Consider the following 72,089-nt stretch of genomic DNA (forward strand, 5'->3'; position numbering starts at 1 on the left):
GAGCAAAATCAAGGTGTGCAATTCCACAACAAAGATCCTACATTTCTCCACAGCGCTGGCAGTCGAGGCCAGGGCCTGTTGTGAGTGCCCCGGCCCTGAGCTGCATCTCCAGCCCTCTTTCTCGAGAATATCAACGCTGCAGCAAATCTCCCAGGCCAACTGCTCTACGTAGGTGTTCTCTTGCAGTGAAAATGCCAATCTCATTTCTTGCTTTCCAAATGCAAGCACCTGAAAGCGCTTTATTCAGCCTTTGTATTTTAAGCTGGACACCTGTACCCATGACTTGGAAAGGATAAATCAGCTGACATTGATATCGCTGTACTAGGCATGTTAAAGATGTGTGTGTGTGCACGTGTGTTTGAGCACACACATGCTGTGGTCCATGGGTGGAGGTAAGAGGACAAACCGTAGAGGTTGCTTCATTTCACCGTGCAGGGCTGTGACTTAACTCAGGTCTGGCCTCAGGAGGAAATTTTTCAAAGGAGAATTCAAGAATTATTTTCTATGTGAAATATTAATGTATGACTGGAGAAATCATGCCACACTGGAAAGTCAAGAAAAAGCTTTATTTTTTTAGACAGGGTCATGTAGCATCATGGAGCTCAGGCTGGTATTGAGCTCACTGTGTATCTGAGGCTGGCTTTGAACTTCTCATCCTCCTGCCCCTACCTTCCAAGTATTGGAATTACAAGCATGTACTATCACACTCAGAAGTTTTATTATTATTTTTAAAATGTAGGATTCTAACATCATTCATAATCTTTAAATACCTTCTTTGAAAAGAGAAGATTAAAAACAATGGTTTACACTCAACACAACTGTCAGTGGAACAGGAAGCTAACCACACTCCCTTTCACAGCATGATTCTTCCTGAATGAAGAACTAGAACACACGGAATTTCAAAGCTATTTTATTCAAAATTCCCCATCCAGGAGAAAAGATACGTAACAGTGTTTACACATGCTTCAATAACTTATTTCACTGTACAACTTACATTCTCTACAACAACACAGTAAACCAGCAAAAGAAAACAATTAGCACTTAAATAAGACTCTACTGTGTACAGCAATGAGTGTGGGGCACTAACAGGTGGAAGCTACACATTTTGCCACAGCTGAGTGACTTGGAGTTCATAAGCCATCCTGGTCAGTGTGTATTTAAAATGTCAACACTTTTCTGATTTGTAATGTCAAAGCCACTGTAACCTTTTAGAATAGAACGTTTTTTTCTTGCTAAATTTGGTGGGTGAGGAAAGGGCTCCATTTTTATCCCTTTTGTAAAAAATAAATATATATTCTCCCTTTTACGTTAAGTCCACAGTTTTAAATAAAAACACATATTTGTGTTTGTGTATACTCCTACATCAACATTGCTAAAGCACAGAACTCTGCTAATCAGTACTCACAGCCAGCAAGACGGTCAAACATTACAGAAACAAAAACAAAGCACTGAGTTTGCTGTAATAGCACCTAGAAAGATAGCACTGGGGTCAGACTTCTCCTTGCAGCTCTTGCGATGCAGGCAGCATGGAAAACACCAAAGAATACCGGCAGAAAAGTAAAGAAAGAGGCAAGATGCTTTCCTGATCTTGAAAGAGGATCTAATCAGCACATGTACTCTCTGACATATTTTACAAGGACCTCCAAAACGTAAGTCAGATGGCAATGACTGAGTGCTGAAATCTGACCCTCCACCAAGAAATGATATTTTCCAAGATTGGGAAAGGCACAGGAGGTGCACATTTTAATTTGGCTCAAAAATAATGAAGATTAACCTTTAGAGCTGGCAACAATAACAGACACAAATGCCACTTTCTTTGACAGAACTACAATAAAGCAACAAAAAGCACAGCACAGTTCACAAAATTCGGTGAGCACACAGCTCAGCATCTCTCTACAGACTGCGTCAGAAGGACTAAGTCCACAAAGGAAGACCTAACACCAACTCCACCTAAACTCTGCTTCATCCTGGAGGCCAGGCAAGTTCCTGTCTGTGGAACTGAAAGCCTGAGATGCTCCAATTTCCAGCTGTTGTAGAAGTATGCGCCCCTACACACCACGGACCACCGAGGGGCAGAAAGTCAGCTCACACTCAATCTGTAAGAGCTAACTAGGGCTTCACCGTGGTACATGTAAACCATGAATCCCAAGTTTCAAAGGAAAAACAAAAACCCCAGCAGTTATGGTCAAGTCCATATCCCAGCATTCCCGTCTGTAGAGACAGCAATAGTGCTTAGGATAACTGTAAACGTAAGTTCCCTAGGACAATACATCTACTCTAGGAAAAGAGACATTCACTGCAGCCGTGCACCTGACTCCACGTCCCCACCACCAGTGACAGGTGTAGTGTAACTAAGTCCCAAAGCAGGCCCGGGAGGGTGTTCCCCTGTGCCACTGTAACAGTACGCCTGATGCCGTGAGACACACAGCAAACCACACACTTAAAAAGTCATTAGAACATCGCGTTCCTGGACACTAGTGTAGAAAGGTCTCCCAAAGATGAAAGAGTGTAGGCCTGGCTTAATTTTCTCAGCCAGAGCCATTATTATGTTAAGATCGCCCTCTGCTGTTAAATCAAGATCTATCTTCAGGTTCCGAAGAGACTTGAAGGGCTTTTTCCCCTTTTGCCTATAAATGAAACAAAAACAACAAACAAAAAAAGCAAACATTATAATACAGACAGTGTTCAAAGGGAGCAAAACAGAAACTTCAAATGCATTAAGGTTTTCCCACAGAGGAGGTGGACTCACGTATCATCTTCTATGTACTTGATTAGTGTCAAGGCTTTTCTGTGAAGAACGAGAAGAAACTGTGCAAGGAAAGTACTCCTGAGAGACAGGCCAGGTTTCAGATGGAAGACCTGCAGGAACATGAGACAGTACAGTTCTGATACATTCTTATATAGCAGCTTCCATGACAACCTTGACAGGATGTGACACACATCATCCACTACAGACATTTCTTCCAACTCCCAAAGGCAGGACTGTCGTAGTGGCGAGAGTCTGGAAGCACTCTGACAGCTTTTGAGATTTACTATTTCATCAGTAAAAATGCACTTAGATTTTGCATTCTACATCAAAATGTCCTTATTTTATTGTGAAAAGTCATCCTGGGACTTGCTTCAGGCTGTGTGGAGTGGAGGATGATGGGAATTTTGTTTCAGCGGATTGCAGGACTATCTTCTAACACAGACCCAATCTGGAAGTTCTACTTAACACGAGGAGTTCATTGTCTCAAGGTCTGTCTCGGGCACAGAATCCCGGCCTGATTACCAGGATGGCATTATGTATTCTATAGGCACCCTGGTATGTTTAGAAACAATTCCCATTTAATCTATCACCTTCTCCAAATGTGCAGCTCAGCAGATATTTTATACAATTTAAACACAAGTATACTAAGTTTTAACAACATTTTCAATTTGATTAAGGCAAATAAAAGCATACCCCTCTTCTTCAACCAAGAAAAAAAAATCCTTATGGTACAGGGTAGTACCTGAAGCAACCACTAGCATGGGAAATGGGGCTTTTAACTGTTAGTATAAGGGCTTTTCCCATTAAAAATCCAAAGAGAAATTCATCTACTGACTTTAGAGAGACCCATAAACACTATAATTCTTTGGTGCTTTGTATGTATTCTATAGGCACTGTGGGGTATATTTTATAAGAAAACATGAGATGTCATTTTCTCTGGCAATGGCTGGTGTCATGTTTACCTGATCCAGGAAGGCTTTCACTAGAGTATCTCTGTGTAAGACATCTTGGAAAATATTCCTAAGAAGAAAACAGTTCAAATATTAAATGGTTTTACAGAGTAAATTTCCACAACCTCTCACTCCAGTCAAAAAGTCAAAGTTTTAAAAACAGATATGTAAGAATACAGCTGTGTGTATTTGGAATGCCCGCTTAGCTTGTATGAGGCCCTGGGTTCAATATTCAGTGCACACAAAACACACACATACATACACAGAGCGGGGAGGGGGAACAGAGACCCATTTTAACTTAAGGGTACATTTGTACATTATTGCTGTACTTTTCTAGCCAGCGTAGAGTATATCCATGAAGGTCGGTCGGTCTATCTATCTATCTATCTATCTATCTATCTATCTATCTATCTATGTCTATCTATCAATGCGTCTTAGAATGCTCACCTTACAAGTTGGGCTCATATCAAGTGACTTGCAATCTGTAAATATGAACCAGCAACCCAGTAAGTTATTGCTCCCTCAGCGATGGCTGGTGTGTAAAGTCCAGACAAAATGACTAGTTGAGGCGACTTGCATCAACACACAGGTCAGCGCAGAATCTAACGAACAAGATTGTTCTTTTTCTCAGAGCCCATTCCCTTTCAGTGTTTTTCGTCCAGCTTCCCTCATCTATTGTATTCATGTCAGAAGAAAAATGTAACGTTTATTACAAGAAAATAAATGAAAAGCAAGACTGAGACAGTAGAGATCACAACTGGAGAGGGACGGCAGGGAAGACGTACGCAGGAAAGCAGCATGGGTTTCTTGACTGTAGCAAGCAGGGAAGGAAACAAGCAGAGGGAGGACCAGCATCTCAGAATTACTGGCTGGGCACTGACAGCACATTCACTGGAATCTGTGGACATGTTAGGATTTGTTAAGTCCAATTTCCCATATCTGTTTTACTGAATGAGAATCTGGATCACAAAAACAATGTAAAAGCAGAGATGATGTCCAAGGACAACTCATAGTTTAATGTATTACCAGTGACTGCTTTTACCTTAAAAACGTTAAAATTAAAAATAGCTTAACTGGGGATGTGTCTCCGTGGTACAGCAATTGCCTGGTGTGTGTGAATCCCTGAATCAACCCCCCACCCCCACCTGGGATTTAAAAGTTATTTAAAATATGCCAATACTACTATGAGTCCACAACAATAGAAAGTAAGATATAGTTTTATGGTTGAAAATATTTTGACAATTTCATATTCAAAAGACTTACTTATAACTGAAAATAAAATTCTAAAATTCATGACATTATTTTTGTTATGCCAGAGTAGCTGATCAATTGCTTTTGTTAAATCAGCCAAACATAATCAAAAACAAAGACACTAACAGGGTTCAGATCCACTCAAGCTTACTACATTCCCTGAGAAGAGATTCTAAGCAATCAACTAAAAAAGAAAGACATGAACTCAAGTACATTCATAGTGAGGAAGATGCTAGCACATGGACTCCATGAGAAAACGTCTCCACGTTTTCCACAATTGCCACAAATTGTTCACAATTTCCACAATTGTGAACTAGCGACGTAAGATTTCAACTTGACCAATTCCTTCTCTGAAGCAATTCCTTTCAATGTTTCTAAGCAGTAATGAGCACAAGAACCCTGTGCAAGCTGGTTCTTCTCATTCTGCAGTTACATGCTGGGGCCTCCGGGCATTGTGGTCTTATTTGTGCCTCTGGCCAGCAGTTGCCGTGGCTACTGAGGAGCACCATGTCTCCTGTTTTGGCTGTTCTCTTCTTCAGAGACACAGGACACACCCATTTGCTCCAAATTTACTGCTGCCTAAAACTCTTGAACCCAGATGACCACAGTTGACATATTTTGAGTGTATTCTAAGGACTAGCATAATTTCAAGCCCTTAACTGACTCAAGAGAACAGTAATACTCTATCACAATTATTTTCAGATGTGAGAACACCATTTAAATGCTTTTTTGAGGTTTTATAATTAAAATTTATAATTTTTCTCCTAATCAACACTTAATTTTTGCCTTTTACTTTGCTAATCACATTTTTCAGTAAGAAAAAATTAGCAAAATATACAATGGAAAGGAAAAAAGTCAACTGTTTTTTTTTTCTGTATTTTATATTCATACAAAAGAAAATTAGAATTATTTTAGTTTAGGGTACAAGAGTGTTCAATGATGATTTAACACTGAATTTCTTTCCAGCAGTAGGGCCGGCACTTTCTGACTGATAATTATTAAACTTGTGCTTCACTAAGTAACTAGTTCTGAATATATTTGTTAAGTATTTATTTTAAGAGGAACTCTTAACTGATCTTAGAGAAAATAATAACTTAAGAAATGAAGATTTAGGGAAGGTATGGTTTCACATGCCTTTAATCCTAGCACTTGGAAGGCAGAGGCAGGTGGATCTCTGAGTCTGGGGCAGCTTGATCAATATTATATAGTGAGTTCCAGGCCACATAGGGCTGACCAGTGAGACTATCTAAAAATAATAATAAGAAGAATATAAGTGTTAAAAAAAAAAAGTGGCTGCTTAAATGCTTCTTTAAGCATGATTATGCTTGTCATATTTCTCTTCTTTTAAATACAACTCGCATCGTTTTTAGTCATAAGTGACAGAAGTTTTACATTATCTGACACCCAAGGCCGCGTCACATACAGATCGGGAGTGAAGCTTTCATCCGTGTAGATGATGGTGTCCTGAGCCATATCGTCTTCAGAAGTTGCCCTCCAGAAGGCTGTCAGCTCTGACCTCATGTATCTGCGCTGATTGTAAATGTGCTCGTGACACGGTGGCATCTGCTTGACAGTGTTGACATCCACGTCAATGTGCGTGGTGGGATACGGGGCATACATGACTTGCCGGAAAGGGAGGACAAAGCTTCCAGTTGCATCCTGTCAAAACCAAGAGGAAATTCACTGGCCCCACGCCATTTTCAAAATAATAGAGTAATTTTACCTCTTCAGTATCAAATGCATTTCATGCACTTACCCACCACCACCAACAAAAAATCCACGGCAGAATTAAAACTAGAAAAACAATTAGCTTCATTTGTTTGTTTGTTTGTTTGAGACAGGGTTTCTCTGTGTAATAGCCCTGGCTGTCCTGCAGGTCTGCAGACCAGGTTAGCCTCAAACTCAGAGATCTGCTTGCCTCTGCCTCTGGGATTAAAGGCATGCCCCAACATGCCCAGCACACTATTAGCATCATACCATCTTTCATAGCTTGTATCATTACATGCATGAAGTCCTTTTTTAGTCCCCTTTATATATTATACTTAAATTTTAAAATAAATACAATCCTCGCACTCAGAAAGTTGAGGCAGGTGGATCACTGAGTTTAAGGCTAAGTTTTATGTCAGCTTGACAAAATCTAGTGTCATCGTAGAGGGAGACACAATACAGAAAATGCCTCATAAGGCTGGGCTAGCAGGCAAGCCTATGTGGTGTTTTCTTAATCAGTGATTCAAAAGGGAGGGCCCAGCCTATTGCGGGTGGGGCCACCCTTGGGCTTATAGCTCTGAGCAAGCCATGGAGAGCAAGCCAGTGAGCAGCATCCCTCCATGGCCTCTGCCTCAGCTCCTTCCTCCAGGTTGTTGCTCTGCCTGAGTTCCTCCCTGACATCCTTTGAGATGAACTGTGATGTGGAATAAAGCTGAATAAACCCCTTTCTCCATAAGTTGCTTTGGCCATGGTGTTCCCTCACAGCAACAGTCACCCTAACCAGTGGGAATCAGGAAGACACAGTTACAGTGTCAATAGGTGGCAACAGCCTAAAGGGCTGGGGCTGGGTTCCCCAGATGGTAGTATTATGTCGAATCAGCATCCAATGTTATGTTTCTTTCATAGTCAGGATCTAAAGGTCCAGGAATCAGGGTGGAAATGAGAATAATTCCAGTTACCATCACCCCTCAGTGACCCACTAGGAAAATTTCTGCTTCCTGTTCCTGAGACCTTAACCTCTGCTGGCTCGGAAGTTTTAGGCCACTTTTGGCTTATGATGCCTTTAAGCCAACAGGCTAAGAAAGGAATAAGAGTATTAGGAGGGGAGATTGATCCAGATTAAAAAGGGGAATTGGACTTCCTTTCCACAAAGGAGGTAAGAAAGATTATGTCTGGAGTGCAGTAGATCCTTTAGGGTGTCTCTTGGGTGAAACCATGTTCTGTGACTTAAATCAGTGGGAAACCATAACAACCTAATCCAGCAGGATGACAAAGAGCACAGAGCTTTCAAGAATGAAGGTATGGATGACTACTCCAGGCCAAGAGCCAAGATCTGCTGAGGCTCTTCCAGGGGTGGAAGAAATACCAAATGGTTTAGTAGAGAAGGCATCTATAAATACCATCTAAGGCCATATGACCAGTCAGAGAAAAGAGGATTATAAGTGACATAAGTTCCTGTCATATTTTTTAGGAATGTATTTGTGTAGATATTTGTGTTTTCATTCCTCAATTTACCATGCGATATAACTTCAATTAAGAGAATATCAATGATTATCATATTTATGTTTGTGATACTGAAAGAATGTCCCTCAAAGGACATTGTCACCTATTTTAAACTTAAAATGAGTTTGCAGACATACAAGAGATAGTTATATCATATTAGGCATAAAGGTTATATTTCTAATTGTATGTGGGAGAGTTACATCATGTTTTGGTGTTATTATGACCGGGTTATTGTTTTCATTTGGAAATTAATCATGACACAGGAGATATGACTGTGTGTCAAACTGACATGGGTAGACTTGCTTTTTTTTTAATGATTTATTTATTTTATTATGTACACAATGTTCTGCACAGTTGCACACCAGAAGAGGGCACCAGATCTCCCTTTAGATGGTTGTGAGCCACCAGGTGGTTGCTGGGAATTGAACTCAGGACCTCTGGGAGAACCGACAGTGCTCTTAACCGCTGAGCCATCTCGCCAGCCCCATGGGTGGACTTGTGACGGCTACTTGGTTGTCAACTTGAACTAAAAGTCAGAAATGAAGGGCATATTTGTGATATATTTTTATTTAATCTGAAGTAGGAAGATCCAGTTCTAATCCAGATCTTTGAGGAAGACACTCCTTTATTCTAGATCATCTGAGCTGGAAAAAGACGTGCCACTTAATGCTATTTAAAAATATATTTAATCCAGATCTAATCTGGCCACGCCTTCTGGTAGAAGCCTATGTAAGCACAGGGAAGAAGAAAGCTTTTGTTTTCTGCCTGATGGCCCTTGCCTTGCTAGCAGGACCACTGGCATTGGAGCTTGCTTCTTCAGGATTCCAGTGTAAACTGGAGACCAACCGAGACATCCAGCCTCGTGGACTGAGCAACTACTGGATCCTTGGAGTTGCTGTTCACAGCACGCCATTGTTGAATTGGCTGGGCCGAGGCTGTAAGTCATTCTAACAAATCCCTTCTCTATACACATACACATATGCGAATTCACTCTACACGTTTCGTTACTCTAGAGATCCCTGATTAATACACATACACACATCCAATCAACACGCAACAGTTGTATTTGCAGAGTACAGTGTGACATTTCATCACACGCACACAAAGTGAGTGATTTGCTCAGGGTGTCGCACCTGTCACCTCAGAGAGTTGTCATTTTCTTGTTAGGAACATTCCAAATACCGCTAGTAGACGTTCTGAAAACTAAACCTAGAGCTGGGGCAATGGCTCAGTAGCCAAAGTGCTAACTGCTGTGCAAAGCTGAAGACCTGGCCTGTGTCAGGACGCCAGACCACATAAACCCCAGCTGCAGCAGCCTGTGTCGGAGGACAGTAGGGGCAGGAGGCTCTCAGGGTCTCACCGGCCAGCCCTTCTAATCAAAGTTAGCCCAGTTTACTGAGAGAACCTGCCTAAAAAAACCTGGCGGAGAGTTAAAAGGTAGACACCTATATCAACCTCTGCCCTGCACTAAACACAAAAATTTAAGACTGTTAAAATTATTCCACAGTGCTACAGAGCACTGTCAGTTATCACTGTATGCAGCTACAGCCCCAAGCCTCTCTCTAGCCTCGCCCAGCACCCTTTCTAAGTTCTGGTAATCTCTATTTTATCCTCTACTTGTATGAGACGGATGTTTTAACTTTATATAAATGAAAACACACACTTATCTCTCTGCGCCTGGCTTATTTCGCTTTGTACACGCCCTCTAGTGTCGCCCATGTTGTAGCAAACAACAAACTTTCTCTTTGGTGACTAAATACTGCATTGTGCACATGCACCATTTCTCCTCCGTTCAGTTGTGGAAGGGCATTTCGAACGATCCTACGTGCCAGCTATGGTGAACAGTGCTGCAGGAAAAATGGAGGTGCAGGAGTTTCATCCATACACTGATTTCATGTTCTTTTAGGGCTTGGCCAATGGTGGCAGAGCCAGATCCTACATCTGATTGTTTGCTCATTGATTATAGCTCTGAACCTTGTATGTTCCAGGTGAATGCTCTACCACCTCCGATTTTTATTTAAACTGCCATACTGTCCTCCGCAATGGCAAATTCCGTTTCTAACATGGACTCTATTGGCTGCTTTTGGATCACTTCTCTCTGGCAGGGCTGCCTTGCCTAGCTTCAGGAGATGAGTATATGCTCAGTCCTGGTGTGACTTGATGTGCTGGGGAAGGCTGATAAGGGGAGAGGGGCTCCCCTTTTCTTGGTGTGTGTGTGGGGGAAGGGATAGGGGAAAGGGGAAGGAGAAGAAGGGGGGACTGGAAGGAGAGGAGGGAGGGGGTATCCTTGGGATATAAAGTAAATAAACTGAAATATTAAAAAGTACAAAATTTAAAAACAATGAGCCGATACCATCATGGGGAATTTTAATATTGTAGGTGAAAATAAAGTGATTCTCTTAAAATTTTTTTTTGCTAATTTATAATTATCTGTTTTGTTTCTTAAAAAAATTAACCAAATTCAATACAAAATGCATAAGCTTTAAAAACATTTTAATTTCTTAAAATGAGTAAGTGTGGTACATATTCAAATGTACTCAGTAAGCAAAAGAAACATTAGCATGTCAGAGGCTCAGTCTGATTCAAGCATGTATTTACAAGGAAAACACTGAGGCTAGACACACAGTTAGAGGGAAGCAAGCAAAATATAAAAATTACCCCATTGCGTTTCACGGATGCGCCTAACTGTAAATCCATAAGACATATTTCATGCTCAGAACTATTAAAGAAAGCAGTCCCCAGACAGTTAAGAACATGATACATTAAATGCCAACAATACACTTTACAAAGATCCTCAGTAATTATTTTTAAAATTCGCATTTACTTGTCACATCACACATGCTAAATGGATAGCAAGTGTACCTTTAGCAGGCCTTGTACAAAGAGTCCCGATTCGTACTTAAAGGATGACTCTGCTTCACACAGTCTGGAGCACTTCCTCTCTGCTGGAGTCAGAAAAAGGCATAGTGTTCTCACTATCTAGAGAAGAAAAGATTCAACATTGAAACGTGAAAAAGATCACTGTTTGCTTAGAAATAAATTTAAACAGACATTTTTGTTGTCATCACTGAAACAGCAAGTAAGGAGTGTTGTTGGTACAGATTTCTTTTGAAATGTATACACCTTACCCTTGTTCATTCAATGCTGATTTCTCCCCCACCCCCTCTGGTTTCAATCCGGATATTGCATTGTGATACTCATTCTAAGCATTCTGTCTCAACTCTGTGTAAACAGGCCAAAATAAAGCAACTAGACATAATGTTGAGCTGGGAGGAGCCAGAGGGCAGGAAATGAGTGGGAGGAGCTAAGAGAGGAGCAGAGCTGGAGGAGAGATCTTGGAACTACATGGAGATGGACTGGACATAATATATCACTAAAAGCAAGTATAATGTGGGAAATCTAAATGCTAGGAAACTATGAGGGCTTGGAGATTTAGGATGGAGTAACTATTGCCCAGAATTGTGTTCTAGGTTAACTAAATAAACCCAGTCTCTGTGTGGTGATTTGGGCATACAACTATTTAGGACTAACAGCAGCATTACCAGAAGATAAATCAATAGCAAATATTAATCACCGCTTACAACAGAGTGTCCCTTGGTTACCTGAACAGCGTGTGGGAAAACCACAAACAGCTGACAAAGGGATGCTGTGGCCAGTTAAGTTTAGGAAGAGGTTGTTAAATCAACTGCATGGTATCTCACAACTTGCTACATCTGAGTAATATTGCTGCTAAGTGAACAAAATCATTTCCCAAATTTATTTGAGCATAGAACCTTTATCTCAGAAATAACCTAATGTAGTAACTGACCATATGTCTGCCTAGCAACAACTGCTTCTCTCTCTCTCTCTGTGTCTCTCTCTTGGCTTCTTTGCGTAGCCTCAGCTGCCCTGGACTCGCTTTGTAGACCAGGCTGGCCTCAAATTCATAGAGATCCGCCTGCCTCTGCCTCCCAAGTGCTGGGATTATAGGTGTACACCATCAAGTCCACTAACAACTGCTTTTCAAGTGAGCAAACAGCTCAGGAGAAGGGAAGGAACTGTTATCTGGTGCAACAAACTCTGTTAGAATGAACAAGGACTGTCCAAAACTTCCACAGAAAAACTCCAGTACATTTCATCTGGAACAAGCGAATATGGTGGAAGAGCTGGCCTAGAGCTGTGCAGGGAAAAGAATGAAGCCGTGTAACTTCGGGAACTGTAACCTAAGCCAGAGACAGCTTGAAGTCAGTGGTTTTCAACTAAGTCGTGACAACTTGTCCTCAAAATGAAAAGATAAAAGACAAGCTATTCAACCTAAAAGAAGATGAAAGATGAAAAAAAATTTAATAAATGAAGGCCAATCTATAGAGCCTTTTCCCCTTCATAAACCATCAAGATGACCCCTTCCCCATGGAAACTGAGGCTTTCAGCATCTCAAGTGGGTCACAAACGACAGTTCAATTGCCAAGCTAAAATTATTCTCTTATAAATGGCTGAATAAGAAATATAAACTTCACAAATTAAAGCTTACGTAAGTACACGGAATGGTTCTCAAAAAAATGCTGAGTAGTTTTGTAAAGCAAATAACCATCCCTAACATATTTCCATGTAAAACTTTATGAAAAGAAATTAGGTTTGTTACAATTGATATGAATGTGTATTTATGTGTCTTTAGTGTCTATAAAGATAGCTGCTGACTTTTGGCACTAACCGTCAAGAAATCTTTGATCAGGTATCTTGGCTGTCCCCAACCCCTGCACGTATCTCTTTGGGGGAGCTACTCTGATGATATCTGAAAAGGTGGTTTTGTGGTCAGAGATGTCTACATCCAAGCTCACATCTTTCTGTTCAGCACCAATCTTTCTATAATTCTTTATGTGCTTCCCATTATACACATGGTAAGAAACTCACAGTTTGCACAAATCCCCTCAAAAGCTGAGAATTATTCAACTTTCTCTTTTATATAAAGTATCTGCTCCTTGTTACTCTCAAATCTGTCTCAATATAAAGTTGTGCATATTCACCCTGACACTCAGCAGTAGAGTTTCCTGTCACCTTGCCTATCCACTAACAAACTGTTTACTAGGTAAAGCCATACAGGAATAATGAAACAGCTGGGAAAGAGAAGGAAAGCATTTGAAAGAATTTCATCCAAAGGCCAGGCAAGGTGGTGCTCTTCAGCTCAGTACTTGGGAGGAACAGGCAAGTGGACTGGGGTGAGTCTGACACTAGCCTGGTATACTCAGTGAGTTACAGGCCAGCCTCGACTACACAGTGAGAATATCCCTCAAAAAAAAAAAAAAATCCCATTTAAATCCCATTTTTTTTCTGAAAACAATTTATGATACAACTGGGAATGATCAAAATTAAGGTGTTGATTAAATTCTTACTCATTTTATTAGAGTCATTTTTGCTAGTGGGTGTCAGGGTAATCTGGTAAAATTACATTGCTTTCTTATACTATTAGGCTATTTCAACCGCAGCCCAGTACTTAAGTGATAATGCATGGTATGCTAGTGGTATTAAAAATCAGGTCATATTTGAACTATTAAATGAATTACCTTATTTACTTTCTCTGCACTGCTGCCTACTACGACCGAACAGCCACAGGTCTGCAGATGGGAGCTGATGGCACTGTAGGTTGGCGAAAACGTTGGCAGGGTTAGAAACTCACAAACAAGAGAAAAACAAATGAGCTTCGAAAACACAGCAGAGCTTTACTTGACAGACACCAAAGCTATCAGCATGATGAAAACGTTTTGTTTTCTAGGGCCTTTCACAGACATCATGTTATCCTAGGACAACCGAGGGCTATTGCGATGGCTCACGGGTAGAGAAGATCCAGAACCCACAGGGTAACTCACAACCATCTAGTTCCAAGAAATCCAAAGCCCTCTCCTGGTGTTTGCAGGTACCAGGCACGGGCACACACAAGACTAAATACACTTTAAAGAAAAAGATACCTGAGTTAGTTAATAAAGTGCCATCATGTCACATTAATTTCTTTAAACACAGAGAACGCTGAAAACAATACATGTGTGGCTGACACTAGCAAACTCTGACATGCTTCTGAGTCTAGCCACTGCGACCTCCATGCTAAGCCCGTTCACAGCCGGTATCTCACTGGGAGCCTACAGGTACAGAATGCAGACACTTCTCATTCTTAAAATCAAAAGCTGGGAACAGTCTGCAACTGGAAAAGAGATGACCACAGGGATGAGGCAGACACGTGGGACGCGCAGTAACCATTCTGGCTTTCTTAGAGCACAGATAATTGGAAGGCGCTGGCTACTGGGTGAACCGATGAGTCTGGCATTGTCTGAAGTGCTGTATATCATTCATCTAATTTGGTGTGATAAGAAAATAGAGGTACAGCTTTGCAGAGCCTCACCAAGCTGACCCAGCTGTAACCCAGACACTCTGGTTTTTGGAGCCCACAATCTTAAGTATTAAATTCTGTAGTTACATGAAAAATACCAGTCTAAAATACAAATGATTTACATTTCTAGACTAAAGAATTCACAAAAATTTACAGTGCAACTCGATTTGATAGGTTTCTAAGGATTATATTTGATGAGAATTACAAGAGGAAACCTGGCCCAAATAAAAGACCAGGATGCCTCTGGGTACTGTGGAAACTCAGCTTCTTTACCCTCTGGAAGAGATAACATCAGGTGTCACTACTACATGAGTAAAAATAATGCATGTAAGCAACAATTCACATGTACAGTCCTGTCCCTGAAGAACTGGAATAAACAGTTATTCTATTATTATTCTCCATTAAACCTTGTCACGGGTGAGCATTAGGATTTTATTCTGCAGTCAGGTACATAGGCTCACGCCTGTAATTCCAGCACTTGTAGAGGCAGAGGCAGGCGGATCTCTGTGAGTTAAGGACCAGCCTGGTCTACAAAGCAAGTCCAGGACAGCCAAGGCTACACAGAGAAACCCTGTCTAAGCATTGGAAAACAGAAGTAAAGTTCTTACTTGAGAAGAAAGCCTTCATGACAGCTGTCACCGATGTCATCGTCATTGAGCACTGTATCAGCTATCTAAAAGTACACACACACCATCAGTCTGTTCCCAGTGCAGAGAGAACTCTTAATAATATGTAGGCTGAAGTCGAGAGTCAGTTCGACACAGCACTCATTACGAACACTGAGGACACCTGTAAAAGGATGCTGTGCACTTCTCATTAGAACAAAGGGGAGAGCTGGCCAGGCGGGTTAAACAACAATGCTTACAACCTCCCCTTCCTAGTTATCGGAACCCAGACACCAAGCCTGATGACAAGCCAGCACTAGGAACAGTCAAAGATACTCACACTTGGAAAAGGTGTGACTGAAACATCCTCAACAAATGATCAAAGAACTGGCCGAGAAGCTGGAGAGATGGCTGCTCTTTCAGGAATTGGGTTCAGCCCCCAGCAAACACACACACACACACACACACACACACACACACTCACTGACTCAGATACTCGGCAGCTCACAACAGCCTGTAACTAGTCTCTGGGGGATCTGACATCCTCTTCTGGCCTCCAGGACACTCTATACAATTGGTACACAGACACACATGTAGGCAAAACACCCAGACCCATGAAACAAAACAACACAAATTACAGAATGAGGCAGCACCGAGAGCTTAATGGCACGCTGCTCTGTTCAAAGGCACTCTACCGGACACTAACTGCTTCTATAAAGGCTGGAACTTCCCCTCTTCTAGGGAACAGAGACGTGGAAGTGTGAAACAAACTAAGTTTGATTTTATCAGAGACTGACTGATCAAAAAAACCTGTTAGGTCAGAAAATTCAGGATTTTATCTGTGCTTACTGGATTAAAGCTGACACTTGTTACAAATGGTATTACAACAAAATTACACTATTAAAATAAGAACACGCACACACACAGACACACACAGACACACGCACGCATGCACGCATGCACGCACGCGCACACACACACAGACACACACAGATGCACGCACTTACATCTATCTCTTCAGGCACGCTGTGGGACTTCATCGAGGCGAGCAGCTCCATGACAGGAATGACCTCTCCGGTAAGCATGGGAATGATACTCTGACCCTGCATCAGACATAATAGGGTGAAGGAGGGTGCAGCAAGCCAGGCAGTAAGAAACACTTCACACGGAGGCAGAGGGTAAACAGCCTTGGTGGGCACTGCTCAACACAGTCCCCAAAAGCCTACCACTCAGAAACAACTGTCAAGGATTTTCATGCTCTTTGCACTTATTTTCACTCTTTTAGGAATACTTTTCTTTGGTGAGTATAGTTTATGCGACAATTAAACTACAATGCCACAATCAGAAAGGATCTCCTTTGAAATTTAAGATATAAAAGCCCTTGTTAAAGGCCATTATTAGATTTTCTTTTAAAAAGCGAGAAAAGTTAAATATGAAAAGATGTTGAATCCTTAGAAAGGAATTCATCAGGAGAATTCTCAACACCGAACCTTCACATTCAAAATGGGATATAATCTATCCAACTGCACATTGAGGTTACCACACAGAGTAAGAATCAGCAAGACAGACGAGTCTCCTCCAGAGAACTTCCCAGATTGTACTACCCATCTTTAAAACACACTTTGAATTTGTATTTTCTGGCATCCAGTTTGCGGTATAACTGCAGCATGTGACATGAGTGACCCACTTACTACCATTTGTAATCACTTAAACAAGAAGCTGAAAGTGACATGTGTCTATCAACCTCAGCTGAACATATTTTAAAATTATTAATCACTTACTTATTAATCTCATCACATTTTCTGTTTTGTTTTTTTTTTAATCTCACCAAATGGCAAAAGTTTTACTTGGTTTCTAAATTTCTTTATGTTGAAATGACTCCTTATTACTCCAGAAATACAGTTCAGAGGTTGGTGAAAGGGACTTTATTCTTGGATTCCCTGCTTACTGATCAGCAAGAAGTAAAGGTTAGACTTTTAACCCTTTAGTCTGAGGTCTTTTCCTAGATTATTTCAGATGGCCCGAAAAGCTACTTTATATAACACAATAATTTTTATAAAGGTCATTTTATGTTCTTTTGTTCGTTCATTTTGGGGTGTGTGTATGCATGCATATGTGCATTGCTAGGGATCAAACATGAGGCTGGACAAATATTCTAACACTATACTTTCAAACCCTCAGAAATACTTCAATTTCTTTTTAAGCATCACTGTTAGTCATGCTAATGAAAATGAGAGTACAGGCCACATAGCCATGTTTAAAGACTGACGTTTTACAAGGAGAAATGATGATGGTGGGTGGCACGTCAGGGTAACGGGAAGAAGCGACCCTTTCCTGATGTCGAGTCCCCTCTATTGCCAGCTCCCCAGAGGAGCTTGCCCTGCCCCACACTGAAATGGTCCGCCTTTAATTTCTATGTGGGAAGGCATTTCGCCACATTTGAAACCTCTGGTGTCCCTCAGGTCATCGAGAGCCACAGGATAAACACGGCATCTTTCCCTAGAGCCGGTGTTAGTAGAAGCTGAGAAGACAAAGGGTATTACTGGCAAATTTCAACATTCAAACAAGCAAACCTACCATGGAACATAGTCTTGAGTTTTAAAACTACAACATAAACCTTTAGAGAAAACTGTACAGCTGACTCTGTACCCCTGGATTGATAGATAGCTCTGGGGTGCACCCCTTCCCGTCACTCTGCAGCTCCTGTAAAATAGCCGCAGAAGGAATACCTTTTAAGAACTGTATATGTATAAGGCTTGCATGGCTCTGAGGCAGATGAGGTCTCAGTGCCGAAGCAGACACAAGCCTCCATCCCTCACCCACTCACTACCTCTAACTGATAACTGCTCACAAATGAAAAACCAACCTCCAAAAGTCTCACTGGGCATAAAACCACTCTTAAGGCCAGGCTCATGCCCAACAACAGGTGGACAGCACAAACACAGTCAATGGGATTTTTAGAAATTCTTTACTCATAATACTGTGTCAGGGATTTTTTTTCCCCTTACATATATATTATGGTTTCCAGTTTGGTATTTTTATGGAATTTCTGTGTATGCAAATGCGTGTCTATGTCTATATGTGTTTCTTAAGGTTTTTATTTGGTTCTCTTTTCTTCTATTTATTTATTGTGTCCTAGTCTGGAATGTTTTTCTTTTATCTAATTTTACATATACTGTTATTATTTTAGATGCCTGTTTGTATCCTAATGAGAGAGAAAGAACAGGCATAGACTTGGGTGAGCAGAGGATCTGGGAGGAGCTAGGAGATGGAAACCATAATCAGAACATATACTATAAAAAATTCTAGCTGCAATAATTAAATAAATGTATTGTATGTGATTTCTCACTAAGAGGAAATGATCCCAAACTTATTCTGGCAGATTGAAAAAAGGTGTCCAAATATTAATTTGTAGATGTAATATCTTTTTTTTTTTTTTAATTCAAGTCTTCAGATTTAGGCTGCAGAATTTTTGTTCAGTTCATTGCATACACCTTCACAAGAATTACTCTTTTCAGGCTCCCTGTGTCAAATTAATGCATCTTCAGGCCCTCACCAAAAGTACCCACCAGCTTTCTACAGACATAAGCAAAGGGGAAACGGCAGCCTGTGGTGTGCCTCTACCTGATCTTCCAGTCTCTCTGTGCCTTCCAGGACAATTTTCTGGACATTTTCTTGCCTTTCCTAAGAAAAAGAAAATTTAACAAATCCATTTTGATGCTTGTTCATTTTTCAATGTCGACACATTCTATCGTGTGTAGGTTCACAGGAAAATACTTTCTATTGCAGGTGGGGAAAAAGGATGGAGACAAGGAATTAACCCAACAAGTTCATGCTCTCACATACAACAAAATATAATCAAAGCGTCCTTTATTCTACAGTAAAGAGATCATTTAGCAGAAAACAGTCCACATAACACCTGCAGTTTCAAAAGACAATAATTACACACTATTCAAACCAAACAAGACAGACTTGCATCTGAGAAACAGAGGAATGATTATTTTAGTTTGTTTATTTATGAGACCAGGTCTCACCAGGTAGAACAGGCTGGTGCTGAGCTCAAATCTCTCTGCCTCAGTTTTGAACACGAGGATTACTTGCCTGTAATACTACCTGCAGCTAAACGTTTTGAATATCAATGATCTTTATCAAGTATGTCAGAATAAGAAAGCCTGACACAGGTTTAACAGAAAACTATTCTTTTAAAAAATGCTATTTCCCCTTACAAGAGGTTAGAGGCCTTACAAATTAGTCATGCTTTAATGGACTTTCAGGATAATATTAAACTAGAAAATAGGGAGGAAAACTGGGTTTGTTCTTTAGATATGCGGAGAATGCCCAGCAATGTAAATATCAGGAAAGAACAGTACTTCCTGTGGCTAACTTAGCAGATGAAAGAAATAATAGTTCATTTGGTCCATCCTCTCCATTTTACAAAACTGGGAACTTGGGAAAGCAGCTCAGTGCGGCTGGAAGGTTACAGAAATATTTGAATGTTTATACTTTTACAGTTATAAGTAAAACACAAAGTCACACGAGAAAAAGAAAACAGAAAGGATTTAGAGTCAACGCTTGCAGAACAAGTTCAGACTAAATGTTTAATTCCTCTAAGCTCTAACACTATCCCATCTCCCATTATCATTCTGAAGACTAGAGTCATGAGACTGGATCTTTTGGTGCCCAGAAAACACAAACTAATAGCTGTCTAGTGACAGTTACATATAATTTCCAGAACATAAATGTAAATAGACCGGAAAAACCTTTCCCTGGCCAGGTTCCCATGAGCAAGCTCGAGAGCTCCTTACCTTATGCATCCATATTCTTCCTTTCCGAATAATGTGTGTCAACCTGTCAACACACGCTCTATGCAGCGGGAGGTAGAAACTAAGTTCTGTCTGCGGAAGTATGATCGACAGTCCGTAAGTGCTCCGGTCTCCGTTCCAGTTTCCGTCGAAGATTAAGGAAACAATAATTACTCCTTTTTCCGATAAGACAAAAAACTTTACATCGATAGCCCCACTCTCAGCATTTCGAAGAATTTCTCCATTTAGAGTGTGGTTGGCAAGAAAAGTTATCTCTCCATCACTGAGAAGTCCCTGCTCTGTCTTTGGAGCCCAAATGTGCCTTACTCTAGGACCAAGAATATTATCCCAGTAAGCAAAGGTGGCCGCCAACAACGGTGACTCCCCACTCAACGCAATCTCTGTCTTGGCAACAGCAGGAGATGGTGGGGGGCAGACAGTCGACATCCCTGCACCCCAGCTCTCACATCATCCAGACGCTTGCAATAGCTGAACAGGGACACACAAAAACAGCGATTAGAGTAGCCGTTTACAGACACCCACCCAAACCCAGCTGACTTTAAAATGTTATATACCAATGTGTAACATATATAAAGCCCATATTGTCGCCAAATGCATAGTCTCACACAGTTGTAACGATACTTGATGCTTAAGCCTTTTCAACTAAAGAACAAAAAAGGAAGGGGAGGGCCCTGAGCAAGTGAATAGGACCTTACTTGCAAAAAGGTTCAGTTAGGTCAAAATGGGCCTTACTAGGGAAGGATGGGCCCTCACCCAGTGACTGCTGTCCTTAAGAGAGGGAGTGAACATTTGATCTGCAGCAAACTGATATCCACGTAAATGACTGTACTTATAAGGTTTACCTACTGCCTGGCCACACTGTTCCACAGTCCAGGCTCCTGGCAGCATGAGCGAGGACCTGTACTCAATCCCTAAGACCCATATGGTGGAACAGACATAACTGACCCTCAGCGTGGTCCTTGCACAGCCATACTGTGGCACTCTAATCTGTCTCCCTCCTGCATCTTGTCAAGAGTTTAGAGTCTCATGCGAAGGAGTGACTTCTATATTTAGAGTGCTGAGTGAGTGTTCTCAGCATATTATGATCAGGCGTACAGAACTCAGCTCTACACAATAGTTTACCAGGGGCTTTTAAATGTACACTTTTAATTTCAGAAATTCACTTAGCTATTTACTTTATAAAATGTGTCAATTTAATAGTCCAAACAGACTACAGAATATAAAGTTGTACAGCTTGTTTAAGATACTGGTTATTTTGGATACAATGGGAAATGTCAGTCTTCATTGAAGGAACAGAGAAATGTAATTTGAATTGAAACGGTAATGGTGCTATTGTTGTCCTCATTAACAACGGCAAATTGGAGGCCAGCGTGACAAATTAACTGAACACACAACCATAAAATTACATTGCAAACTCATTTCTTCTCCATTATTTGTTTTTGTTTGAAAAGGTGAATAATTATAAATATAATACTACAATTCAAATATTCCATCATTATACTAAAAGAAACCCAATCCTTAAAGCAGTATTGAGCCCCAGAGCATAATCCTAAATTATGGGAGAACTTTTAAACCTGGTTGTGAAAATTAAACTATTATATGCCGTTAACTTTATTTAGCCTCATTCCTAGTATAAGTATAAAAAGAGAGAGAGAGAGAAAGGACTAAGAATCATGCTGCATTGTTTCACGTCAAATGTAGCCTGTCCCAAAATAGTAGTTGCCTCTTACTCCCAGGTATGAATTCTAAGACCTCACTGAACGTCTTGATTGCAAAGAGTACCCATAATATTTACATTTTATTTATTGTAAGCGGCAGTTTACAAAAGAGGCACAAAGAGATTAATACCAACAAACTATAATCATTAACAGCATGCCAGAATAATAATGAATTATCTGAATGTGGTCTGTTTCTGAAATACCTTGCTGGATATTTCACTCTTCTTCCTGTGATAACAGACTACACGGTAAGCTGTGACGTGATGAAGGGAGGTGAACAGCACAGGCCGTTAGCTGACTGCTGACCTTCTACGTGTCAGGATGACCTGCTGTCTGGATGATCCTGGACCACTGAGCTGGCACAGAGGACAGCCCTGGTGGTTAGATGGCAGGAGGAGGCAATGGCTCAGCAGCCTCCACTGCTGAAAGGTTTTCTGCCCAATTCTTTTGGAAAAGCACGGTATTCAGAAGTTGGAGTCTCTTTTCACCTCCTCCACTTTGCTGCAGCAGTTTGAACCTTCTGGAGGACTCCAGGCTGAGCTGCCTCTGAGGTCTGTATTCCATCGCTCTGTCCTTGACTGCCTTTGCAGTTTCATAAATGTCATCGCATTGCACTTCCATGCCCATACCGCAGGCTGTTTCAGTTTCTTCTTCCTTCTTTTTCTGGAGATCAGTGAAAAAATTCAAATTCCTCATTTGTGAAAACCCTCCTGAGGCCTTCAGCATTTTTGTATGTCAAACATGCCAGCAAAGTCTTCAGCAACTTGGGTTGCAACTTCTCTGTTAGGGTCTATGTTTCTCTAGTTCATGTGTAACCCTGCACCAGTGCAGCTATCTTGTGAGTGGCTTTGGGTCACTCACTCCCGAAGAACTTTGCAACGTATTTATCTTTATGTGTGTTTATGTATTTAGTTATTGATATATACCTACTCTTATTTATTATGTATATTGAATTTTATGTTTTTCCCACATGCATCTCTGTGTATCACATGCTTGCCTGGTGCCTACGGAAGTATCTGGGCCCTGTGCATGAGCAAGCACTCTTAGCCACTGAGTTACCTTTCCAGCCCCTTCAGAACTTCGGCTGAAGTCTATGAACAAGCCTAAGGCTTTAGGTACAACATGCTGGCAAAGCTGATCAGAACATGGTTTCCTGATGATGTCGTTCACCCTCAAATTCATTTTTTTAAAAGATGAATTATTTCTCATGCACTGTGCTTAGTGCTTTGTAAAATTAACACAACAGCAAGGCCAGCATAACTTTTTTCCCTTCTTGACAATTTCACACAAGATTTGGTCTTCCCATGGACCTTAGTAATAGCAGCATAGTTTCCCCCAGTTATGCTGAGTACTTTTCACACAAAAGTACTCCATGGCTTCTCCTAAGCAAATCCACATCATCAGCATCATTCTCCACTTGCTATGAGGGAATTATTAAGAAAAATAAGGGTTAAATACAAGTGGCCTCAAGACTCAGATGTCTACACCCAGCGTGAACACCACAGACAGATATTCTGGACAAAGGGATCAGCCACGCTCCGGGCAGGGCAGAGCACACGGCACAAGAAAGCATCAGGCTGCTCTGAATAGCGGCAGCCTAAAACTTAGAAATTGCTTATTTTAGGAACACAGTATTTCTGGACTGTAGTTGACAGCAAATGAAGTAATGAAAAGGAGAAATTACTATAACCTAAAAAGTAAAGTGTATAGAGAAGTACATTTAGGGAAGCTGTGTGATTTTACTAACATCTGAGGTTAGAGTTGATGAAAATCCACATACAGACTCCCCCTCCCCCACAGGGTTTCTATGTGTAGTCTTGGTTGTCCTGGACTGACTTTGCAGACCAGGCTGGCCATGAACTCATAGAGATCTGCCTGTATCTGCCTCCCTGAGTGATGGGATTACAGGCATGGATAAACTGAGCCTGGATAAACTCACACACTTGAATCTATGTATTTTCTGGCTATGCCAGAAGGTTAAAGCCACAGAGTCTTTTTCGAGAGGCTCACCACTCTCCAAAGCTCAGGGTTGATGAGGGCTTAACAAATACCTCCAAAAGTAGTAAAGTGTATTCACATTAATAAGCATGTTAACATTACTAGCAGACTGGCACATTTGAGCCTTTTTTTTTTCTCTTTAAACCTGTGAGGCCCCCCCCCCCCAAAAAAAAAAAATCAGCTACCATTTCCCAGGCTGCTTTGAGGAAGTTAATTTGCCTACTGCTGCTTGATGCAGAAGTATACAATCATAAGACTCCCACTTCTGGGGGGGAAGGGGTGTGGACATGGCCATCTACCAGCCCTCTCAGCCACATTGGAGCTAATCAAGACCACTGTAAAAAAACATGGACTTTCTTGGATAACCAGCCACTGTCACTCTTTACAGATTTCCAATGTCAGTCAAGGCTCACACACACATTCACGATACCAAGCCTGTGCCATCTCTCATAGATCTAAGTTTCTCAGGCAGGCTAACCTAACACTTTGGCACTATTCAGTTAACAACATGGGAGTCTAGGGCAGGCTCAAAAGACAGGAGTCTTATTCACTCAGTCATTCCCTGAAAGCAAACACTGGATGGCCAACATAGCCAAACAGACTATTTTGCCAACTTGTCAAGTTATATTTACATTTCTCTCCCGGAACATTAAACCTTTAAGGTACAGGCGGCTCTTACTTTCGTGTTGTCTGGTGTAAGAGCGTAGTCACCTGGAGGCACTTCCTAACTCAGTTTTTCCACAGTGCCAATGTTCAGTCAGCCGTGTCTCGGACAGACAACATTAGTTCCTCCTGGCCCACAGATTAGTTTAAGTCTGTAAACTACCTGTAGTAAACTTTCATCCAAAATCGGTAAATGAGAATTTCCAGAAGGATACTTTGTAGGTTTTAACTGACCCGCCCACGGCGTGCAGGGTGATGAAATCGCCTGGTTCTGCTCCCAGGCTGTGATTCACCCTCGGGCCCAACACATTCGTGCTCTCCACAGTGTCTGCCAGTGGTTACTTCTCGGGCTTCCCGGGGGCCCAGGTGACCCTTGTTTCATTTCACCGGGGTGAAAGTACAGTGAGACACACCGAGACACAAATCACGTCCGCAGAACTTTTGTGACAGCGTTGTTGCACTGGTTCTACTCTATTATTATTTTTCATCTTATTGTGCCTATTTTCTAAACTTTACCATAGACGTACGACATGTAAAGAGGGAAAAACATCTTCATTCGTAAGAGAGTATGTGTGGGTGCTACCGGAGGTTTCAGGCTTCCTTGGGGCCTTCTGGAACGTCGTCTTTCAGATAAGGGAAGATCACTGTATTTCAAGTATTCTGATTCCAAATTATTACTTTTCTCGCTCTCATCCTCTCCCCACCCTGGGCTGTTTTTCTAATGATCCTATCTCAAATTATTTCCCAGGCTTTTGGGGGCCTTTTGTACAAAGTAAAAAGGGTAAAAGTAGTACTGACGCAGACTGTGTACTCGGTCTACACTACTGGTTGATCCGCACACCAGAGAGAGCAACCCGTCACAGGCCAATGCACGATTTCCCTCCTTTTCGTAACAGAAGACCTGGTCAGACAGACCATGTGTGAACAGACTTACAATCAGTGCGCTCCTCTGCAACTGATTACCGTCAAGTGATGCCCAAGTCACAATGGTCACTTCCTTTAATAAGTCTGTGCAACCGCGGAACTGTGAAGCAACCGGGTCACGTCCCACAGAACTGGGGAACACCCCGCCTAGAACTACAGCCCACACAACTAGACATCGGCGCTCCTTGCAAACTTCGGCGAAACCCTGCCAGGATGCTGTCCGTCCCTACGCCATCCCACCCGCGCTTTCTCCGGCCGCGCGGGGACCCCGCCAGCGCCCAGGCTGTCGCCGGGGCCAGGCCCCCGGGGCCCAGGCTTCTGTCGGTGGAGGCCGCGCCCCGCCGTTCTCCCGGCGGGTTCCCGCAAGGGCCCGGGAGAAGCTGGGGTCGGGGATCGCGGGCGGACAGCGTGGACGAGGCCCATCCCCATCCCCTCCGCGCTGCCGCGGCCCCCGCAACTCCTGCAAAGCCAAGGGCGCTCTCGCTCAGGGGACGAGGAGGAGCTGAGCCCGACGGAGAGAAACCCCCGCTGGAGCCCGGCGCCGGCCAAGTGCACACACCACAGCAGCAGCCCCGCTCCGCCCGCGCGTCTCACTCACCCACTCGCCGCGGCGCCTCCACCGCTGGCGCAGGGACCGCAACCGCAGCCCGCGCCGGGCCCCGCCCCGACCACGCCCACGGCCCGCATCGCCCCGCCCCCAGCCCTCCCCCTCTCCGCAGGGCTCCCTCCGCGGATCTTGGCAATCTCGTTCTCGTCTTTCGTCTTTTGTCACCCTTTCGGAGTCAAGCTCCGAGCTGAGGCAGCAGGCACGCGCCTCCCCGGCTCGCCCTTCCTGTTCTGTCTGGAGAGCACGCCCACAGAGAAGGAACGGGCAATTGGGCTGGCTGACACTTCAAGCGCCATCTTTCTCGCGGGCGGAACCCGAGCCTGCTTGACCCGCCTCTGTGGCCTACTGGGGCTCCGTAAGTTCCGGCGTTGCATTTTCAGTTTGCGTTTGCTTTCGCATTGCCTTGACACTCCAGTGGCGGGGGCTGGGCGGAGGCTGTCGTGTGTTACGTCTTTTCTTCCGAGCGCTGCTCAGGAAATATGTTGGCGGAGCCTCAACCTAGATAGACGGTGCCGTTTGCGTTAGGGAAACCTGCTGGGCCCAGGAAGCATAGTCAGTGGTTATAAGTAGTTTGCAGGTAGGGGGTGGGCAGCCACTATTTGATAAATGAGTGGATTTCTTTTCTGTCACTGGACTACCATACGTTCAGTTCACAACAAGCACCATTTGCTAATTCTTCCCCTTCTGCGTAGTCACCGAGTTTTCTTCTAAACATCATTTTTTTTTTTAACTTTGGGGAAGTTAATGCACCATTAAGTTTCATGTATTTAACCTTTTTGGTTTGTAAATGTGTTATGGTTTTTCACTACAGACGAGTAGCTTCACGTTTTTCAGGAGGTTTTCATCATTTATAGAAAAAGAAAGGAATAACAAAATACCTCTCAAAGTCAGCAGCACCTTCGGTAAAAACAGACTCCTCACTATTGTATACTTTTTTAACTCATCAATTGCCACATATCAATTTCTTACGCTGTTTTGTACTCTGCTCTTCAGTCTACACAGAGAGTTATATTTCGTTTAGCAAATACACGGAAATGGAGTGGAATCGTCTTTGGAAGGCTAGGGTTAACAGTGAGATGCTGTAGGCCAAAGTGGGTGAATCTGCAGGTAAGTCAGACAAGTGAGCTAGAACAACATGAGGAATATAAGTTTATACTGTACCCCACACTGAAAATTTACTGAGTAGGTTTTAGATTCTCTTTCTTTCTCTCCCTCTCTCTCTCTCTCTCTCTCTCTCTCTCACACACACACACACACACACACACAAGATAAGTTTATTTGCTTGTCTGTAGTAACCAATTAATTGGGTCAGTTTTGTGTGATTCCAGAGTGCACTAGGTGTAGAAGTTATTTGTTGGGTGTCCTGTTGAAGTAAACTCTTCTCACTGAAAGTTCGTCTGTGGTGATTAAAACAAACACTGCACTACACAGTAAGACGGGAACTTAATTGCCTGAGGAAGGAATTTTTCCTACTTCAACATTTTGCCTAGAGACAGAAATAAACAGTGTCTATCAGCTATCTGATTTTGTGTAATAACAGTCCTCAAATATTTATGTTTTATTAAAAAATAAAACAAAACCCCCAACCAAGCAGCCCAAGGACTAGGGGTGTGGCTTAGTGGGTAACGAGATTGCCTAAAATATATGACTCCCTGGAGCCCATCCCTAGGATATTTCTCTCTCTGGCAGAGAATAATGAAACAGCAAGGCCTAAAATTCTGAATGTCCACAAGAAATAAAATAAACCGTGTTAAAACTTATGTTTTGCTGTGTATTTTGTGATCAATGAGTGGAAACCTTTTCCTCCATATCTGATGGAATAATTATTTAGGCATGGATGTGGCTTATGTATTTTTAATTGTATTTTAGCAAAACTTTATTAATCAGAAAGAAAATAATATGTACGTATGCTTGTCCATAATTCTTGTACTGCCTGAAGGTGTATAGTAATTTAGCATACATCCTTCTTTCAGAGAACCAAAGAGAAAATGATGCTAATTGTGTGGAAATACGATCCATGTTATTGGTGTGGTAGATTTTTAACTCTTACCCTCTCAAACTTTCCAAATAAACCACCTCAAATAACTCCAGGCTGTAAGTGAAAAATGTTTTGCTATAGAAATATATGTCCAAGGGTGAAAATGTAGTGCATTTGGCAGAGGGTTTGCTCCCCAGGACCAAAAAAGCTGGCAAGATGACAAACACCTGTAATCTGAGTCAGGAGGATTAGAAGTTCAAGGTCATCCTAGACCACACAGCAGGTTGAAGGCTGTCGAGGTTCTACATATGGAACCCCATCTAAGAAAAGAAAATGAAAGGGAGTATGTCTTCAAACAAGAACCAAGAACTCTGTCTCCTATTTCCAACCAGAACAATACCGTTAAAGACCCTATATAGAAAAAGTTGAACTATGTTTCATTAAAATTCACTCAGGCAAAGGCTCCTCAATGAGCAGAATTTAAAACTAGACTTTGGGCTGTTCCCTCTCTTCTACTGCTTCCTGTGTTTGTCCTGTTTGTCCTTCTGAATGAGGATTAAGCATCTTCCCTAGGGTCTTCCTTGTCATTTAGCTTCTTTGGGACTATAGATTTTAATATGTTTATCCTACATTAAATGTCTAATATCCACTTATAGGTGAGTATATACCATGTGTGTCTGCTTCTGGGTTATTTCACTCAGGATGATCTTTTCTGCTACCACAGATGTCCTCTAGAAGACTCTACTCAGCAGGGGATTGAAGCAGATGCAGAGACTCACAGCCAAACTTTGGACAGAATGCAGGGAGTCTTATAGAAGAAGGGAGATATAGAAGGACTTGGTAAGGATAGAAGCCCTACAAGTAGACCAACAAAACAAACCAAATCAAACAAACAAAAAAGCTGGACCCAGGGGGTCCTGATGAGACTGATGCATCAACCAAAGACCATACATAGAGAGGACCTAGACCCTCTGCTCAGATGTAGCCTACAGACAGCTCCGTTCTCCATGTGGGTTCCCTAGTAAGGGGAGAAGAGACAGTCTCTGACATGAACTCTGTTGCATGCTCCTTGATCACTTCTCCCTGGTGGGGCAACCTAGCCAGCTCACAGAGGAAGAGGATCCAGGCAGCCCTGATGGGGCTAGACTAGAGTCAAACAGTAGGGGAAGAGGACTTACCTTATCAGTGGACTAGGGTAGAGGGATAGAGAAGGAAGAGGGAGAGAAAGTGCGACTGGGAAGAGATGAGGGAGGAGGCTACAACTGGAATACAAAGTAAATAAATTATAAGCAACAACAATATAATAATAAAAAAGAGTTTGGGCTGTGCAGTCACAGTATTGTCCCTGCTTTAGACTAGCCATTAAACTTTGCATACTTCTCACTTCTTTCTGCCTCAGTATCCTCAGTGTTAGATACTGTGGTGGCTTACGGAAGGGAACAGAAAGCTGAAAGAGAGGCCAGTGTGATTTAGGCAGGACCATTTACTCATGGCAAGGGGCCACTTTGTTACCCATGCGTGTGGATAGCAAAATGCCTACAGAAAAGCAGTAGCTGCAGCCTTCTTTCTTTTTTTTCTGGCTTTAAAAAATATTATTTTATCTACGTTTGTGTTTTGCTTCTGTGTATATCTGTGTGAGGGTGTCAGATCCCCTGGAACTGGAATCACAGACAGTTGTGCACCATCATGTGGTTACTGGGACTTGAACCTATGTCCTTTGGAAGAGCAGCTGGTTCTCTTAACTGTTGAGCCATCTCTCCAGCCCTATAGCCCTTTTAATAGGAGTGGAAATGACTACTACAGGAACATTAAATTCCTTCTGAAATCCCTCTGTCCTAGAGCATTCTTGACTGCCCACAAGGGAAGCTTGTAAGTGCAATCTTTTAGAAACTATCTGTCACCTGGTTGCTGTTAGGCATGTGTGCAATCACGCAGGCTAGGAAATTAGATCAGCGCATTACTTTCATTTTGGGAACACTCAGAAATAATAGATGCAACAATAAATAACTTATAATTCTCTTACATATTTACAGTTCCAATAAGTGTGTCAGGACGCAGAGAACCTTCCTGCTGCATCAGAAGTGCCAGCTTCAGGAAGGCTTTCTCCATCTCCTCTGCTAATGTGTTTTTGAAGTGTGCTATGCATTGCTTCAGGGCTGGGACCAAGGCCTTCTTGATTAGCTCCTACTTACAAAATTATGGGAAATTAGATGTGACTGAGATTGGTGTGTGAACAATTTCATGACAGCCACGGATGAGCAATGTTGCTACATAACCCACAGTCCATTTAATTTCTCTTAGGTAATCTAATTTTATGTGGTTGCCTTCCTTAATCATTGAAGACAATAAATATGCACTTCATAATACATTGTATTCTGTTGAAATATAAATGGAATCTTAGTCTCTTGCGCCAGTATGATGAATATAAAAACACCCAGTGAGTTGCACTCTGCAGCCAACATTTTATAGTTCTAACAACACACGATGAAGCGGACACGCTGCAAGAAAATGTCATTAGGCCACAATACACATTTCTTGTCGGCTCCTCCTTAGACTCATGATTTTAGCAACAATATTTCAGTGTGAGGAATGTCATCCTTAACCAGGTGTTAGATCCTGGTCCTTCACATATGCAACCTTTCTAAGGATGTGAGCCCTGGGCTGGAGAGATGGCTCAGTCATTAAAGGCTAGGCTACAACCAAAAATATAAAGATGTAGACCCCAAAGATGTAGAGTCCCAGGGGAAGGCATTTCCTACTACATTGCACCTCATAAAACACAGGAAAACAAAACATCATCTTAAAGGTTAGATGTAAATGTACAAACACAAAGAGAATATGGAACTCTGCTTCTTGAGATGAATGGAGAATGTGTGGCTGTACAAGTCTGCTCATTTGAGAGATGACAGATGCAGCCAGCACTGCATGCTGATGGTGCCGGCACCCCAGCAGAGGAGTCAGCAATAGCTCACTCTCCAACCACACACTTCTCAAGCTAGCTCAGAATGTGTTCCTGGGCATTGCTGTCAAGCGTCACCATCTAGGTACGGCCATCAGCGATTCTGTAGTAATGCTTCTATTTTATTGCATTTAATGGGGCTTGGTAAGTGGGGTTTTCAGTGTTTAGTAGCAGCGTGAAATAACTGTCAGTGCTGTCACGTGCTAGTTGAAACCCAAGGCCACATAGTTAGTTTTACCTGTAGATTCATTTGCTTTTTAGCAAATTGTGGTTAGAAAACGTCAGGTTTCTGATTGAAACTTCATCCCAACTACTGAAACCTGTTATCCTTCAGACAGTTTTCTCCTCTTCCTCCTTCTCTCCCTCCACCCCACGGGAGACCACTCTGTAGCCCAGGTTAGCCTGGAACTTGGAGCAATCCTCCTGCCCCAGAGTTGGTTGTTTCTTTTGAAAATAGTTCATTTAAGAGTCAGAGTCATATCGGTTTAAGCCAAATAAAGAGCTGTGGGGAAACATGTCTTTTTAAAAAAAAAAAAAAAAAAAAAAAAGTTAATCAATTCTCATACATTTCCCCTCCACCACAGTCTCCCCTCCACCCTCTCCTTCCAGGTCCACCCCGGGACCCTGCCACACTTCTTGGCCCCTCCCATCCAGTCCTCCTCTATTTCCATTGAGAAATGGGCCGGTCTCCCAGAGATACCAGCCAAACTCGGCATATCAAGTTGCAATAAGACTAGGCACCTCCCCTCATATGAAGGCTGGACAAGGTAACCCAGGAGGAGGACAGGGGTCCCAAAAGCAGGAAAAAGCATCGGAAACAGCCCCTGCTCCCTGTCTTAGGAGTCTCACAAAAACACTAAGCTACACAACTCTAATATATATGCAGAGGGCCTAGATTAGAGCCATGCAGGCTCCCTGATTGCTGATTCAGTCTCTGTGAGCGCTTATAAGTTCTGGTTGGTTGATTCTGCGAGCTGTGTTCTTATGGCATCATTGACCCCTTTGCCTCATACAGTGCTTCCTCCCCCTCTTCGCAGAATTTCTCTAACTCTACCTAATGTTTGGCTGTGGGTCTCTGCATCTGTTTCCGTCGGTTGTTGGATGAAGCCTCTCTGATGACAATTGGGTTAGGCACCCATATAGGAGAATAGCATTAGGTATCATTTCATTAAAAAAAATTTTCCAGTCATGTTTGGCTGTATCCTTGGTCTCCGGCCCACCTGGCCCCGGGTTTCTGGTCCTTCAGTCACTGCCGGGTGTGGGCTCCCTCTCATGGAATGGGTCTCAAGTTGGACAAGTCACCGGTTAGCCACTCCTATAACTTCTGTGCCACTTCTACCCCAGCACATTCTGGCAGGACAAATTGTAGGTCGAAGGTTTTGTGGTTGGGTTGGGGTCTCAGTTCTTCTACTGGAAGTCTTGCTGGTTACAGAAGATGGCCAATTCATGCTTTCTATCCCCTGTTCCTCGGAGGCTTAGCTAGGGTTATCCTAATAGATTCCTGGGATTCTCCATTGCACTAGGTTTCTACCTTGCCCATGATTTGCTCCCCCGTTCCAATTATCTCTCCCAGTACTCTCTCCTTCCAACCTCTCCCCACCTGATCCTTCCTTTTCTGATCCCCACCTGCCCCAACTCCACTCACAATATCTATTTTATTTCCCCTTCCCATGCCTCCTTCCTAAATCCCTCCTTTTTCCTTAGTCTCTCTTGGTCTGTGGATTGTAGCACGATGATCCTTTATTTTACAGGTACTATCCCCTTATACATCATACCCCAGCCCCCAACTTGATGGAGACTCCCTGCTATAATAGAGGTGGGGTGGAGACACCCAGATCTAATAGAGATCTCACAGAGTGGGAGAAGACCAGGTAGGCAGCCCTCCCTCAAACTTCCCCATTCTCTCAGCATCTCAGAATCACCCAACCCTGTCTCCAGTCCTGACCCCTCCCACTTGCTATGCTGTAGCCTCTAACGGGGACATGGATCCTTCCTCTCCTAGAGACCTCTCAGACTGGGAGAAGTCCAGGCAGGCGAGCTCCTGCCTAACTCCTCTACTGCCTCACTGTTTCAGCACCCCCAGCACCATATTCCCTACTTCTAGTTGCCTTGTCCCAGCCTTCAACTGGGCAGAGACACCCTACTGTACCAGAAACCAAGCAGACTAGGAGTTCAGGTAGGCTGCTTGCTGGGGCAAACAACCCCTCTCACTATCTGGAAGTTCCTTCACCCTCTCACCAGTCCTGCCTCCTCCCAGTTGCCTTGTACCACACTCCAACTAAGGAAGACACTCCGTGTTCTCCCAGAGACCATACAGACTGAGAGAAGTCCAGGCCACACACCAGAATACCAGAGAGGAAACAGAAACCAAGCAACAAAAGACCCATCCAATAAAGACTAACTCAGAAATTTTTGCCTAGACCTTTAATTACCTCAAACCCAGATGTCTGGAGGTAAGTGAGAGAACATAAAACACAACAGCCAAGGCATGATGTCACCACCAGAACCCAGCTGTCCTACTACAGCAAGCCCTCAGTATCCCAGTACAACAGAAGCAATAAAGAAAACACAAACTGAGGAAATGCTGGAAATAAAAATATAGATATATTAACAGGAACCATAGATACAAGCAACATAACACAAGAGATGAAGAGAGACTCTCAGGCACTGAAGATACAATGGAAGAAATAAATACATTGGTCAAAGAAAATGTTAAATCTAAAACGTTCCCGACACAACAAGACCAAACCTAAGAAAATACCAAACCTAAGAATAATAGGAATAGAAGGAGAAGATTCTCAGCTCAAAGGTCCAGAAAATATTTTCAACAAAATCATAGAAGAAAATTTTCCTAACCTAAAGAAGGAGATGCTTATAAAAGTATAAGAAGCTTACAGAAAAGGAAGTCCCCTCACCACATAATAATTAAATTACTAAACATATAGAACAAAGAAAGAATACTGAAAACTGCAAGGAAAAAAGAACAAGCAACATATAAAGGTAGATCTGTTAGAATTACCCCTGACTTCTCAGTGGAAACTCTAAAAACCAGAAGGGTCTGAACAGATGTCCTGCAGACTCTAAGAGACTACAGCTTCCGACCCATACTCCTGTACCCAACAAAACTTTCAATAACCATAGAAGGGGAAAACGATATTCCATGACTGTGGTGGTTTGAAGTATTTGTGTGCTTGACCCATGGGGACTGGCACTATTAGAAGGTGCGGTGGTGTGGGAGTAGGTGTGGCCTTGCTGGAGGAAGTGTGTTACTGTGGGGTTGGGCTTTGGGTTCTTATATTCTCAAAATACTCCCAATGTGGTACCCATCCTCCTTCTGCAGCCTTTGGGTCAACATGTAGAACTCTTGGCTCCTTCTCTAGTACCATATTGGCCCGTACGCAGTCATGCTTCCTGCCGTGATGATAATGGACTAAACCTCAGAAACTGTAAGACCACCACATTTCAATATTTTCATTTATAAGAGTTCTTATGATCCTGATGTCTCTTCACAGCAGTAGAAACCCTAAGACCAAATTTAAATAACATTTATCCACAAATCCAGCCCTACAGAAGGTACTAGAAGGAAGAGTCTAAGGTTAACAACACCCATGAAAACACAGGCACTAAATAATCTCACACCAGCAAAACCAAAAAGAAGGGAAGCAACACACACACACACACACACACACACACACACACACACACACTACCACCACCAAAATAACAGGGATTATTATCGTTGGTCATTGATATGTCTCAATGTCAATGAACTCAATTCCCTGATAAAAAGACAGACTAACAGAGTGGATGCAAAATCAGGATCCATCCTTCTGCTGTGTACAGGAAACACTTCAACAGCAAAGACTGACGTCACTTAAGAGTTAAGGGTTAGAAAAAAAATTTTCCAAGCTTATGTTTTGTTTTTTTCTTTTCTTTCTGTTTTATTTCTTTTTGCCACTACCTTAGCTTCTTTCTCATTTCCCTTCTCACTAGTTATTTAACTCAACAGAGAAACAGAAAGCACAACTAATATTACTGGGCCAATTTAAGGACAGTTAGTTAAAAAAACAAAAACAAAAACAAAAACAACCCACAGTGGGTTCTTAACGTTTGCTTTTTTCTTTTGTAAAAGTTATTTTGGCAAATTTGGTCCTTTTTTCCTTTAACTTTCCAGAAATACCTGTGTGAGGTTTTTCTTGGACCTGAGCTGATTCTGTAGATCAATTATATAGGAGCATAGCAGAGCGCTCTACATCACTTTTAACTTCTCTGAATTTAAGAAATCATTTCACATATTTGAGAGATTTTCCTATGATATTTTAATGTGTTATAAAATAATTTTTCTAAAAATGACATTTTCTATTTTTTCTGACATCTAGGAATTCTCATATGCTCATCTTGCATTTGGCAATCTAGCCAAATATTTTTTCTGATGATGTGTTTTATTTGTTGTTGTTGTTGTTTTGTTTTGTTTTTGAGACAAGGTTTCTCTGTGTAGCTTAGGCTACCCTGGACTCACTCTGTAGACCAGGCTGGCCCAAACCCAAAGAGATCCACGACCCCTCTTTCTACCTAAGTTTTGGGATTATAGATTTGCATCACTGTGCTATGCTGATTATATGTTTTTTTAAAAACAAAACCAAAAATCAAACAAAACAAATACTCCTCGAACCAAAGTTAAGAGTCATTTCATTTTTGAGTTCTCAGACTTGAGTAGCTTCCTGTTTTCTTGAGTCAAGGGTCCTTGCTATATATTCAAAGTCTAATCATAATCTGGTTCTTGTTAGCTTTTAAGAATTTGCCCTTTTTTGTTTGTTTAAGGTGGGGTTTCTCTGTGTAACAGCTCGGGCTGTCCTGGACTTCATTTGTAGACCAGGCTGGCATCTAAATCACAGAGATCACCTGCTTCTTCCTCCTGAGTGCTGGAATTAAAGGTGTGCACCAGGCCTGGGTGGTGTCGGTAAATGTTAACTCTTGTTGTATGCTATCTCTTCCAGGAAGCCTTCTTGAACTTTTTCCATTTGTAATGAATGACTTATTCCACTGTGTACACGTAGTATCTACTAGTAATACAAAAGCCAAACTCTGTCTCTACACTTGACATTTTTAGGGTAAATAGTAGTTATCTGATATTGATAGATGTGGTAGAAACTGTTAGAAAATGGCTGGGACAGAGTGGCATAGACTGTAAAGTTGTGAACTTTGCAGTCATGCCAACTGAGGCAAATTTTGACTCAAACATTTATTACCTTGGTTGACTAATTATCTTTTAGCCTCAAATTCTTTTCTTTGAGGATGAACTTGTTTTGAAGACTAAATGAGATAATCCATGAAAAATGTTTAGCCTGATACCTGATACCTTTTGTGGTAAGGAAAGTTAGCTACTACCAACACAGCCTTGTGCTAGATACTCAGTCAAATCTATTTAGAGACCCTGGTTTTCAAGAGAAAGACAGTGAGAGGGAAGAAGATATGGGAAGGAGAGGAGAGAGAGAAAAAGAGAGAGAGAGAGAGAGAGAGAGAGAGAGAGAGAGAGAGGAAGATAGAAGAGGAAAGGGAGGGGCAGGAAGAGAGAAAATAGAAGTAAAGAGGAGGTAAGGGGTCTCAGTTCATATTTGAAGTTTGTCAGATCTGTAATATTTTTGTATGCCAGCAACAACGTCTGTGTCCATTATCAACACACACCCACTCACACACACACACACACCTCTCTTCATTAGAGTGAAAGCCTTGTTTGAGTCACTTTCTCTGCATATCAGTATAGTGAGTACTCTAGGCACTCAATGTAGAATACAATTCAAATTAAGCAAATATCCATTAGAAACAAGAAATGAATAAATACCTTTAATTACTGTATAGACCTGTCCTACTTTGCAAAATGTTATGCTGTGCTCCAAAAATGACACATGCTCATGTGACAATAGAGAAACCACTTAATTTGAACATCTTTATATTTCAGGTGACAATATAACATTTCACACCATCATCAAGGTTTCCAGATGGATATTTCACACACTGCTACCCAAAATGAATAAGAAACCCAGATATGTAGGTTTAGCCTGTACTTTATATCTAAAGCAGCTATCATCAGTTTGAGATTTTTATGTAGATTATTATGAAGAGTTGTTTTTATAGATGCAAGGACATTTGATAAGTTGTTATCACACAGAGGTAGTTCTCTTTATAGGAGTAAAGGGCCAGGTTGCAAGCAGGAAAATCTATTTGCAGTAACATAGGGGATGGATTGCTGTGTCATTGTCTTTTATCCTAAAATATGTGGAGGGAAAGTCATATTAGATAGTTTACCTAAAAATTATAGAATATCTACTTGGGAAAATTTAAGACTGAAATTTCACATGAATTACAGTCACAGGGCCAGACATGTGTACTCTAGAACAGAACAGCATAGTAGGAAGATTGATGGGGCAGGAGGCCTGTTACTTTATTTTTTAATTTTTATTATATTTTTTATTAATTGCAGCTTATTCATTTTGTATCCCAGCTGTAACCCCCTTCCTTGTCCCCTTCCAGTCCTACTCTCTGTCCCTCATCTCCTCCCATGCCCCTCTGCAAGTCCACTGATAGGGGAGGTCCTTCTTTTTTCCATCTGACCATAGTCTATCAGGTCTCATCAGGACTGGCTGTATTGTCTTCTTCTGTGGCCTGGTAAGGCAATTCCCCCCTAGGGGGTAGGTGATCAAAGAGTTAGCCTATGAGTTCATGTCAGAGATGGCCCCTGTTCCTATTACTGGAGAACCCCTCTTGGACACTGGGCTGTCATGGGCTATATCTGTGCAGGGGTTCTAGGTTATCTCCATGCATGGTCCTTGTTTGGAGTATCAGTCTCACAAAAGACCCCTGTGCCCAGATTTTTTGGTTCTGTTGTTTTCCTTGTGGAGCTCCTGTCCCTCCAGGTCTTTCTATCTCCCCCTTCTTTCATAAGATTTCCTGCACTCTGCCCAAAGTTTGGCTATGAGTCTCAGCATATGTTTTGATACCTTGCTGGGTAGAGTCTTTCAGAGGTCCTCTGTGATAGGCTCCTGTCCTGTTCCCTGTTTTCTCCCTCTTACCATGTCCATCCTGTTTGCCTTTCTGAATGAAGATTGAGCATCTTACCCAGGATCCTCCTTTTTGATTAGCTTCCTTAGGTGTACAGATTTTAGTATGATTATCCTATATTTTAGGTCTAATATCCACTTACTAGTTAAATCATAGTATTTTGTCAATATTTATTTTCTTTTTTTAATTTTTTTAAAAATATTAGTTACAGTTTGTTAACTTTGTATCCCTGCTGTATCCCACTCAACATTTATTTTCTTACACCTAATTGGTCCATTGTCTGCATGCTTGTATGCCACATTCTGGGATGTGAAGAGAAGCAGTGTTTGCACGCTGCTGGTGATGTGTCAGGACGCTCAGATACCTTTACCAAACAGATCTTTAGGAAAAGAAAACACTGTGCAAAACATGCTATAGGAATCTGATTCTGAGACATGTTTCCAACTAATTACTGTTCATCACAATAGATCCTTACTTGTTTTAAGAACCAAAGAAAACAAATAAAACGCCCACAGCTGATCCATTTGATGAAGCATATGTACTTTTGTTGTCCTTTTCCCCCTGGAATCAGGGTCTTGTGTTTCTGAGGCAAACCACGTGACCGTGTGATGGAGATCACTGTGCAGTCTTCTTCCATTCCTACTTTTTTTTTTTTACTTGCCAGAGCTTTTTCACTGTGTACTTCAGGCTGCCACCACACATGGCTATTCCACATCTTCAGGTTTTACCATCTGCCCTTGTGCTCTCCTGTAATTAAAAGAAAAAAAAAAAGAGTTTTGGCTAGGGAGGTAAGAGCATTTGTGAAAGTATGGGATCTGAGTTCAGATCCCAGCGTACACGTAGAAGGACTGTATGGGCGTTGTCTACATTTGCATTTCTACTGCTGTGAAGAGACACGTGACCACTGCAACTCTTATAAAGGAAAACATTTAACTGGGGCTGGCTCACAGTTTCAGAGGGAAAGGCAGGTGTACAGGTAGATGTGCTGGAGGAGCTGAGAGTTCTACTTCTGGGTCCACAGACAGCAGAAGACTGTGTGCCACACTGGGTGTCGCCTGACCATATAGACCTTAAAGCCCGCCTCCACAGTGACACACTTCCTCTAACAAAGTCACACCCACTCCAACAAGGCCACACCTCCTAATAGGGCCACTCCCTATGGGCCAAGCATTCGAACACATGAGTCTGTGGCAGCCATTCCTATTCACCGCACCTATGTTAATAGTTCTGACACCAGTATTGGTGGGAAACAGAAGAATCACTTAGGGACAGATTCTGTCTCCAGGGAATAAGGCAAACTGCGATAGAGCAGGACCCCATTTCTTTTTTCATGGGCATGCATACCATGCACACACCATATATATATATATATATATATTTTATTTTATTTTATTTTTGTAAAAGATCCAAATGAAGAAGAAACAAAAGAAAAACAAAAACATTGCAGTACAGATAATTAAAAACAACTAAATAAAATTTATTTTTTAAAACAAAACCACTGCGCCCACCAGTACCTCATTACCTGTGGCAGGTAGAAAAGCTGGCCCCACCCCTCACCTGGGCAGTGCAAGAGAGCTGGCTCTGATGACATGGGCACAGGAGAGTGGGTGGGCTGACCAACTCAGCTACCACCAGGCCCAGATCCAGGGCTTTGAGTTGGCCCACCCCAACCTAACCCATCTATGAAATGCTGGAGAGCATGAAGAGGCTCATGTAGAACCAAAGATGGAGGATCTCCATGACACAGGGCAACATCAGGATATCTGAGAAGAGTCCCAGTGAGGAGCCAGTATTGATGGTACCAGAAGCCAGAGGCCTCAAACTGTCCTAGCGACTCATTGCAATGAACATTTGCAAATAAAGCAGTGTGGGCAAAAGGGTGTGCTATGTGACACACTGGCACACTGCAGCTTCCATGGCAAGATGTAGTATGTATGTATGTATGTATGTATGTATGTATGTACTATCTTTAGTGTTTGTTTTCTTTTGGTGGGGTGATTGCAAGAGCCAAGGGTAGATATGGAGGGCAGGGAGATGAGTGAAATTGGGTTGTGGCATGATGTGAAATTCACAAAGAATCAATAAAACATTTTTAAAAAGTATAGCTTGAATTCATCCTTGGTAAAAGGCAGCTTGAGCACTGTCTAGCTCAATTTTCTGAGTGCTTGTTAAAATTAATTATCATACAGCACCTTCTCTCCCTGCGTCCAACTCCCAGAAAATATGCTTGGAGTGGAAAAATGCAAATTGGGTTCTGAGGTAATTTTGCACTCTAGGGACAGAGGTTTTATTTTATTTTATTTTTCATTTCATATTACTTCATGTTGGAAAAGGTTCATTATTATTTATAAAGCAGAACAAGCCCCAAAGCCAATCCATTTTCAGCTACATTGTCACTTTCTGCATCCCAAACACCACTAAATCCCCAAATGAGTAGGCTAATTCTTTCCTTACAGAGACATACAACTTGCCTATGGTGATACGAGCATAAGCGACAGCATTTTATCCGGAATAATTCTTACTCTCTACCACCTGCACTCAGACACCTTGTTAAAATTTTAAGATATTTATAACTATTAAATGTTGTGGCTTTGAGTGTCTGGTCCTATACTGTCGAAGCACTTGGGAATGTGGACGTCGAAGGCAGTTATCACCTTATTAGCCATTCTGTATGTCTAGATGCGCTTCTGAAAACGTTCGTTTCCTTAGCATATTTGGTCAGTGGGATGGTTGTTATGGGTGTGCATGTGTGTGCATGTTCTTGTGTGTGTGCAGGTAGGTATGTATACATGGGCATGTGGATAGTAGAGGATAACTTTAGCTGATGTTCCTTAGGAAGGACCCCCCTTTTTTTTCTGAGACAGGGTCTGTCATTGGCCTGAAGCTCACCAAATAAGCTAGGCTGAGTGACCAGTGAGCCCCCAAGATCCGCTTGTCTCTGCCTTCAAAGCACCGGGATTCTAAGAGCACAGCATCATGTCTAGAATTTTTAATATGGAGTTTGGGTAGTCAGACTAAGGCACTTTGTCAACTGAGCTATTATATCTCCAGTTCTAGTTTATTTAATATAAAATACTGTAATGCCCTGTTTTGGATAACCAAACATTGTTTCCTAGTTAATAATTCTAAATACAAAATTGACACAAGTTTAAAACCAACAACAATGAGGGAAAATGGCTTTCTCTCCTTTACCCCAGCTCCCTGCCCCCAAATCCTGTCATAAGAACTATACTTCAGGGCTATTCTTCTTAGTGACAGGTTTGACTTTGGGGTACAGTGTTTGTCTGCATGTCTCCAAGGTCACTGTACAATGGCCCAAAAATAAGAGGGCTCCCATCTCTACATGAGGACTTCTGGCCATCAGAACAGCATCAAGACGGCTGTGATGATAAATTCTGTCCGGGGTTGCTCAAGGGTGGGCTAGCTGTGCCAAAGAGGCCACTCAGGTGTTTCACATTCCTATGCTGAGAGTGGACACATAATGGCTTCTTTAACTCTTGCGTTTTCTCTTTTCCTCACTGCTTGGTCTCTGTGGTTTCAAGAGCATTCACAAAACAAAACTCTTCATAAGTCTAAACAGGAACAGAAACTGGAGGATCCCCTTCTGACTCCCCTTACCCCATGCTGAGAAAATGTCCTGACAGCTGTCAAAAGGAGAAACTTATGAAAATGGCAGGAGATTTGAAACTGGAAAGGAATTAAATAAATCAAGATTTTTCTTAAAATGTAAACTTCAGTCTAACTCCAACTTTGGTGAACTGCTTTTAAGAAGGAGAGGTGTCTGTTGGGAGTCTCATTTTATAGTCATTCACATTTTGATAATCAGGGGGCAACCCTAGAGCATGGCCCCTCTCTGTGCTTTGTACTACTAGAGAAATCAGTACCATCAGAAAAGACTCTTTGCAGCAAAGTTTTTTTTTTTTTTTTTTTTTTTTTTTTTTTTTTTAAGATTTTATTTCTGTGACATCAAGATGGGTTTATAGTTTAGCGTCATCTGAAGCCTTTCTGGACTGGTTAAGGGAGCAGGCCTCCTTTGCTTTGGCGTAGAGCATCATTATTTAATTTAGCCACCATTAGGTCCTTTTCAAGCTTTAAGAACAGGTTGAATCACTGTTGGAAGGGGAGATAACTTTTGAGGCACAGGGCATCATGAGAAGATTATAGGTCATGCCTGGTTTTGCTTTCAATGTGTTTCTACATGTGCTGTCTGCCTACAAGCCCGAAACCCTCAGGCAACCAATAATGGACCAGCATTTTGGAAACCGAGCCTAAATAAACCTCTTTTTCTCATAAATTATTTATATCAGGTATTTGTTAACACATCTTCTAAATAGCTCAGTTCTAGAGCCAATTGTGTATGTTAGGCAGCAGCTGATCTTACAAAAAAACACCACACATCAATATTCCTTATGTTCGTGCTTATGGCTATTCTTTGATAATGACCAAAATTGTCATTTATATAGAGATGTGTTCTATTTTGATATTGTTAGAGAATAGATAATGACTTTGGAGATATCAAGATTAATGCTTCTAGGATCAACATTGTCAATGTAATATCAAAGTCATTAGTATAGTTTATATGAAGCTCAACAAATTTGGTCAACAAATAATATGATAGAAAGTCATTGCCAATTGTCTTTATGTTGTACATCTATTTTTAAGGCTTATTTTACTGTTAATCATGTGTGTACTATGTCTGTGTACAGACATGTGTGCAGGTGATCACAGAGGCTGGAAGAGGAAATAGGTTTCCCTGGAACTAGAGTTACAGGTGTTTTTGAACTGACCAGTGTGGAGTCCGGGAACTGAACTTCAGGTCTTCTGGAGTGCAGTACCCCCTTTTAAGCTCTAAGCTATCTTCCCAGCCCCCTAAATCTCTTTTTTAAGTTGGAGAATATAACACATCTAAAAGAAAGTCCACAATTTGTAGGTGCACAGCTCATGGATGTTACAAAATCAGCACGAATGGATGATCATTTCCCAAACCAGGAAAAATAACATTGCTGAGTTGGCTCAGTGGGTGAAGGTTCTCACTGCCTGGCCTGGGTTCAATTCTCAATAGCCACATGCTAGAAAGAGAGAATTTATTTCAACCGCTTGTCCTCTGACCTTGACATGTGCACAGGGCTGTGTGCACCCACCTAGCTGAAGTAAATAAAAATTGTCTTAAAGCCTTATCTGTTGCTGGAAGATACACACAAGCTCTCTTTTCCATCACTCTCCTGACCCTTCTCACTAAACAGCAACAGTCTTGACAAACTAACTTGTCTGATGAGCTTTGTCTGCTTTGGAATTTTATGCTGCATAAAGTGTAAGCCGTTTTAATCAGAACTTTTAGAATTCATTCCTTCTGAGAAATCCCATCTCAGAGGTAAAGTAATGGTTTCTTTGTAGGTAACTGTGTCGTGTAGATGAAAGGCTTACCCTATAAATCATTCCCATAAAACCTCATCATTTCCCTGAGAAGGCAGCATCAGGAGGAACATTATGACCTTGTGATCTAACATACTAAAAAATGGAATTATTAAGGTTATTATAAAGGTTAAATGAGTGCTGAAAGTGTCAATTTTGAGTGTCTAGTTTTCTATGCTCTAGTCTTTTTTGATAGTATTACTTTAATCTTTGGGACACAGTAGTAATTGTTCTATTATTGAAATAATTTTGTTTCTTCTCGCTTGGACTCTTGTTGAGATGTATTTTCCTTGACAGAGGAGAGGCAGAAGTAGGCAGATCTCTATGAGTTTGAGGCCAGCCTCGTCTACAAAGCGAGTCCAGGGCAGCTGAGGCTACACAGAAAAACCGTGTCTCAAAAACAACAGCAACAAAGATGGAATTTTAGAGTTGTTTTGATTTGCATTTTCCTTATGGATAAAAACGTTGATCATTTCTTAAAGTGCTTCTTGGCCATTAGAGATTCCTCTGTTGAGAATTCTCTGTTTAGCCCTGTATCCCATTTTTAAATTGGATTATTTTGTTTGTTGATGTCTAGCTTCTTGAGTTCTTTAACTATTTTGGCTATTATCCTTCTGTCAGATGTGAGGTTGTAAATCTATTCCCATTCTGTAGGCTGCCGTTTTGTCCTGTTGATGGTGTTCTTTTCAGTTTCATGAGATCCCATGAAAGCTTTTCAGTTTCAACTACTTGTTGATCTTAGTGCCTGAACTGATGGAGTTCTGTTCAAGAAGTTGTCTCCTGTGAGTTCAAGGTTCTTACCCACTTTCTCATTTATCAGGCTCACTGTTATCTGGTTTTAATGAGGTCTTTGATCCCTGAGTTTTGTGCAGGGTGATATATATGGACTTACTTGCATTCTTCTACATGCAGACATCCAGTTAGACCCGCACCATTTGTTGAAGATGCTTTGTTTTTTTCTATTGTATATTTCTGGCTTCTTGATTAGAAATCATGTAGATTTATGTCTGAGTCTTTGATTCAGTTCCATTGGTAAACTTGTTTGTTTTATGCCTATACCGTATGGTTTTTATTACTGTTGCTTTGTAGTACAGCTTAAAATGAGAGAGGATGATATCTCCAGGAGTTTTTTTTTTTTTTAATTATACAGAATTGTTTAAGCTATTCTGTTTTTGTTTTGTTTTGTTTTTTCATGTGAAGTTGAATATTGTTCTTTCAAGGTCTGTAAAGAATCATGGTTGTGGATGTAAACATGTTTGTTTTTTTGTTTCAATTTCAGGTGTGGGATGTGGGACTGATTCAGACAGTCCACAGTGGCAAACTCTTGTCTCAGGTGGACACTGAGAGGAGCTCTTTGCCAGCTGCAGATAGTTTAAATCTGGGGACTCCGGAGAGAGAATAATGCCAGAGCCCAGAGAGGAATCTCAGAGAAAGAACAAGGCTGCTGCTGCTTCCCCTTGAGGTTCCTAGTTGCTGTTGTTGATGCAGTGAGACAAGAAGTTGGAGATCTCGTGAACTGAGGATTGGACTGGCTCCAAGGAACCTGATGACCCTAACCAGCAGAAAGCAGCTAAGAGAACTGTGTCCCCTCTCTCACTAACCTTTTCTCTTTCCTACCTGGTGTTGGGGTGTTAGAAGGGATTGGGATGGAGTAGGGAGAAAGACATAAAAAATGTAAATAAAGGTTTTTAAAAAGTATGACAACAAATTATGTTGGAAATTTGATGGGGATTGAGTTGAATTTGTAGATTGCTTTTGGTAAAATGGCTATTTTTAGTATGTTAATCCTACTGATCCATGAGTTTGGGAGATCTTTTCATCTTCTGATATCTTCTTCAGTTTCTTTCTTTAAAGACTTGAAATTCTTGTCATACAAGTTTTTCACTTGCTTGATTAGAGTTATGCCAAGATATTTTATGTTATTTGTGGCTATTGTGAAGGGTGTTGTTTGTCTAATTACTTTCTCAGTCTGTCATTTGTATTTAGAAGGGCTACTGATTTTTTTTAAGTTAATTTTGTATCCAGCCACTTTGCTGAAGGTGTTTATCAGCTATAGGAGTTCCCTGGTAAAAATTTTGGTGTTGCTTGTCTATACTATCATATCATCTGCAAATAATGATACTTTGACTTCTTTTTTTCTGATTTATATCCCCTTGATCTCCTTTAGTTGTTTTATTGCTCTAGCTAGAATTACAAGTACTATATTAAATAGACATGGAGAGAGTGGAAAACCTTGTTTTGTCTCTGAATTTAGTGGAATTGCTTTGAATTTCTCTCCATTTAATTTGATGTTGGGTATAGGCTTGCTGTAAATTGCCTTTATTATGTTTCAATATGTCCCTTTCATCCCTAATCTCTTCAAGACTTTTATCAAGAAGGGTTGTTGGATTTTGTCAAAGGCTTTTTCAGTATCTAATGAGATAATCACATGTTTTTTCCTTTTAATTTGCTTACTACATTGACAGATTTTTTATGTTGAACCATCCATGCATCACTGGGATGAAGCCTAGCTGATCATGGTAGATGATCTTTTTGAAGTGTTCTTGAATTTGTTTTGTGAGTATTTGTTGAATATTTTTTAATCACTGTTTGTGAGGGAAATTGGTCCATTTGCTTAGAAAATCTTTTTCCAAGCCTTAACTTGGAGGTAATGTTTATCTTTGATGTTGAGGTGTGTTTTTGTACACAGCAGAAATATGGATCCTGTCCATTCTGTTAATCTGTGTCTCTTTATTGGGAAATTGAGTCCATTGACAGTGAGAGATATTAATGACAAGTGATTGCTAATTCCCTTTGTTCTTGTTGTTGTTGTTAATGGTGGCAGTAGTCTGTGTGTGTGTGTGTGTGTGTGTGAGTGAGTTTGTGTGCTTCCCTTCTTTTGGCTTTGCTGGTGTGAGATTATTTCCTGTGTTTTTATGGCATAGTTAAAGTCCTTGGGTTGGAGTTTTCCTTCTAGTACTTTCAGTAGTGCTGGATAAATATTGCTTAAAATTGACTTTGTCATGGAATATCTTGCTTGTTCCATCTGTGGTGATTGAAAGTTTTGCTGGATATAGTAGTCTGGGGTGGCATCTGTGGTCTCTTAGAGTCTGCAAGACATCTGTCCAGGCCTTTCTGGCTTTTAGAATTTGTTTGAAAAGTCAGTTGTAATTCTACTAACTATGCCTTTATATGTTGTTACTTAGCTTTTTTTCCTTTGCAGTGGTTAATATTCTTTCTTTGTTTTGTATATTCAGTGTTTTGATTATTGTGTATTGAGAGGAATTTCTTTTCTGGTCTTCTGACTGTCTTTCTTTTTTAAGACAGGGTCTCACCATGTAGTCCTGGCTAGCCTGGAATTTTCTATGTAGTACATCAAGCTGACCTTTAACTCAAAGCTCTGCCTGCCTCTGCCTTGCCAGTGCTGGGATTAAAGATGAGTAATGCAACACATGACTAATTATGTATTTCTAAACCAATGACAGACCCCCAATTCCCGTAAACACCTGGGAACATTATTTTTACTGTTTCAAGAAGAGTACCTGAATGATGGCATGAGTGATTTAGTTTCAGAAATATAGATGTGTGTGTGTGTGTGTGTGTGTGTGTGTGTGTGTGTTGTGGGAACGTGCCTTAGAACTCAAGAGGCATAATAGGGCCATTTGCTAATAATAGCAGCAGACAATATTGACCAAACATGGCTTGATGTTGGTAGAGTTCCTCTAAAAACAATAAGCAAAGACACAAAACCCTTACTCCAAAACAATACAAATTTTTAGAAGGGTGCTCTGACATTGGTATTCCAATAGGAACTCTGAAAATTTGGGTGATGCCCATCAGTTGTCATTCGGTGAAGGAATAAGGTATTTTTTCCCAGTCATGGGAACATCTCTGCATCTAGTTATTTACAAGAGTTATGAGAAAACTCTACATACCCTCCAGTGTTTGCCTCATGGCCCATCCTTTCTACCATTTTAGGATGTCTGGGGGAAAAAAAAGCTGGCTCCCTGGATACTCCTCAACTTTCTCTCAGTTAATTTGCACAACTTAATTGTATATGTTAGTTAATTGTCACTATTAAAAGCATAGATCTTGACCTGGAGGGATTGAAGCATAGGACAGATTCTTGTTAATTACCAACTGTGATCTCAGATAACTGAGAATAGAAAACTCCCTCAAGGCCTGAGAGTGCTTGATTAACACAGAGAGAGTTTCCCAAGAGTGTAGCAGCTGAAGCCCACAGGCTGCCAGAGCTTTCTACCAGTATGGCTACCTTTAGCATGAACTTTAAGGAGTGCAGTAAATACCACTTTGAAGTTGTTTTTCTTTGACCTACTGATAAGAGATTGTATTTAATGAAAGACCATTTTCCATAGTTTGTACATATTTAAGCTATTATTTTCTTTAAATCAATCTTAGCTTTTAGACATTAATTATATTAAAGGAATATTTTTAGCTTATGCCCACAGTGCAAAACTATTATTACTTCCCATAAATAAAAGATAAGTGTGAAATAAGTAAAAGTCTCTGAAGCCACCTCCCATGTTTGGGAATGACTTAGGACCATGAATTTGAGATTTGGAATTAGAAGACCAGACTTGTTATCAGCTCTGCTGCTTCTATGTTCTCTGTTCAAACACACACACACACACACACACACACACACACACACACACACCAATCACTTAACTTCTCTATGTCCTAGTGGCATCATCTGAAAGGGAAAAGGGAAGATTCAAGGGCATGGTGACAATGCCCATTGCAAAAAAAAAGGGGGGGGATTATAATTGACACTTGTCCTTGTATTGTCTCCTCCTTTTCTCCTTCTCCTCCTCCTCTTCTTCTTCCTCTTCTGGGAGGGGGTGTTGTTTTTTTAAGACGGTAACAGCCTAGCTGTCCTGGCCTCAAACTAACAGAAACCTCCCTGCTTCTGCTTCCCGAGTGCTGGGATTAAAGGGATTAAAGGCCACCACTTCTTGGCCCTTCTTTATTTCTCAGATGTGAGGCCAAATAGTTTACAAAGGAAAATGAATGTTGCCTATTAATTTTAAGCCCAAAGTTAAGGCTGGCATGGTGTATAGGTCACTTAATTGGTAGTGGGTTTTGGGTTGCTTCCTTGAGAAGGGCTGGGCTGTCAGTACTGTGGTTGACGACAGATGCTTTCTCCAACCATGGGCAGAGGGGTGGTTGGTGCAACACACCGACATCACTTACCTCTGGTCTGCTCTTCACCAAGCCCCCTTAACTCTGAAGAACGCATGTTGGAAATCACCTTTCCTTAAGTGGGTTCTTTCTTTTCAAAAAAGCTGCCCAAAGTCAACTTAGATAACTTATACTTCTTAAGCATCTTATCCTGACATAGTCTCCAGGAATGAAGCCCTGTCAGGCTATCTCATTTAGTCTCCACCTTCTTACTCTCCTGAAATGACTTGCCATCCTGACCAAGGACTCCTGTAGAGTGGGAGGCTGGGAGGAAGATGCTGCTTGTAAGACTGTGGCTACTGTGCTAAGGCTTCCTCTGCCATGCCACAGAAGGTGAATGTGTCCCTTCTCAGGGAGGCCGCAGGGATGGAACACTGTGTGAGGCCTGTGATCTACCTACTGTTGGGGTTTCCTCAACATCTAGCTGAGTGCTAATTTACTAAGATCTGCAAGAGTCGTTGCAGTGGGAAATGCTATCGCTATCAATTGGGATACAGTAGAAAAACTATAGGATGTAAAAACCTATTTAAGACATTCCCCCTTTCTCTATCTCACACTCTAAAATGAACCAATAAACAAATCATTAACACACAGGAAAATTCTTCTTCTGAGGCTTACTGCTCTGTCCTTGTAGGAAAGGAATATTGCAGAAGGAAACTTGACAAAGAATACTTTTGGGGAGCTTAACTTTGAAATGACATTTTGGTGCCAACAGATTCTAAGAGCTGACATCAACACTTCTAATATCTGTGCATTACTGTTTAATACAATAGGTTAAGTGTTGCTTAGGGGAGTTTAGAATTATTCACTTCTCAAAATCGAAAAGGATGCTCATTAGCTCTCTTATTACTTCTCTTGAAAATTTGCATTGCTCCTATCATCCACAAAACGCTCCTGGAAATTCTTATTACTAATAAATCCATAACCTTTCTGGCTTCTTTTGAAATAGAGGATATGGTAGAGTCACTCAGGAAATAGATACTGTACTGATGGCATCAATTGAAATGAGTTGTAGCTGAGAGAAAGGTGCTTTGTGAAGCATTTCAATGCGACAAAGACAAGTTTAGAAATAATCACTTACTTTACGACTACATTTCATAATCTTGCTCACCCAGGTATTTGTAACAAACACATCCTGGACCCATAAAATGGTAGAGACAGACAAGCTGGCAACATGGTTGAAGAGGAATTGATGTTTATGGAGGGGCACTTGAGCATTTTGAAGAGTTTTCAATAAGAAGCGTCTTCTTTTATGGACATCTTTAGGAAGGGGATTGGATTCAGGTGGCACCTATGAAACTTCCCCACTGTCTCCTTACTGCATTCCTATTGCTGTTCCTCTGCCCGTTAGATGCCACAGATCTGCTAGCCTGTATACTAGGAAATGACCAGAAGCCTCATCTTCCTCAAACATTGCCTATATGCCTATGATGTGTGTGAGGCCGTGCAGTTAATTCCTTTGTGACTTGATTGTCTGAGCTGTATAATTCTTGTGCTGTTATTTGGGAATCTGAATTTCGTGTTACATAAGAAAAAAATTCCAGTATGATGAGGGGTTTAAACAATTTGTTACTAGACTTTCTGAGCTAAAAGGTGAAGTTCTTAATTTTGGCATTTAATGTTTTTATTGAAAATAAATTCTTCTCTCAATATAATACATCTCAACATCATTTACCCTCCCTCCACTCCTCTCAGCCCACCCAGACCCACTCCCTCTCTGTTACCTCTTCAGAAAAGAGCAGAACTGTGAAAGACACAGCCAAATAGGCCAAAACAAGATACATTAGGACAAGGCAAAAGACCTCATGTCGAGGCTGGATAAGGTAACCCAATAGGAGGAAAAGGGTCCCAAGAACAGAAGAAAAAAAAAAAAAAGTCAGAGACACACCTGCTCCACTATTAGGGCATCTCACAAAACCACCAAGCAAACAGCAGGGGACCTGGTGCAGAGCCATGCAGCTCCATGCTTCCAGGTTCAGTCTGTGAGCCCATGTGAGCCCTGCTTAGTTGATTCTGTGGGCTGTGTTCTCCATCCCCTCCGACTCCTACAGTCTTTCCTTCACCCTCCACCCCCTTCTGCCGGGTATCCCAATCTCTGAAGAGAGAGTCCTGATGGAGGATTCATACTTAGACTCTCTCCACACAATGTCTGGCTGTGGGTCTCTGCACCCACTCCCATCTGCTGCTGGAGGAAGCCTCTCTGATGACAACTGGACAAGGCATTGATCTATGGGTATAGCAGAACACCATTAAGAACAACTTCACTGTTTTTTTTCCCCAGTCAGTCTCTGCTTCCTGGACATCCAGGAGTAGCACCTTCTTCCGATGTGGGCCTCAAGTTAAACCAAATGTTGCTTGGCCACTCCCACAAGTTCTGTGCCACAATTGCCCCAGGACATATTGTAGGCAGGACAGATTATACGTAGAAGTTTTGTGGCTGGATTGTTGTGTTTCTCCTTCTGTAGCCTAGAGAGTATGTTATTGGGCCAAAGAGACTAGAACTTAGGGGTGAAGGTTCTATGCAGGCACCAGCTTCTCTATATCCAATGAGCTCTGTGGATGTTGTCCTTGGCAATGGGGACCCGCTGTCAGTTTTCAGAAGACAGGGCTACTGTGTAGCTCTGACTGGCCTGGAACTCTCTTTGTAGAGGAGGAACTTACAGAGATCCACTTGCCTCTGCCCTCAAATGTTGGGATTAAAGGTATGTACTGCTACACTAGGCACATTTTTCTTAATGTCAGCTTTTATTGAAAAGCTTCCTTGGTCATCAGGGAAATGCAAATCAAAAACACTTTGAGATTTCATCTTACTTCAGTCAGAATGGCCAAGATCAGTAAAACAAATGACTTCTGTCATGGAGCATACTCACTCCTACCACAGTGTCTTCATGCTTGGAGTCTCCTGGCTCTTTCTGGACTCACGATATGATTCAATCGCCGTGCTGTTTCTGCTCCAACTGAAGTTGGAACCTTTGTGTTATTGGATGGAGTTGTGAGATCCAGATATGAATTCTTTGCAGATCTGGGACACCAGAGAGCAGCACTTTCACAGAAACCATTCAGACAAGTCAGGAGCATTGAATATACAGCTGAAATCAATGGAGTAATTGTATCCATTGTGGGTTTCTTTTCTTCCTAATAGAGAGGGCAAAAATATCCTGCCTGCGGGATGCAAACATGAAGCAGCACTTTCCTGACCTGATCCTAATACAGAGACGGAGTTTTACAAGCTGGCACCACAACACTGCAGAAGGGTGGTTTATAAACAGCAGGGAGGGGGACCCCAGGGTGTGCAGGACACAGAGAGGACCCTGAAACAGGGAACTTTCCTCAAAGGGCTGAACTCTGTCAGGCTTGCTGAAACTGGAAGAGCAGGGGGAATATATAAACCTTACTCATTTCACAATTTTATGAAAAATTGCCGATGTGTGTACTGTTTCCAGCCCTCTCATCAATGTGTTTCCAGGCAAACACCCCTACACAGAATTCTAGGATTATATTTCTAGAACCAAGCTGATGAACACTAACTCAAAGTCCATGATTTTTTCCCTCATTACATACATTGCTATCTTAAAAAAAAAAAAAGATTTATTTATCATTTATACAGTATTCTGCCTGCATGTGTACCTGCACACCAGAAGAGGGCACCAGATCTCCCTATAGATGATTATGAGCCACCATGTGGTTGCCGGGAATTGAACTCAGGACCTCTGGAAGAACCACCAATTTTCTTAACCTCTGAGTCATCTCTCCAGCCCCATATACATTGCCTTAAGTTACAAATGTTATTTTCATATAGTGTAATGTTCAAGGGATCTTTAAGAATTTAGCAAGTAGTCCTTATTAAGTATAGTCCTTATTAAGTATACAATATTTTAATTTAATTTTAAAGTCTTATATTTGTTTTCTATTGATAGTATTGGTCTTAGTTCTCTATTAGTTTTCTTCTTGCATAGTTAATGTATCTGCTCCTGAACAGAACTTATCTGGCTTAATATTACAGTTTAGAAATTGTCTGTTTTAGACCTTTGGTCACCTATAAGCTAGTGGGACTCTGATAGCTGGGTCCTCCTGTCACAGCCACCTCCCTGACAGCAAAGAATTGAGTGAGCACACATCCTTCAAATAAGGAGGTTGGGGACTACTGTGAGCCAGGTGTCAAAAGTCCTCGTGGGCTTCTGTTGCTGTTACTCTTTTCATCAAGCATATATGTGCCCATGCCTGTTGTCTATGATCTGCTGTCTTCTCATGTCTTGAGCCCAGGCTTGCACATGTGCTGACTTCTGAGAGGCCTGGAGAGCTTTTGATACTTACCACTTGGTGGATGGTGACCAGCCTTCTAAAACAAAAGCATCTCTCCTTCTGTTTCTACACTTGGTCGCTTGGAAATAAAATGGAAGGCTTTGTTTTTTAGTAACCTTTGCTCGTATTTGACAAAGTGAGTGGACTTTTCAGACTGGGTCAGTCTATGATATTTTGTTCTTACTGTATTGTTATTGCTTTGATCTTGTTATGAATACAACTTTAAGTATATTAAAGCTAATGATAAGGGAATTGAGACTTTCATTTTGAGTGGTTTTGATTTTCATTTTTTAGCAACTCATTTTTTTTTTTGCAGTGAACTAAAGCATTGGCCTTCTGTCATACTTTTATTTCTTGCTATACTAAGTAAATAAGGCATTCTCATCTCTTCCTCCTTCTCCTTTTCTTTTTGTTATGCCTTATATTTTGATATGTAGAAGAAAACACGGAACCCTGTCTCCCAATAAAGGAGACGGAATAATAATTTCAGTGAAAAGCAGCTACCTTCATTATTTCTCCTAAGGCTAGTCACAGATCTGTTAGCAGATCTGACACCTCTGTGAGCATTCATTAAAAAGATTCAATGTTTAAGACATTGTCTTGGTGATAAGGGATGAGGCACTCTCTACTTTCTCCTTGTTAAATATGTAAGATATTAATTTTAAAAATTAGCTACTGTACAGAAAAAAAATCACACAGCAAGAGCATGCAAGTGAAGAAATTGGGGACATGACTGGTCTATGATATGGTTAAGGTTTTTATTGTAGATATGAGAGAGAGAACAACCAAAGGGAGAGTCTAGAGCAGAGAGAAAGGAGTCGACTGAGCATTGCCAGCATGTTAAGACTGGTGATGTAGCAGAAGAAGACTGAACAGCAGACTGGACGTGGACAGGGCTAGGAAAGTGGGAGAGTAAGAGAAAATAGTGGAGATGGCTAGAGAGCAAGAGAAAGAAGTAATGAAAAGTGTGGAAAGACTTATTTTGGCTACAGTTTCTGAGGTTTCTGTTCATAATTGTTTGGGCCCCTGGCTTTGGCCTGTGGTACAGTGTGTCATGGCAGGAAGATACGGTAGAGGGGTAGAGGGTGCTGTCTACCTCATGACAGATGGATGACAGAGGAGAGACAGGAAGGGAGTAGGTTCTCAGTTTCCTCTATTATGGGCACATTATTCTCTCCAATTATCAATTATTCTCAGTGCATAGGATTTGACAATGGCAATTGATGATTGTGGTCTGGATTGCCTATTTACCATTCCATATCTCTATCTATCTATCTATCTATCTATCTATCTATCTATCTATCTATCTCTGTTTTTATTCCTGAGTGGTTTCCACAATTACAAAAAACCCCTATCAACCTTTATTGTAAAGCAGATGCCATTTACAATGGTGGTGGCCTCATGCTTCTGTATCTATTGCATCATTTGTTTTGGGGCTCAAGTTAATCTACTGCTGTTCTGTTCATCATGATCCTAGGAGAAACAGGCTGTGTCACATGTATATGGCCTAGAGACCAGTGTACCACAGAATATGCCATTGAGCCTTGTGTATATGTGCCTTGTGTTAGCACACGATGAGGAAATTTAACAATGTATTTCTCAGAATGTGTCCTGGTTTTTAAGCAACACATAAATATCTAATTAGGAGAAGAGATTAGCCGCTTCAAACTGTTTTCTCTTATCCGGATTTTATGCTGAGTAAATTTTGAGTAATTATAGTCATGGGATGCATCTCTAGGAAATAACAGAAAAAAAGTTAGATGTATAAAATTGTTCATTGAGCCATTATTCAAAACAGAAACGTTTTAAAACAATCCATGTCCACTAGAGAGGAACAATTGAATATTGATGATGCCCCCAAATGATAGGTAATTATCCTGTTGTAGGAAAATTATAGCTGATAACTTTATAGGAACTTTCAGTCTTATATAATGTGAGATTAAAATACCAGGATACCGAGATGTGGGTTTTCCTACTGCTGAAATAAAGATTCAGTGGGCAAAGGAGGAACTGAGGAAGCAAGCAGAAGGTGTGAGATGAAGCATATGCTGAGCTCTTCAGCGGAGCTAACCATATGGACAAATGAACAGCAAGAGAGGCAGGGAAAGCTACAGGGCAGGGAAAGCTACAGGTCAGGGAAGCTACAGGGCAGGGAAAGCTACAGGGCAGGGAAACTACAGGGCAGGGAAAGCTACAGGTTAGGGAAACTACAGGGCAGGGAAACTACAGGGCAGGTCACGCAGCAGGGGCAACTCACAGACATTGCTGACCACATGAGGACACAGAGCGATGTTTAAAAACTGCTTCCCCAGGCCCTTGTCTAGACAAGGTCGCCATTTCGTTGTGAGATTTTTGTAAACTTAGGAGTATTTCATTTATTGATATATTCAGATTATTTTTTAAATTCTTCAACTAGGTGCGGTTTTTAAAAAAAAAATATTAGTCCTCTCTAGAATACACAGTAAGGCACAGACAGTTACTAAACATTTACATTTTAACAGTTTTTAAGAGTTCCTCCATCCTTGAATTTTGTTTAAAATGATTTTAATATATCCTCTCAAATCATAAAGCAAGCAAAGGCTGAGCTGACACCAAGGACTCATTATTTTGCCACCAGGAAAGTTGCAAAAATAATATTTATTAAGCTCTTAGGAATATGTTAAGAACAAAACAAGTTGCTCAAAAGATGTCAGCGTTTGCAGGGAGCTTGCCTTGACTTTGAAGGAAGATCGCCAAGGTTGGAACAGACTCAAAAGGCCAAAGGGGCTTGAGAAATCATATTTTCCATTACTTGCTCTCATGCAGAACTTCAGTTAACCCATCCCCCCAAAATGAGACCTTGCTTCTTAATGGCATTCAGGGAAGCATGTGGTAATCATATTGAGGAATGACTTTGTGAGTGGACAATAAATATGTCTGCATATCAGTGTTATTGCACTAGGAAAAAACATTGCTCATCCATAGAAAAACTTCAAGGATTAAAAATGTCTGTGTTAGGCACTAGCTCTTGGGTGGCAGTTTGTTTCTCTAAATTTCCATGGTGCAGGGAAGCAAAGCAGATTCATACAATAAATTGCATGTATACATGCACAATTATATTTAAAAGAAACCCAACTGCACACATTTCTACCAAGGACTTCAAAAGTAACCATAATTTTATCAGATGACACATTAAATATCTTAATACAGTTGCAACCATTTAGCACACATAGTAACTTCATTCATTGCTTATCTAAAAATACTTATTGAACCTCTTATTTATTTGGGGTTTAATTTAATCTCATGTAATTCTGCTTATCATGACCCTAGGAGAAACAGGCTGTGCCGCATATGTATGGCATATGTGTACCACCAGATAAATCCATCGAGCTTATGTAAGTGTGCTCTGTGACATCACACAATGATCAAATCTCCTAACGATGCATTTCTCAGATTGTGGGATATTTATTTTCCTTCTAGACAGGGTCTTTCTCTATAGCCTAGGTTGGCCTGGAGCTCATTATATAACCAGGCTGCCAGAGAAGTTGTGGAAATCTCCCTGGTTCTGACTCCTGATTGCTGAAATGACAAGCCAGAGCCACCATGCTTGGAGATGGAGCCTCTCTCTCTCTCTCTCTCTTTTGTGAGAAGTACCATTGTAGGGACTATGAACCCTATACAGACACATGAAGATGAGCCTGCTAAAAATAATCTAGGGGTAGGAAAGACACAGATAACTTGTACCTAGGGCACATGTAATGAAAGACAGAAAGAGCTGAAGGTACTAGGGACCTTGGACTTACTTTATAAATTAAATGTTCTTTTGATAAGCATATTTATTCTGTCAACAAATATGTACTGAGTGACCATGAACCAGGCACTGTGTAGGTAAAGAGTAAACTTTGGTGAAAACCGACTAAATCCAAGGTTTTGTTTTGTTTTCTTTTGTTTTGTTTTTTAGCTTTAAATAAGAGAGCCTGGTTAACTGCTAGGCATATACCCAAAATTTGCTCAAGTACACAATAAGGACATTTGCTCAACCATGTTTGTAGCAGCTTTATTTGTAATAGCCAGAACCTGGAAACAACCCAGAGGTCCATCAACGGAGGAATGGATACAGAAATTGTGGTATTTTTACACAATGGAATACTACTCAGCAATCAAAAAGGAGGAAATCATGAAATTTGCAGGCAAATGGTGGGATCTATAAAAGATCATTCTGAGTGAAGTATCCCAGAAGGAGAAAGACAAACATGGAATATACTCGCTTATATAGACCTACAAGATATGATAAACATAATGAAATCTATACACCTAAAGAAGATAATCAAGAAAGCGGACACAGGGTATGATGATCTATCCTCATTTAGAAAGACAAATGGGATATGCATTGAACGTATGACAGGAGTCTAATGCAGAAAGCATCTGAAAGACTCTATCTAGCAGTGCTCCAAAATAGATACTAAGACTCACAACCAAACCTTCGGCAGAGTGCAGGGAATCATATGAAAGAAGGGGAGATTGATGTGGAAAGGATAGGAGCTCCACAAGGACCAAACGTATCTGGGCACAGGGTCTTTTCTGAGATGGACACTCAACCAAAGTCCATGAGAGGATAAAACCTAGAACGTCTGCTCGGATGTGACCCGTGATAGCTCAGTAATCAATTGGTTTCCCATAGTAAGGGGAACAAGGACTATTTCTAACAGGAACTCAATGACTGGCTCTATGACCTCCCCACCTTCCAAGGGAGGAGCAGTACTGTTAGGCCACAGAGGAGGACTTTGCAGCCAGTCTTGAAAATACCTGACAAAAGGGAGTCATATGAAAGGGGAGGAGGTCCTCCCCTATTAGTGGACTTGGAAAGGGGCAGGGAGGAGATGAGGGAGGGAGGGTGGGATTGGGGAGGGAATGAGGGATACAGCTGGGATACAGAATTAACAAAATGTAACTAATGAGAACAATAAAATTATGAAAAAAAAAAAAAAGAGAGCCTGGTTAAACAAGCCTGACCAACTCCATGACAGCCTTCATGTCCATGTTAGACAGGACAGGCAGGAGAGTTACAGAAAAAAAAAAACACAGAAAAGAGGCAGCCAATCAGAAACAGCTAAGATATATGGCCTGGTGAAGATAAGGTTGCTTAACCACTGGTTTGAAAAGCACCCAAGTCCTGATCAGAACCTTCATAGGCACCAACCGATCCCAATCAAGGTCATGTGGCCACAGTAGGAATTCCCCTTTCTGGCTATAAAAAGGGGCCTTCAAGCTCCCTTTGGGGTTGCCGCATGTTGTGAAGGCGGTGGCCCCAGCCTTGTGGACTTCTGCAGAATAAATGCCCTTTGTTGCTTCTATGCTACTCAAGTTTATAGTCAATCTTTCAGCGTATTCCAGACCCTAAAATTAGTATGATGAAGAGATTAGTGTAAAATCAAAAAGTAAAGCCAAAATAAAATTATCATAAGTGCAGGAGTAAAAAAAGTATTTATTTTTTTCCCTAGGGATGCCATCAGAAAATGCTACAAACTGAATGGCTTAAAACAACAAAAAATTTATATTCTTGGTTCAAAATGCCTGAAGCTAGAGATTAGGGTATTGACAGGTTCCTTGGCTCAGACACCTGCCCTTCTGTTTAGCTTCCTGTGGTTACTGACTATTGTTGGCTTTTTTTTTAATTGGGTTTTTATACCTCTACCTCCTTTCCAAACCATATTCCACCCTAATCTCTTCCAACGTCCCAACACTAGGTAGCAGAAAAATAAGATTATAGGGGAAAGGTGGCTTAGACCTCTATAGACTACTTCCTGCTGATTAGGGGCATTGAGTTCCTTGGGGCAAATCCAATCTTCATCCCTTAGGATATCTCCAATTTCTTCTTATCATCTCTTTTCTCATGACTGCTTGACAAACCAGCAGTAGTAGAAACCAGCAGGAAGGATATCTGCATCTCCTGTCTTGGGGCTCTGGTTCTTTTAGACCCTCTGTAGAGTCCCCAGAATTAGACTGTCTTCTTCAGGCAAAGTGAAGGCCCTGCCAGAGCATGCACAAGGCAAATAGTCTGCTGCTGTGGACAATCTGAAGCTGCCCCATATCCCACACCTGGCATTAAAACAAAAACATGTTTACATAACATAAATGGGCTTCTAAAGACAGCAAAATTCCTTAGGTGTACAGATTTTAGCATGTTGATCCTATATTAGATGTCCAATATCCACTTGCAAGTGAGTATATACCATGTGTGTCTTTCTGCTTCTGGGATACCTCACTCAGGATGATCTTTTCTAGTTCCCACCATTTGCCTGCAATTTTCATGATTTCCTTGTTTTTAATTGCTGAGTAGTATTCCATTGTGTAAATTTACCATAGTTTCTGTATCCATTCCTCACTTGAGGAGTATCCGGGTTGTATCCAGATTCTGGCTATTACAAATAAAGCTGCTACAAACATGGTTGAGCAAATGTCCTTGTTGTGTACTTGAGCATATTTTGGAAATATGCCCAAGAGTGATATAGCTGGATCTTGATGTAGCACTATTCCTAATTGTCTGAGAAAGCACTAGATTGATTTCCAAAGTGGTGGATACTCCAACCAAGGACCATGAATGGATATAACCTAGGACCTGTGTACAGATGTAGCCCATGGCAGCTCAGTCTCCAAGTGGGTTTCCCTAGCAAGGGGAACAGAGACTGCCTCTAACATGAACTCAGTGGCTGGCTCTTTGATCACCTCCCCCTGAGTGGGGGAGCAGTCTTACTAGGCCACAGAGGAAGACAATGCAGCCAGTCCTGATGAGACCTGATAGACTGGGGTCAGATGGAAGGGGAGGAGGACCTCCCCTATCAGTGGACTTGGGGAAGGGCATGGGAGGAGAAGAGGCAGGAAGGGTGGAGTTGGGAGGGGATGAAGGAGGGAGCTACAGCTGGGATATAAAGTGAATAAATTGTAACTAATAAAAAAACAAATTTTAAAAAAAGAGCAAAATTCTCACTACCCTCCTTTATCATGTGACACCCTCTTTGTGAGTCTGCGTCTGTGTCTTAATTTCTCTCTTTTTATAAGGACACTGGCCATATTGAATTTTGGGCTAATTTAGCATGATCTCACTGTAAATGATCCTCCATTGTCAAATCTTACTACATTCACAAGAATAAGGATTAGGACTTGATTTTTTTTCTTTTTTTTTTTAAGAACACAGTTCAAAACAAAACAGGAGAAAGTAGGATTAAAGTATGGGATGCCCAGGACAGGATGTAAAAGGAAAGAACAGCAGGTGCAGACAGTATGTGGACTTAATTCAGATTGAGGGCACCCTCTCAGAGGAACTGGCATTTAACTTGACTCCTAAAGTGAAGAAGCCTGCTGCTACAGTGCGTGAGAGCCTTTACTTAATTGTGTGATCTAACCAAAAGAAGAAGCAGAAAATTCCCATCCCCGAGCAGCATCTTTTGAATGCCCATTGCATATTTCATCAACAGGAAGCAGGAGACACTTGTCTCGGGGTGCTCCAGGGAGGTTCCTTTTGAGGTGAGTTTTATTTAGGGATGTAATCTCGGTACCTGCAGCCGAAAAGCACTGGGCATGACAGACAACTCCAGCCTTTCCAGGTTTGCAATAACAAATTGTGGCCTTCCACCCAGATGCCGTATGGCAGTCTGAGGAGAAATTACCCCCACAGCTTCAGGTATTTGAACACTTGGTCTCCGGTTGGTAGCCTTGCTTTGAGAGGCAACTGGGAGGTCCATCCTTGTGGAGGAAGTGCGCCACTGGGCTTTGAGAGTTTAAAGCCACACCACCTCTCCACTTTTCTGCTCTCTGCTTTGGGAGAGAGTTAAAGAGTTGGTGTCCTGGTTTCCTACTTCTCCCATAGACCTGCTGCTTACTTCAAATCCTCCCTGCCATGAAGGACTCTTATCCCTCTTCAGCCATAAGTCAAAATATGTTTGTTCTTCTTCAAGGTACCTTGACTGTGCTATTTTTATCCCAGAAACAGAAAAGTAAGCAGTACATTATCCGGGACTTGAAAGGACCATGGGTACAAGTTGTCTACTCTCAGTATCTGTATGAAGTTGGCATGGCTGTTTCCTAAAGTGTTGTAGCCATGTTCATGTGATCTGGGAGGGGGGCCTTCACTGTTGCCATTGCAGTAGAGCTTGCTCTCCCTTGTGAGATGAATTATTATTGGAAAGTGATACTTTAGAAAACTGAATAACCTGTTAGCATTTTGCTGCATTTATTATTTATGCTATCCTATACAGGAGATGGGAGGGGAGGGGTCTCTGTAAAGTTCATTACTGTACTTTGGTCATTAGAAACAGTTTGTTTAATATCGTGTTTGATTATACAAGTAAGCCTTGAAAACATTCTTTTATACTCATTGTTCTAATATATTATGCCATCCACTGTTGATCTCTTTCCATGAACAATAAACTTTGAACAGCTATGCCATTACTTGAAGTTTCATTTAGTGCCATTATCTACCACATCTCATTTTTATTAGAACAATTTCATACTCCTGAATACCGAGTTATCAATGTATTACAAGAAAATTGTATTTAAAAACAACCATTAAAGCAAGGAGCGTTGCACTTGAGAGCCCGACCTCTCACAATACCTGAAGTTCCTCCCTTTTTAGGATGCTTCATTAGTGAATATTTATTATTCCCAATTACACTCCTCTCAGAATTTATGATCAGCTTTGCCTCTAAACCATATGCAGCACAAGTTTCACCTTGCAAAAGGATTTGAAAATACTCTCTTTGTAAACTGGCTTCTGTATCATCTTTACATATGGGTTATGGTATAATATGAATTATCTGATCAGAAACAATATGCTGAACTTTAACTCTGCATGATGTATTTAAACATGCTAAACAGCTATTCTACCCCTAATATATACTTATTGCCAAAGAAATTTAACTTTAAATTATTGATTATTGTTGCCTTATTTTTTCTTAGCCCATTTATCGTTTGTGTTTTTTTTTTTTTTTTTGAGTTAATTTTGTAACAGCTATTTTGCTGAAGCTGTTTATCAGCTGTAGGAGTTCTCTGGTAGAATTTTGGGAGTCACTTACATATACTATGATATCATCTGCAAATAGTGATACTTTGGCTTCTTCCTTTCCAATTTGTATCCCCTTGATCTCATTTAGTTGTCATATTTTTTCTGGCCAGAATTTCAAGTACTATATTGAATAGATATAGAGAGAGTGGACCTTATCTTGTTTCTCATTTTTGTGGAATTGCTTTGAGTTTCTCTCCTTTTAATTTGATGTTGGGTATAGGCTTGCTGTAAATTGCCTTTATTATGTTTAGATATGTCCCTTTATCTCCTAATCTCTTCAAGACTTTTAAGATGAAGGGTTATTGGATTTTGTCAAAGGTTTTTCAGCATCTAATGAGATAATATGTGTTTTTTTTCCTTTTAGGTGGTTTATATGGTATATTACATTAATGGATTTTTATATATTGAACCATCCCTGCATCTCTGAGATGAAACCTACTTGATCATGGTGGATGATGTTTTCTTGGATTCTGTTTGTGAGGATTTTATTGAGTATTTTTGCATTAGTATTCATAAGATCTGAAGTTCTCTTTCTTTGTTGAGTCCTTCTGTGGTTTAGGTATCAGGGGTGATTGTGGCTTCATAGAATAGTATAGTTTGGTAGTGTTCCTTCTGTTTCTATTTTGTGGGATAGTTTGAGGAGCATTGATATTAGCTCTTTGAAAGTCTGGTAGAATTCTGCACTAAATCCACCTGGCCCTGAGCTTTTTTTTTTTTTTTTTGGCTGGGAGACTCTTTGTTGGTTGGTTGGTTGGTTATAGTAGTTGGGACTGATATTTGTGGTCTCTTAAATATTTCTGTAATATATCTGACGAGGCCCTCTGGCTTTTAGTCCCTGTTGACAAGTCAGGTATGATTCTGATAGGTATGCCTTTATATGTGACTTGGCCTTTTTCTCTTGAAGATTTTAATATTCTTTGTTCTATACATTTAATATTTTGATTATTATGTAGTGGAAGGATTTTCTTTTTTGGTCAAATCTATTTGATGTTCTGTAAGCTTCTTGAATGCTTATAGGCATCTCTTTCTTTAAGTTGGGCAAGTTTTCTTTTATGATTTTGTTGAAAATTTTTTCTGGGCCTTGGAGGTTGGGGTCTTCTCCTTCTTCTATCCCTATTGTTCTTAGGTTTGGTCTTTTCATAGTGTCCCAGATTTCTTGTTTGTTTTGTGTCAGAAACTTTTTAGATTTAATGTTCTCTTTGATCGATGTATCAATTTCTTCTCTCATATCTTCTACACCTGAAATTCTCTCTTCTATCACTTTTAGTCTGTTGGTGATACTTACGTCAATAGTTCCTTCCCTAGGTTTTCCATTTTCAGAGCTTTTTCTGTTTGTTTTATGGCTCTATTTTCCATTTTCAGGTCTTGAACAGTTTTAATCATTTCCTGTTTGATTGTATTTTTTTAAAATTTTTTTAGATTTATTCATTTAATCTTTAAAGGCCTCTATCATCTTTGTAAGATTGGATTTTAGGTCATTTTCTTGTGCTTTGGCTGTGTTAGGATGTCCAGGGCTTTACTGTCGTAGGACAGCTGGGCTCTGGTTATACCATATTGGCCTGGCTTTTGTTGATTGTGTTCTTATGCTGGCCTTTAGCCCTCTGGTTGTCAGTGGCTCTGGCTGGCCACCTGGATATTCCTAGTGCCAGCAGGACTCCTGGATGTTTGCATGTTCCTGGAGCTGCTGGGCAGGGGATTGAGGAGTGGGGAGATGGAAGTCTAACTTGATGTTCCTGGGGCTGCCTGGCCTTCTCAGGAGGGCAGGCAGAAGCCTGACCCAGAAGATTGGAGCTCAGGGGTCAGAGTGCAGTCACCAGTGCTGGCTGTGTTCCAGAGGGCCTGTAGTGGATTGGCAGGGAGCAGCCTAACCTGGATGTTGCTGGGTTCAGTAGGCCTCCTTGGGAAGGCAGGAAGAACAGTCTGCTATAGATTTTAAATTTTTCCTACTTGTCCCTGACCATAGGTTGTTGTGGAACACAGAGCTTTTGTACCAGGTGTTTGTTGTTGATTTTGCTTTTCACCACCACCACCACCACCATCACCACCACCACCACCACCACCACCACCACCACCACCACCATCATCATCATCATCATCATCATCATCAAACTTTCCCACCAAGCTATATTCAGTTCTTCCCCATGCAGTCTTGGCAATCAATAGACAAATGAGCAAATTTTCATTCCAGGACATTTCATTTTCTCTGGCCACCTTCTGATGGAGATGTGAAAAGCCAAGTTGTGCACAGCTGAAGGGAAAGGTAGAAATGCAACAAAGGGCCCCGTTCGCAGAATGAGCCATATGTGAAAGGCTCTGAGATGCTGAGAGCACAGATACAGTGCCAGCCATTTATTGCTGTTATTGTTTCCCAAAACGTGCAAATTTAAAAACAGCAGGATGTCACTGCTCCATCTCTGCCTATCTCCCAGCCTCTGCCATTCTCCCACAACCTAAGCCTCCCTGAATACTGTATACAGCCATCAGGGACCTGCAGTTGCCTCATGTTCTGATGTCTGCATCACTTTTCCCTTCAGGTTCTTGTCCCAATTTGCTGAAGAGCTCAGGTGAGGCTGTCTAGAATCCTGCTCTTCTAAGTATGGTTTAGGGTCCAGAAGTGTCAGCATGCATTGCTCACATGTTAAGAAAGTACAATCTGAATGTTCACCCCACACTCCCTAATTAGAACCTGCATTTACTCTAGATTACCATGCACAATGGTTATGCATCATTATAGAAACTCCTTTCTGTTCCTTCCATCCCGCTGACTGACTACTGGTTGCCCAAATTTATCCTTAGGACAAATGCTTCTATGATGCTAGCTGACCATTGCCCATCCAATTGCGTCTTTGTTCTTGCTACTACTGGCTGTTCCCAGTTTGGTTATCACTGTGCTAGGTTTAACTCTTGTCAAATGTCACTGTTCTCAGATGGCCCCAAGCTGGTGTATTTCCTGGTGTGCCATCAGTTTGTCTACCCAAATGGTCTTTGGAAACTATGGTTTGAAGTGGTTTAATGTGCTTCCCCAGGGGCCACATAAAATGGTAGAACTTTTAGGAATTGAGGCCTAGAAAGAAAGACGTTAGGCCATTGGATATGTACCTTTGAGGATTTCAACCTATTCCTGTTTTGTTGTGCCCAGACTGGAGAGCCCCAAAAAACCACCAAGGAGCTGATTCCAATGCAGACACATGAGGGTTGTTTTATTCAGGCTTGAGCAGGGGCTTACAACCATCCTTGAATCAATATGGCAGCCTACCATGTGTTTTTACACGCTGTGCCAGGCAATTTAAAACATAGCCATCAGATGTTGCTGCCTCCCACGGTATAGCACTGTGGAACATTTACGGTTTCTGCTAACCAAGTTCTAACTTTGTAATCAAATAAGTTTTAGAACCAACATAATAATAGAACAGTATAGAACAATTTTAAAACTGTACTTGAACTATTCTGGTCATAACCAACCTATCAGCCAGAAAGAAACAGCATTAATCCATTCATTCAGGAACTAGCAAAGACACAGACAGACTGGTGAGACACCTGATAAACTTTAGAATGCTTCATAGCCTTAAACTGTTTTTTAAAATTTGGTTTTGCAATATCAAAATAAAGTGCCCTTTTTTAGGAGTCAAGTTCCAAAGCATAACCATAATTTTAAAAGTCAAAACTAAATTTTATCAGTGTAAACAATTCAGTGTCTCTAAAATCAATACCAATTTAAAGTGAGACTTAAGGAGATAAGATGATAAACAGAATTCATTATGACTGAGAAGTTCTGCAGACTTTTTGCCCTACACCACACACATGGCAATTTCAAGATGGTGGAGTCATATCATGTGTCAGGCCACATGGTTGCTATTTAAAAAGATATGTTTTTATAGATGTTACAAACACACATGCACACATATATATGTTCTAAACAAGAGTTTGAATTTAAACTTTGAACACATCCAATAACCATTAATCTATAACCAAGGCATACAGAACATATTAACCATTTAGAATCAGTCAGAAATAAACATGTAATGGCTATACTTACATTTAAAACAAACAGACAAAACTTTCCTTACTTCCTCCAGCTGCAATTTCAAGTTATCTGTTGAATCCTGGCAGGAGTTGGGACTTGCTAGCAGTGTTGCCCCGGTGCAGGGATAGTAACACTTGGGTCGGGGATGGCTTGGCGCCATGGGTGATGCCACCAGCCATCTTCCCCAACCAGGCCTTCCCAGCCATCCTGGTGGAAGTATGGTTGGTGTAGTCTTTTCCTGCCTCGCTCTCTGGGAGTCTTCTCACAGGCTACCAAGACTACCTCAGGCGGCTGTTTCTGTGGAGGCAAAAAGGGCTTGACCCAGGTAGGAGGGTTGAAAATTGGATCTTCCCAGGTGACAATGTAAGGGACCTGGTCAGAGTGTCCCGTACAAGGATGAAAGATGGCTTCTCGGACTCTCCTCACAGTCCCAAATCAAAGGTCCCCTCAGGTGGCCATCCTACCCTGAAGGTGGGCCATTCGGAGCTACCGTGATGAGTTTAGTGTTTTTAACTTCTAAATGTAGGTTATGAGCATGCTTTCTGACTTCCGTAAAATATCCCATCATGAAAGCAACAGTCTGTAACATGTCTCAGTCCAAGTCAAAAACCAATAATACACGACAGACAGACAGCCAAACACAACAAAGACTAAGACAGAGCAACCCTCTGCTCGATTGGAGGCAGAATCGGAAGTAGGACGACCCACACAATCCTTCCAGAAGTCACAGAGGTTCATGGGGCACTCCATCCCCTTCAGAAGGGTCTGGAACATCTTCCAGGACCTCAGGTCAGTGGCCCTTATGTGTGTCCGCCTAGACCATCTGCCTACCTGCTCAGAAAATGGGCCTGAGATTTTCACATAGACAACTTCACAGGCACAAGGATACTTACCTGCTCATGTCAACCCTCTGATACAAGGGTCTTGGTGGGGGTATCTTGGGGATCCTGGACATGCCCCCAGATGTTTTGCCCAGATTACAGAGACCCCAAAAGACCACCAAGGAGTTGATTCTGATGCAAACACACGAGGGTTGTTTTACTCAAGCTTGAGCAGGGGCTCAGCCATCACCCATGCAGCAGATCAGGATTGAGAGCACTGAGCTCCAAATCAGCAGGGTTTTTATTGGGGTTACAGTAAGGTTCAGCGAATTCCAGCTTGGTAGTTCTATGATTGACTGGCACTTAGCAAATATCAGGTGATAAAATTCGATTGATTGTGTCCTGCAGGCCAAAGTGTAATTGTTTTACTTAACCTATTGTAAAGAATAAGTGGGTAAACTCCAGGTCTTCACTGATTAGCTGTTGCTAGAGGTGATGGTTAAATATTACCAGAGGTGAGTGGTCGAAGCACATTTTTATGGATTTTTCTCCTTTTTTGAAACTGGAGTTCATGCCCAGGTCATTTACCCTTAAGATGGAGTTTCTTTTTCACAAATGGGGTTACATAGGCCTCACATTTTCTTTTCTTCCAGCCACTAACGAGGTGAGCACTCATCTGCCACACAGTATTGTGTATTGATGGACATTTGGGGCCATGCTTGAGGTTTAATAATAAAGATGTGGAGACATCTATATAGTTTAAGGCTGTTTGCCTTTTTGCTGGGGCCATCTTTCAGCTAGTTTCTAGTTTACCCTGACTTCTCTGGCCCTGTGTCCCTGCCATGTGCCACTCTCTCATTACTTCCTTGCTTCATTCCTGTCTATACTTCTGTCTCCTGCCTCTGTCCGGTCAGCCACATTCCTTTCTCATACAAAAATGTTATTAGCATAGTGGGGGAGGTTCCACAGTTTATTCATTTTGAGCCAATCACCAGCAAGACTATGCTTTCTCTATATCTTCAAGTTGTCTTTTGGCCAGATTGAGGGCAACATGACCTTCTGTGACCTCTCCAGCTTGCTCTTTCCTCTTTTTGGGCTGGTGAGGAAGTGACAAACATTTACATATAGAAAGCAGGTAATGGACCATAGAAATAATAATACCAAATATCTTGTCAGCCCTTAGTGTTGCTGGCACAGCAATTAACAATTGCAAATACAGGGGCACACCTACAAAGCTATTAGATACAATATGTGTGGCTGTAGGTCATCCTAACAGTTATGTATTATGTTGTCACAGACTCAAAGCAACAGAACCAACTGACCTCGAACTGAACCTAAGACTATTTGTATCCTGTTATCCTTTTACAAGCCACACTAAAGAAACACACATGCGCATTATAAAACATGCATAAGGATGGGTGTTAATTGTAGAATGATTTTAAATTTTTAAGATAATTTATTTTATTTTATGTGCATGATTATTTGCCTGTATGTATGTTTGTGCACCATGTGCATGCCTGCATGTCAGAAGAGAGTGTCAGATACCAAGAGAGCTGGATTACAGATGGTGGTGAGCTGTTGTGCCACTGCGGGGACCATCCCAGGCTCTGCAAGAGCAGCTAGTGCAATCTACTGCTGATCCATGTTGCCAGACTCTAAGTTTTAAATTATTAAAAGGTAGGAAAAAAACCCTCAAAGTAGATATCAATAAGATATGATAATATATCAGCCCATTCATAGTTCTGTGTACTCTGCAAATTTTATACTATAATAAGTTCTATGAATATATTAAAAGAGGAAAGTGTATTAGAGGTAGCAGACATTTTATTTTCTTCAAGTCATCTTAAATATAATTCTATCTTTCTGTTTTTTTTTAATCTTCTCTCATATATTATATCCAGACTCCAGTTTCTCTTCCTTCTCTGCTCCCAGCCTCAACTCCCACCTACCCTCTTCCCCAGAGCCACTCATCCTTGTTTCCCTTCAAGAAAGGCAAGCCTCTCAGAGATATCAACCAATATGGCATAAAAATATATCTAACACATGTATTGAAGTTGGTTGAAAAGCAAGTGATAGAAAAATTATCACAGTGAATTCTCATTCATTTTTTTAAAACCACACATGTCTATAACTGTATATTTTTCTCTTTGTATATGTATATACAACCATTCATATAAGTTAAGACCACTGAACAAGATCATGATGTTTGAGGAAGAGTAGCTGGGTAAGATGGTCTATGCCTGTCATCTATCCTCAGCATTCAAAAGGCTGATGTAAGAGGAGGTTGAGTTCATTGTCAGCCTGGGCTACACAGCAAGACTTTATCTTAAAAAAAAAAATTAAAAAGGGCTGTAAGTGTTGTACCCTATTCAGGAGACCCCAAAAGACCATCAGGAGTCAAGTCCATTGCAAAACACGTGAGGATCTTTTTATTACAAGCTAGAGCTTGGGCTCACACCCTCACCAACCCAGCAATTGAAAGTAGAGCCCCAGGCTCAGGTAGGTGGGTGATTTAAAGGTCCCAGTCCCTCCCAGCATTCCCAAAGCAGGGGAATTCCTACCTAGCAAGCATCTATTGGTCGAAACACAAAAGGGGATGATGCATTTTAAACTGATTGGTGTAGGAAGGCCCCCAAACCATTAATGGTCTGGCTTCCCTTGTTTGGCTGTCTTAGAGGAAAGGGGCGATCTGGGCCAGTTTCCTAGCAACTGTATCTCTAGTAGGCAGGAAAGAATGCAGTAAGGCTGGTTCCTCCCTGCAGGTGGCTGGACATGTCTCCACCTGTCTGGCCTTTGTTCAGGCTTGTGCTTTAAACTGTAATCCAATAACCCAAAAAACTAATTTTTAATTAAAACTAATTTTTAATTCCCCCTTCCCATGATCATTTGAAGACCCAATCATGGGTCTTCCAGATATGGCCTCTGCTGTCCTCTAGATTTACCTTCCATAACGGGATCTGAGTATCATTAACTGCATCGCTCCCAACCATTCCTTCATGAAAGCCATCAAGTGATTTAAAATACAAGGCCCAAAGGTAAAAATTAAAATGAGTAGGGGTCCCATTAGGGTGGCTATAAGGCTCGTAAGCCAGGGAGAACTATTATGCTGAGTGACCAAAAAGATTAAAAATTAACAACTATTATTAAGGCCTGAACTATGTGGGTGGAGAAGTCTAGTAATGCCCTGAGGGGAAGGACTGCCTTACTGTATTCTTTCCCCACCTACTAGAGATAACAGTTGCTAGGAAACTGGCCCATCCCCCTAGGGAGGGACACCAGGTCATTATGGTCTGGGGACCTTCCTATAGCCAATCAATTCAAAATGTAGCATTTTTACCAATAGATGCTTGCCAGGCAGGAATTGGGCATGCTGGGAGGGACCAGAATCTGTATATCACACAACTAACCTGGGTGCAGCACGCTCAGTTCCCACCGCTTCAGCGGTGAGTGTTGTGGGCCCAAGCTGCAGCTTGTAATTTACAATAAAAAGACCCTCATGTGTTTTGCAACAAAGTCGATTCCTGTAGATCTTTTGGGGGCTCGCGAACTGGGTATAACATAGGGATACCTGAAGAGCCATTGTCTCACATTGTGAGAGGCAAGGTGAGGTCAATCTCTCCTGTTCCTCTTTCCACAGAAGCAGTAGAAGCAGTGTCATCTGAGCCTAGCTGGACTGCCTCTGGCCACGATGCCGTGAGACACAGCAGCCAGGGACACTGCCTAGGTGATGGACTAACTAGTCATCTCTGTCATTTTGATTGGCACATAAATTGGTATATTTATTTAGCTTATAATTTATCCTTCTCAGGTCTCTGAACACCTTGATGGCTATGCTAAGCTTACGGTAGCTTTGCAGCTAGAGAGAAGACAATTAGATCCACTGTTAGCTCATTGATCAGTTCATTAGCTAGAACTACTAGGTACTAGATCTCTTATTTAGAAAGGAAAACAGGTTTGCCTTGCTCACAGTACTCATGTTAGTTGCCTGTATCTTAAGATATATAGCTGGATAAAAATATGGAGCTTATGTAGGGTCTGAGGATATAGAAGTTTAGATCATAAAAATCTAGAGAGTGTTGTTATTTAGTCTGAGAAAATGTTTCAGGGTCAATAAATTCAAAAAAGATTAGAGAGTCTAAGTTGATATTTTAAGGTATAATTATGAGTTATAAAGATACAAAAAATAGTTTAAAACACATTAAAAATGGGAGATACTTTAGATTCCCCCCCCCTTTGCTACTGTTGTGCTTATGTTATAAGATTTCAGAAGTTCAGAGTTTTGGCATTAATCAATAGAGTTCTGATAAGTTGATAGAGCACTGACTGCTTATTATTCAGTCACCAGGTTGAGATTTTAATTTCCTTTGGTTGGCTTCTGGAGATAGACTTAAAGGTGCTTCTTGTCATGTAAAAAACATCTGTTTAATGTGTATATCTGACCCAAAAGTCATAGCCTTTAGTATGGTATTCTTAATATCTGCCATTTCTGGGGTAGATTTTAACACAGGAATATCTTAAACTTATCCCTTCTAGTTGCTTTGTTAAGGAAAGTCCAAGCATCCAGGGTTTAGTACTAAAGCCAGTAATGTATTTCTGCCTAACTTTCCCGTGTGAACATGGAAGTGGGAGCTAAAAGTAGATGCTGAGTGTATAAAAAATGGCAAAGCTCCATTCGTGGCTAATTACCAACAGCTATGCCCACAGAAAAAAATGTTACTGTGGACACACTTAAGTTGTTTATAAAGGTTATAAAACAAACAACTGATATTCATTCAGTGGGATGTAGTTTTCCCTGTTACTCTCAGAATGTTATGTTAGATTTACTGAATATGTATTTCCTTTTGTGTACCAAAAAAATTCATGAGTTTCAGGATGTGACCTGGATCTGGCTGGCATAGCTCAAAAGGATCACAGATGAGATTTTCCCTGGTCTTTCCCATTTAATAGACAAATTTTAACTTCTGTCTCCAGTCTGAATTTGTCTCAGCAGATTTTCACCTATTTAACTCTGTTCCGGGATCAGCTGTGGACTACAACCTGAAATCTGGACTTCCTGGAAACTGACATGATTGCTCCCTGCCTCTTCAGGTGGATCAACTAACCAGATGCTTGGGACTGCCCTATTGCCCAGCCTTTGACTGGCATTTCAGCCTCCCTAGCCCCTGATGCCTACGGTCCAACAGTTAGCATTGAAGAAGCTCCAGAAGATGGATCTTCGCACAAATCCCCCCTAGCCGGCTGAAATGCTAAGTCAAAAGGGGCTCACTGGCATTAGCTATTATCTTGGGTATCTGTTTAGCTGAAATGGAAACTAGTATTGCAGCAACTGGGCTAAAAGTCTAGAGAGACCCTAGAGAAAAAGGAAATGCTTAAGAGCATTACACTAATGGTATTCAGATCCCAGTATAAAAAGGTAAATCTATAAGATACAAGGGGTCATATCTGGAAGACCCAAGA

At 41.3% G+C, this 72,089-nt stretch overlaps 1 protein-coding gene and 1 long non-coding RNA gene across 3 annotated transcripts; one reads left to right on the forward strand and one right to left on the reverse strand.

Moving 5' to 3' along the window:
• Window positions 1-894: 894 nt before the first annotated feature.
• C9orf72 (C9orf72-SMCR8 complex subunit) lies at window positions 895-25,974 on the reverse strand. 2 transcript variants are annotated; one of them, XM_021642673.2, is made up of 11 exons: window positions 25,848-25,974; window positions 19,929-20,414; window positions 18,748-18,807; window positions 16,131-16,226; window positions 15,127-15,191; window positions 13,701-13,773; window positions 11,023-11,139; window positions 6,374-6,609; window positions 3,712-3,769; window positions 2,750-2,859; window positions 895-2,627 (listed from the first exon to the last, which is right to left on the reverse strand). In XM_021642673.2, the coding sequence occupies exons 2-11, from the start codon at window positions 20,370-20,372 to the stop codon at window positions 2,441-2,443; spliced, it is 1,446 nt and encodes a 481-aa protein (XP_021498348.1). In that variant the 5' UTR covers window positions 20,373-20,414; window positions 25,848-25,974; the 3' UTR covers window positions 895-2,440. The 2 variants fall into 2 exon arrangements, with proteins under 2 accessions (XP_021498348.1, XP_021498349.1); XM_021642674.2 differs by lacking the exon at window positions 25,848-25,974 and adding an exon at window positions 21,868-25,761.
• Window positions 25,975-26,087: 113 nt separating this feature from the next.
• LOC132649547 (uncharacterized) lies at window positions 26,088-50,083 on the forward strand. The gene is made up of 3 exons (XR_009588046.1): window positions 26,088-26,211; window positions 28,559-28,674; window positions 44,544-50,083. It is a non-coding gene; the product is annotated as an uncharacterized LOC132649547 (long non-coding RNA).
• The last annotated feature ends 22,006 nt before the right edge of the window (window positions 50,084-72,089 follow it).

The sequence above is a fragment of the Meriones unguiculatus genome, chromosome 20, assembly GCF_030254825.1.
Source record: "Meriones unguiculatus strain TT.TT164.6M chromosome 20, Bangor_MerUng_6.1, whole genome shotgun sequence".
Classification (NCBI taxonomy): Eukaryota; Metazoa; Chordata; class Mammalia; order Rodentia; family Muridae; genus Meriones; species Meriones unguiculatus.

Coding starts and splice junctions, on each gene's coding strand:
- C9orf72 (XM_021642673.2), bottom strand. CDS start 20,372: ATGTCGACTGTCTGCCCCCCACCATCTCCTGCTGTTGCCAAGACAGAG. Junction 18,808..19,928: donor GAAGAATATGGATGCATAAG/GTAAGGAGCTCT, acceptor TCTTTTTCTTAG/GAAAGGCAAGAAAATGTCCA. Junction 16,227..18,747: donor CAGAGAGACTGGAAGATCAG/GTAGAGGCACAC, acceptor TGTCTGATGCAG/GGTCAGAGTATCATTCCCAT.